Source organism: Orcinus orca, chromosome 3 (genome assembly GCF_937001465.1).
Source record: "Orcinus orca chromosome 3, mOrcOrc1.1, whole genome shotgun sequence".
NCBI classification, from domain to species: domain Eukaryota; kingdom Metazoa; phylum Chordata; class Mammalia; order Artiodactyla; family Delphinidae; genus Orcinus; species Orcinus orca.
This window is the reverse complement of record NC_064561.1, coordinates 184190468-184251415: the sequence shown is the minus strand read 5'-3', so window position 1 is coordinate 184251415 and position 60948 is coordinate 184190468. Positions and strand designations below refer to the sequence as shown.

At 57.4% G+C, this 60948-nt stretch overlaps 1 protein-coding gene and 1 long non-coding RNA gene across 10 annotated transcripts in view; one reads left to right on the top strand and one right to left on the bottom strand.

Annotated features, from left to right (window-relative positions):
• Window positions 1-720: 720 nt before the first annotated feature.
• Window positions 721-41997, bottom strand: LPCAT1 (lysophosphatidylcholine acyltransferase 1). 3 transcript variants are annotated; one of them, XM_033436627.2, is made up of 14 exons: window positions 41716-41997; window positions 24372-24514; window positions 18547-18761; window positions 16123-16235; window positions 14745-14805; window positions 14393-14451; window positions 12802-12836; window positions 11914-11968; window positions 10120-10202; window positions 7673-7798; window positions 6978-7131; window positions 6569-6664; window positions 4018-4159; window positions 721-2829 (listed from the first exon to the last, which is right to left on the bottom strand). In XM_033436627.2, exons 1-14 carry the CDS (start codon window positions 41848-41850, stop codon window positions 2645-2647), a joined length of 1602 nt encoding a protein of 533 aa, XP_033292518.2. In that variant the 5' UTR covers window positions 41851-41997; the 3' UTR covers window positions 721-2644. The 3 variants fall into 3 exon arrangements, with proteins under 3 accessions (XP_033292518.2, XP_033292517.2, XP_012390170.2); XM_033436626.2 differs by having other exon boundaries at window positions 6569-6667; window positions 41716-41995; XM_012534716.3 differs by lacking the exon at window positions 41716-41997 and adding an exon at window positions 39454-39473 and having other exon boundaries at window positions 6569-6667.
• Window positions 41998-57634: 15637 nt separating this feature from the next.
• LOC117203067 (uncharacterized) overlaps window positions 57635-60948 on the top strand; it is a 10889-nt gene continuing 7575 nt past the window's right edge. For 6 of the 7 annotated variants that reach the window (XR_004485670.2, XR_004485669.2, XR_004485668.2 and 3 more), the window contains exons 1-2: window positions 57808-58426; window positions 59205-60484. This is a non-coding gene — a long non-coding RNA (uncharacterized LOC117203067). Of the gene's footprint in view, window positions 57784-57807; window positions 58427-59204; window positions 60485-60948 lie in introns of those variants that run through there. The other variant, XR_007476652.1, reaches the window with a different exon arrangement.

Here is a 60948-nt window from a genome sequence, read left to right as displayed (position 1 = left end):
CTGGGAAGCTGTGTCCAGCTTTGAATGTGAAATGTCCAGACCTTGGCTTGCTTTGGCCCTTTTTTTTACTTAAAGACTTGAGCAAACTTTAACCAATTTCAAAGGCAGCACCCATTTGTTATGTTAGGAAGGGCCAATGCCTACCCCTGGTGCATGAATGTCATTCTGGTGCATTTCGTCTGCCGCCACCCCGATGGGGTCAGACCACGGGCTCCCTCTCCGGCTTCCCTGACTTACGACATGAACACGATGCTAAGTGTCACTCCATCCGGAAGCCGCTGGCTACACAACCTCAATTTTCTCCTCTACAGTTTTCGGGACTGCAGTACGCCAGCTCTTTCTTTCACTTCTATTTCTAAATCCCTCACTGACTTAATAGGACGAATTCAAGATTCCTGTCTCTCTCCGCTCGACAAAGCGTACATAGAAGGTGCGTGTTTCGCAGAGAAATTATAGAAACCAACTCAGCCGGTCGGCAAACAGCCTACGAGGTTGAGTTCTGTGAGGCGTCAGCGGCTGTCTGCGTGCCCGTGAAACCTCCGACCCTCCCTTTGCCATCCAGAAAGCTTTTTCTACAGAAGTTCAATTACGATGCTTCCCCAACGTCCTAGAAAAGCACTAAGAAATCTCAGCGGGACTGGTTCTCCTGTCACAGCCTGCGTCACGTCCGCTGTTGTCTTTCTGATGAAAAAAACCGCACATAACAAATACGTCCTCAAGTACATAAGACTTTGCGTTTTATTCGTTCCATTGAAAACCCCGAGTTTGTTGGGAGGCACCCGTCCCACCCCCTCGCGCCCGGCAGGGCCTCTGCAGGCGGCGGGCGCCCCTGCGGCTCCTGGCCCCACACAAGGGGATTCAGTCCCGAGCTCTGTACGTTCACAGTTCTGGATGCCCGCGACCCTAAGTCGCTACGAAAGAGAAGAGTTATCAGGAGGAACAAACATCCATTCGATGTCTGTTTATCAGAGATTTTTTCCTGAAAACGCACAGCGGCATTTCATTCAAAAACCCTTCATCCACAGACGCAGGGCCCAGGCCCTTCCTCGGAACATCTCAGCTCGTTCACCTCCTTCATTGCCAGGTGTGGGTTTTTCTCCTTTAAAAATGAAACTCCACGCATCCCACGATCATGAAGTCAGTCCTGGTCGCTACCAAGGCCGTGCGGGAAGCTCTGTGCCCGACGGGCGGCGCCCTGGAATGTCAGTCACCCCGCACCCTGCGCGGGGCAGGAGGGGCTTCGGAATGAACGGAAGTTAAGGGTGTTTCCTTTTTCTGACGTCTAACCGTAGACACGCACATCTCCAAGCCTCAGGCAGTTAGTAAACATTTCCCCTGTACTTCTGGCTCTGGTGGTCCCTTCCTATGGAGATGCCCCCAGGAGAAATTAGAAACCAAAAAAAATTGCCCAAACAGACCCAGAGGCTTTGCTTCAGGGAACAGACTCAGTGTGTGGTTGTCATTGTGCTTTGAGGACAGGTTTCTAGTTATGTCACAAGGACATGAATCAAGGTGGTTTCATGAGAGTGAAGACAGCACCTGGAGCCCCTCCCCGAGCCCGGTGGCGCTGCGCCCCACTGACGCCCCCGGACATAGAGAGGGACTGGAGCCCCCCGGGCCTCCCGGGCGCCCCAACTGCCCGTTGCCGCTGCTTCCCACCCCCTTCTTCCCCGAGGCTCATCCGTCTCCAGATGCCCCGAGAACCTGGTGCGAATCGGGGGGACAGTCAGCGCAGGCGGGGCCTTCCAGAGTGTCACCATCCCCTGGGGCACCCGGCCCGGGAGACAGGAAACCCTGCCCCCGCCATTTACACCCCGGCCCACCTCATCTCCCCGACATTCAATGCTCTGATCGGAGCTGACACTTTGGTGAAGTAGATCATGTCGCACGGAAACAGAAACCCCAAGCTGGTATAAAAAGAGGGGGTTTGTAAAGGACCGAGGAGACAAAAACGTGGTTCCGGGCCGGGTGCCTCAGCGGAGAGGAGTTCCCTGGTCGAGAGAGGCCGGAGGGAGAGTTAGCTCAAAGCCCCAGACAGCCTCAGGGTCTGTCAGGAAAAGGGCCTGTAAGTAAACATCCCCTGACCCTCCAAGGAAGATGAAGTAGAAAAGCAATTCTCTTTTCGTAAAAAAATGCTGAGTGTTTCCTGAAGTATCTAAATGAAGTTTATAAAATACTCATGAGCTCCTGCAAATATAGAAACGTTGAAAAATCAGATGGCGGGTCTGCCCACCGATTCCACCGAGGTCGGCAGAGACTTTGTGCCGGAATCGATACGCGGGTGACACGTCCCGCGTTCAGGTGCGCGTGGCAGCCGCCGGCCTGCGCAGCCTGGAACGGACCAGCAGGGACGGTGGGAGAGGATGGAAACAAAACGGGAGGCTCGAAGTGAAAAGAGAGCAACGCCCGGGCCGGCCCCCGAGTGCCGCCGGAAAGGGAGCTCCAGGAGCCGCCCCCGTGAGCTCACCGCGCCCGCCCGTCAGGGCAGGGCACGCACAGCCACGGCCTCGGGCCCGCGCTGCTCTAGGACTCGGGCCCGAGGGCAGGAAAGGGACAGCGCGTGTGGGAGCGTGGAGCCCGGATGCTGTCACAGCAAACGGGGCGGCGGCTGCGGAGATGCCTCGTCTCTCCAGAACCTTACGTCCTAGTCCAGCTTCTTACGAAAAGGCTCCATCCCAGCGGCCGAGTTTTCGGGGCTGAAGTCAGCGCAGAAGCCGTTGGGGGTGGGAGCCAGGGGTGTCTGTGCGCAGCTCTGGGAGTGCGTCTGCTCGGGGTACAGGTATTCCTCCGCGAAGTCGGGGTACGCTTCGGCAAACCTCTCGAAGTCGCCTGGAAAGACAAAGGCACCTTGGTTACCGGCCTGCGGGGGCAAAGGTCTAGAGTCTGGGGTCTCTCCCTGGCGCCCCACTCACACCCTGGGGGCGTCGTGGCATCTACATGGACCCTCGGGAGGCCACGAGAGGCACCGCACCTCAGTTTTCTGTGTGAAGACCAGGGTGGCTCTCACGTCATTTCGGCTACTCCTGCTTTGGGGAAACTAAAGGGTCAAGTCAGGGATGTATTCTGCGTGCTCACATCCTGGCAGCGGCCTCATACCCCCGAGGCAGGAGCCTCGATGGACACAGCTAGGCCCTGGGGACACCGGGTGCACAGAGAGTCACCCCGAGCCATCGTGGGGCCTGCGCGGCTCTGTGTCTCCTGGTGGCCCTGGGTCCCGGCGTCGGGGTGGGGAGCGCCCTCGGGCTCGCGCTGGGGCACCCTGGGGGCTCGGTGATGCTCAGAGGCCCGGGCCCAGGGCACTGCAAGCTCCAGCGGCTGCAGGGAAACGCGTGCTCCCGCTGGGAGCGGAGCTGCCTCCACGGGGAGTCTGTAGTCGGTCAGGGCTCCGAGCCTCGGCAGTAGCACCCGCTCCCCGGGAGGCGCGGCCCCCTTTAGCGCAGACACGCGTGCACACCCGGACCAACGCGCTGCGGCACCTGCCTGACATTTGGACGCGATTAAAAACACATCCAAACACAACGTGCACAATGACCTTTCCTGAGCAAACGTCTCCTCTTACTTCAGGGAGATTATGGGCTCATCCTCAGATGTGCACGCGGGCCGGCGCGCTGAGCGGGCCGCCTCCTGGGGCTCCTGCTGCCCCCACACCCCCGGCCTCGGTCCCCAGGCGGGTTCCGGTCCCAGTTCCCGAGGATCTCGGCTGTCCCGCGTTGTGTGGCGACAGGTGACGCAGCCAAAACCCCGGGAGAGGAGATGCCCCAGGAATCGGTCCTGACGGGCCGGGCACGGAGTCCCTCCCCCACCGGGGACCCTGACCTCAGCCCGGCCACAGCCCCGGGGATGGCGCCTACTTTACAGCTGGGCTGGGAACGTGCTTCTGTTAACGGCCTGCAGAAGCGAGACTGGAAGCTCCCACCCCAGCCCTGCCAGGTTTCAGGAGAGCCTGGCGAGAGTGCAGGGGGCAGTGCCTCCCCCACCTCGCACTAGGGGCGTCCTCCCCAGCTCCCAGCCACTCACCGAACGTGATCCTGCCCTTCTCCTCTTGGTCGATCGCCCGGAAGAGGTCGGTCACGGTCAGTTCAGCCACGCCCAAGGCGGTCTTCAGGATGCTGGACAGGGCGTGCTCGTCTATGCTGCCGTCCTCCTGCGACCCGTACATCTGCAAGGCAGGGGCAGGAGTCACGCCGCGGCCCCGCCAGCCCCGACTATCCAGGGCAGCTGCTTCTCCTCCTTGGCGTTCCCAGCTCTCCGGCCGGCCCAGATAGCACAGGGTCAGAAGGGCCGGAACTCAGCTGCACGACCGAGCCCTCGGGAGCCCTCAGCACCTCGGGCAGGTGGTAGCCGGGAGCCCTCAGCTCCCTGCTCGTGTGTTTTTATTTTTGTTTTTGTTTTTGCGGTACGTGGGCCTCTCACTGTTGTGGCCTCTCCCGTTGCGGAGCACAGGCTCCAGACGCGCAGGCTCAGCGGCCATGGCTCACGGGCGCAGCCGCTCCGCGGCATGTGGGATCTTCCCGGACCGGGGCACGAACCCGTGTGCCCTGCATCGGCAGGCGGACTCTCAACCACCGCGCCACCAGGGAAGCCCTGCTCTTGTGTTTTAAATCCACCAAGAAAGGGTGGTATATACACTGCAACGTGAGGACCTGGCGTTCAGCCTTTGGCTGCGAGGTGCCCACTTCACGGATGCCCACCTGAATGAACACTGCGGCTGTGAGTCGCGGTGACCAGTGAAACCACCAGGAAAGGAGCCAGGCCGCCCCGCCACCATGAGGTCCCCCTTCCAGAAGGCCCTGGGTGACCCGCATAACTGACCACCTCAGGGACCCCGCTTCTCCTCTCCCGTGCCCTAATTCCCACTCTTACGCTTTAAATTCGCCAAGAAAGAGTGAACCCCCAAAACCCTAGGCCCCTACCCTCAACCCTGACAAAGGCAGAGCCCCAGATCCACACTCTCGCCCCGTGAGCTGTGACCTCGCTGCCCCCAGGGCACGCCGTGTGCCTCCAGGACCTGTGAGTAACAGACCTTTCTTTTCCAAGCTCCCTGATGGCTGTTGCCGAGGGCGCACTGCAGTCACCCTGAGAGCCCCAGGGGCCAGTCCAGCCGCAGCCCTGGCTACCGACGGGCTGAGACCAGCACACGACTGCATTCCATCCTGCGCCGTGAATTCCTGACGTCCTCCTCCTGCTGCCCTAGTTTGGGAGGAGCGGCCCCTGCCCCTCCCCCCCCACCAGCCTGACCAGGGCTGCAGGAGAGCTGGGGGCCGTCACCGCTGCGCTGTCTATGGGCTCTCCTCCCCACGCTGGGGGCCCCCTGACCAATCTGCTCCCCAACACCTGGAACTTCTTGGAGCATTCACTCTGCCCTCCCGCCTAGAGGTGGGCTTCCCGCGGCGGGATGTCCACATGAGCAGGACACACCGGCCCCGCTGTGGGGATGCCCGGGCGCGGGGCCCTCTGCCTTCCCGGGGGGCCCGTGAGGGGTGGTCACCGCAGGGGAGGTCGCCGTGGAGCAGTGCCGGGACCCACAAGGCGGCACAAGCGGTGCCGTCCTCCCCGCAGCCCTCGCACCTGCCCTCCGGTGGGGCCTGGTAGCGCTGCTACAAGGTGCTCATGCGTACGCTCAGCGGTTTCAATGAGCAACAAGCTGGCCACCTCCCTGCCAGCCACTGTCGTGGCAGCAGAGTCCACCGCAAGATGTCAGAGAAGCTGCTGCAGGGCCACCAGATGGGCGTGGCCGAGGCAGCACCGGCACAGGGGCGATGAGTCCAAGGGCAACCCTGGGAGGTGCCCGCCAAGGCCGGAGGGGACAGGCTTTCCGAGACAGGGCGCTACCAAGGACCGCCGCCGTCTGATTAGCCCCCGTGGCCTGGCCCGCAGAAGCCGCCCTGCACCGTGGGGGACTCTCCCAGTCTGCCATGGAGAGGGTCTGCTAGGGTCAGGAGGGAGAGAAGGGGTTCTCCCGGCAGTGAGTGACCGCGGCTTCCTGACCTATACATCATATTTTCGTGAGTCTGGCTAATGTGAGTTGCACCTGTGAGACACAGACAGAATGTCTCTAGGTGGCAAAGCGAGCCCAGCTCCACCCTAGGGGACTGACCAGGTGAGGCCATGCTTGAGGGCAGCCAGGTGGATCTGCGGGCGGGCCGGGACCCCATAATGGGCCTTCCCCAGACTCACTGCACCCATGATGAACGGCCTGGCTCTGGGCTACGCCGGGGCAGGCGGCTCCTTAGTCCCAAAGCCCTGCTTTCCTCTGGTCAACACGCTGATGGGGAGGCCGTGTTGGGAGACAGAACCCATTGGTCCCGCTCAGGCGTCCAGGACTCAGGAAGACCCTTCCCCACACTCTTCTTACGAGTGAGGGCTCTTTAAATTCCAGGGAGAAATAAAGTAGAGGAGGTTTGCCGGCCTCTTTACAAACAACGGCTGCAGTACAAGCTTATGTGAGAAGAGCAGGCAGACGGCAAGTTTACCAAAGTCATAAGGGCTATAAAAGGTCTCACAGGCCTCACGTGACCCAGGTCTCACCAACCCCACAACTTACAGGTCGCGTAAACGCCACACTTACCTTGAACGCCAGCCGGATGGTGTCCAGGGTCTGCGACGGCCGGCAGACGACGGACAAGGCGACCACGTACTCCCGCATGTCCATCTCCCCGCCGCCCTTCTGGGAAGAGACGCTTTCAGGGACAGCCCTGCCCCCTCCCGAGCATGGGTGTGACGTCACAGGCCTTTTGGCAACCCGCTTACAAAAACCCCAACTACAGGCGTGTTTATCAGCAAACGTTGATTTAAAGCCAAAAATTTCTAGGTGCATTCGACAGCATCTTTTGGGGAGAAAATACCCCCAGAGACTGGGTGGCTGGCAGGATGGGCAACAAGGGCTGGTCTCCCCTTCTCTGCTTCCAAAATTGTCTGAAGAACATTTCTATCACAAGGGAAACAGCTGCCCCCAAGCCCCCCCAACAAGGCCGTACCTCATCAAACAGGGCAAACAGGTCCTCCAGCGCCCGGGACTCGGGGACCTCCAGCTGCGCCGCGAACTTGGGCAGCGTCAAGCTCCCGCCCTGCTTCATCCTCGCGCTTTCTGCATGTCGGTCCAGATCGCGTTCGAGTTTTTCTGGTTTTAGCCTAAACAAAAAATGAGGGGAACATTCTTTTTCAATAAAATTACAAAATGCTGAAAATGGCAGATTTACTGTCATGTATTAAGACCCAACAAAACATTAAAACGATTCATAGACCAAGCAGCAGTCAGTCCTCGAGAAGAGAGGCTCTTCCAGGAGCTTGAAGGCACGAGTGTGCCCTGTGTGAGCGTCCGCACAAGCACTGACACCCCTGTGGGTGTGCGGGCCCCACCCTTAGGCAGGTCCTCAGGGGATGGCGGACGGTGGTGGCGGGTGGGGCGCGTCCCTAAAGAGACAGCCAGGGCCGACCATTCAGGGTTTAAGACACTTACTTCTGTGTGGAATTTGAAAAAAAGAGAAAAGAAAAAAACCCCAAACCTCAGAAAAAGCACCATTAATTATCTCGATCGCCCGCCACCCGTGACCTCCAGCTCGGTCACCAAGTGCCCAGGCGGAGACCCTGCGGTGGCCTGGTGGGCGTCACAGGCGCCCACAGGAGCACTGCCTCCAACTGGGTGCTCGAGAGAAAGCAGCAGGGAACTCACCCCAGCCCCCTCACCAGCCTGGCAAACTCGAGAAGGCACGTGTCCGCGGGGAGACGAAGCTGGCCTTCCGCCAGGGCCAGCTGGCAGTCCTCAAACGTGTAGTCAGTTACGGAGACGCCCAGGGCCCTGCGGGAGAGAAGGGCACTGCCATCAGCCGGCGCCTCGGGGCAGCAGAGCGAGCGCGCTGGACGCTGAGGTGGGCGGGAAGGTGATGTTTAAAGGCCACGTTCAGGCGGTCCCCTGGTGGCCTAGTGGTTAGGATTTGCCACTTTCACTGCAGCGGCCCGGGTTCCATCCCTGGTCGGGGAACAGCCCTACATGCCTCGAGGTGTGGCCAAAATAGAAACAGACAAACAAATCAATAAATTGAATAAAGACACGTTCAGCTAAACATAAAGGCCGAAGAGCTGACCCCAAAGCTCAGTTACGTGGAACCTGGGGCCGCCCCGGCTTCGTGGTTAGCCTCTATCGCTGTGGTTTGCGCCCTCTAGGGAGCTAGCACGCATCTAGCGCCTTAAAGAGGACGACGCTGCCCGCAGTGGTGCTCAGTTCAGCTCAAGTCATCTTTGCGGGCAGCAGGGGCTGCTGCTATCTGTGCTGGTACCACCCTGAAGTGAGAGGGAGAGTCAGAACCCAGTCATTCCAAGAGCGGCGTCACATTTCAAGAAAAATGGCCTCCTGACAATCATGGAAAGCGCGTTCATGGGAGGAAATTTACCACATACAGAAAACTGGCCCCCAAGCCCGCCTCCGTCACTGAAAGGGCGTTTACTCATTCCGATGGGACAGTCGGCCCTCCGGATCCGCGGTTCCACATCCAAGGACACGGGGGGCGGCTGCACTAGACTGTCTCACAGGAGGGACTCGAGCATCCTTGGGTTTTGGTCTCCGAGGGTCCGGGAACCAGCCCCTGGCGGGTACTGGGCACCGCTATAGCTCCTTGCTGCCATGGCAACGCTGTGTGCATCAGGTAATAAGGAAACAGCGAAGCTGAAGGCCTCTTTCCGGGGCTGCTAAGCTCCCCTTAGGAGCGCGTAGGCCTGGTCGTGTGGGGACGGACGCCAGAAGCGCCCCAGGAGCTCCCGGGCTATCCACGGGAAGGGGGACGGGGCTGGCTCAGGGCCGCCTGCAAAGCTGTCGGGACCCCGGCCCTTCCCGGGTGCAGCCCCGGTGTGACTAAAGACCAGGCAGGTGACGGCCCACGCCCGTGGTTCTGGCTGTGAGGCAAGGGGAGACCCGATGGGTTTCTGCCCTTTTCCACTGAACACGACGTGTCTCTGTTAACACCGATTATAGGATGCCATAGAAGTTTCTTTAGGATACATATTTAAAATATTTAGTAGTTAATTTGTCTGAACACGAACAACGACAACAAAAAATTACACCTAACCTGTCAGGCCTGCGACTCTGTGGGTATTATTTTCTTATCTAGAGGTTGATCAAGGGTGTCACTCACTGCCCTGACTTCCCAAACGCTGGGAGTTGAGAATCTCCCGCATCCCGGCAGCTCTGTGTCCGCATGTGGGATTCGGAGAAGGGGGGCCTGAGGGGAGCGGGCGCGTCTGGCTGGACTCCACTTCCGGCGCCTAACACTCTGAGGGCGCCTGGGCGGACTGAACGCCTGGCTGAGTTCAATTCACGTGTGCCGAGGTTAAACGCATGACTTTGCTCAGCGTGTCTCACAGAATGCACTAGAGCGGGGACGACGCATCCCTCGTGAGGAGATGGACTTTCCCTTAGAAACTAAGTCGCGCCAGGCAGCCGTGTGCACCTCCCCACAGGTGACACCGTCCGAGCACCCCTCCAGGCACCGCAGTGGCCGAACTCAGAGGCAGCCTCTGCCCCGGAGAAGAGAGGAGGGGAGGGAGGGGCTGGGACTGAGAGGAAGGGTGAAGGCACCTGGGGTCTGCGCTGAGGCTGCCAGGGCCCGAAACAAGCGGGAACTGCAGGGAAGTAGGAAGTGAGAATATTCCTAGCTACACACACACTGTGGTACGAGCAGCGCGAGATTAAGTGCACAAATACCACACTCAGCTCGGCGGGACGGAGGTAGAACCTTAGTAACGCTGTCTGGGTAGATGGCACGTGTCGAGGACGCACCAGCCCAGGCCCCGCTGCCTGTCTCCAAGGGACGCACACGGACGCAGCCCCCGTGGGGACTGCTGGCTAATGGGGACGTTTGCAATGTGCAGAATTAAGTGGCAATGAACCATCTTCCAAATGTTGAACAAGCAGAAACGTCCTCCAACAGAATCAGGAGACAATGCACGCAGCCAAGCACACGCTGGCCGATGCCCAGCCTAGGCTGGCTCCAGCCGCCTCCCCGACGCCGCTGACTGGCTTTACAGCGAGGCCACGGCACTGGCGGACACGGACCCTGGGTAACAAATACTCAGGGTGGCCAAGGGCACCGGGGCTTCCCCGCCGCGGAAGGGGCGCGCACTCACTCTGCCATCACGTGCCGCACGTTGCTGGCGTACAGAGCGGGGTCCTGCTTCTCCTCCTCCGACGGGGTGTACACGGGAAGGAACTGTGCACACAGAGACGCTGGTTACCCGCACGAGCACAAGACACTGCCCTCGCCCCCCCACCACCACCACGATGACAACCTGCTCCCGGACAAATCAAGACCTCTGTCAGAGCGCCCTCCACCGGCATCGTCTCTGGAGTTGTCACTGCTGCCCATGCACGCACACGTGTGTAAACTCACAACCCACCTTTCCTCAGCAGGAGCACCACTCCTCCGACACAGAAGCCAGAGAGTCGTGCTTACGACTTCGCACAGGGGCTTAGTCTTTGCAATCGAAAGAATCGCAGGTGTGCTTCCACTTCTAAAGTCTCAGTTTTGTGTTGCGGGTAACACGACAAATTATTTCCACTTGAAAGACTATTATTAGCTTTTTGACAACTACTGCATTTGCAGAATATAATAAACTGTCCCAGGAACGTGTGTCTCTGCGTGTTTTAAATAAGTACGTCTCACAGCCTGTGCCGACCCCCCATTGTAGAAAAGGAAAATGACCATCACCGAGCCCTTTTCTCTAGTATGGACATTCAAGAATACAGGAACATCCCCAAATCCTATCAGTTCTCATCGTATAATGCTAGTCTCTCGCTTACTGCTACCTTTTTAAAAACTTTGTAAGTTGCAACAGTTCCTCATATCAGCACTGGCGTCTTGTAGGAGTGACGCAAAGAATTTAGAGTGATTTCACAAAGGCATACAGTTTCTTTCCAACTCTTCAAATTAGAAACCAGTCTGAAACAGAGCATCTTCCTTGGAGTCTCTCCCCGCTGCTGCCTCTCGGCCACCAGCAAACGAGCCACATAAAATACCGTGGGTTGCAGGCCAGCCACCCTTGGACCCGGGCCACGGCCCTTCCAGCCCAGTCCTTCATAATTAAGCGGCTTATGTTCTACTGAAGTGAAAAACCTGGCTGAAAGCCGGGCTCATTTGTAAATTCGGTATTACTCTGCAGTATTTATCAGAAGGTAGCAAATGAAATGCTTTAAGCTGTGTAAGACTCATCTCTCATGTTCAGGTGTAGGAGTAGCAGGTTAACTCCCCTTTGAAGAAAATAAACCCTATTCCTCATCCACTCAATTAAGTTTACAGGCTGCATGAATGTGACCATACTTATTTGAGTAGGGAGGACAGGTATTGTGACTTTGGAAACGGGCTGAATGCGGGGAGGCAGTCTACCTGGTCTGACCAAGTATTAAACAGGATAACAGTATGATAAGTTTAGCAGTTCGATATCAGCAGTGTCAGTACTGGGTAGAAGTAGAAGCCAAAAGAATCAGTAATTGCAGGTATGCCCTTAAGCTATGCTAACCATAATAAAAGAATGACGGGCTTAGCTTCCTGTTGATTTTTAAAATCCTATCTGAATGGATAAACAGTCACGCAAGAGACACAAAGTTGATGCAAACCCCCTGGGAAGCACCTTTGAGGAGCCATGCGAAATGGAAAAAGTTCAAAGCAAGACAGATGACGTATAACTTTGGATCTGTACAGATACCAACATGACGCTGTATAATATTATATCTACAGAGACCCCTATATATCATTGTATCCATATAACATTATATGTATAGAGACATCAAAATAACATTGTGTAACGCTGTATCTATAGAGACCACAATGTAACATTATAACAATACAGACAGAATAACATTGTATAACATGGCATCTGTATAAACTCCCACACAACATTGTGTAACACTGTATCTATACAAACCTCAATTTCCACTTGATTGTGAAACTGACACAACGTGAGCCACAGGATTTTCAACCTTAAAAATGAACGGATTTACAGCACTGGTTAAAAGCTTCCCAATTCCTTTTAGTTAAAGTCTCCAGACCCCGCTCCCCTGCAGAGAGCACCACCGAGCAGGCAATGCTCCTTCCCGAGGGGATGCGGCGCCTTCCTCAGCCTAAACCTGAACCTTAAACACACCGCTGAGTGACAAGGCTACTTTGATTAAACAGAAGCCGCCACTGAGCTTATTAAACACACGCACACCCGCCTGGCTGTGCCCTGTCTGACCTCCGGCTCAGGAGGTCTCGTCTACCCGACCCGGGCCCCTCCTGGCTGTCCCAGGCCCTACATCATGCCATCCCCACGCCCAGGCCACTGGGACCCTGAAGGATCCCCTTCCCAGACACTCCCCAGCTTCCGCCCACTCTGCCCTCCAGCCTCAGCACTGCCCCTCCCCCCCCATGCGCCAGGGGCCTCAGAGCGCTCTGCGTGGCCTCACCGCCTCCGAACGCCAGCCCACATGCCGGCGCCTGGACCCCCGTACGCCCCCAGCGGCCGCGCGGGAGGAGGCCCCACGCTCCCCTCTCCTCTCCGGGCCGACCGTGTGCAGCTGATCGCCGAGCTGACAGACACAGGCGGGAAGAGAAGTTCTCAGTTACGTTCCCGCCAGGGCCCTGGAATCCAGGAGTGGGAAGAAGGCCAGCCTCGTGCAGCTAGCCTCCCTGGGCCGAACCGAACTGCCGCCCAGCAGCAGTGGCCCTGCGCTCCGTTTCTGCCTTTGCTAAAGTACGCAGCACGGCGGTCACTGGAGCGGGCCTGCTTTCCTGGGAGGACAGGACAAACAAGACAGGGCGGGGTCTGACTTACGCTCCGGGGCCTTGCCACGTCCAGGTGATGGTGTCCTGGGGGCAGGAAAGGAGCGATGAGTCAGGAAGGAAGCCCTGGGCGCCGCGCCCCTCCTCCTTGCCCGCGGGCATGCCGGCCTCGCCCCGCCCCGCCCTGGCCGCCTGGGACCCCAGAGGCGCTGTCTTCCCTACCAGCCACGTCCCCTCTGGGGCAGGGGAGAAGGGGGAGCCCACCACCGCAGGTCCCCCCAGACTCGCTCACCTCTCCTCCCACGGCCCCGGGGTCACCCATCCCAGCATCCGCCCAAGACCCCGTCCTGCCCCCCTTCTGCCTCCGCCTTCTCCGGGCGCCCGGGGCAACTTCAGTCCACATCCGGACCTGCTCTGTGCTCTGCAGGCCCCGCCCTGCCCATCACCACCACCTAGCCAGGTGATGCTGTTGGCAGCCCCGTTCCAGCTCCACACCCACTTGAGCCCCCAGGGTCCCCGCCTGGACTCTCGGTCAGAGACGCGCCCCCGACGGTCAGCCCCGGACGGGGCAGGGAGCACGGAACAAAGCCACAGGGCCGCATCTCCCCCACCCCGTGCCTGCCCGGGGTCCCACGGGAACATTTCAGATGCCCTCCATCCTCAGCCACCTTGGTGAGGACCGTGGGTGACACATGTGCTGCTTCTGCCCTGACACCGGTCACCCACCAGGGCTTCCTTCTCTCGCAGGCCTGACACCCACCTGCCCCCTTATGGCTCCTGGAAACCCACCTGCCACGGGGCGTCCCACACGCAGTCCCCAGCCCAGCCCCCTCCACGCAGGTCGGTGCTCAAACCTTAGCCAGCCGAAGAGCACGTGACACAGACTGTGAGCGCAAGGCGGGGGTCACCGTTCCCCGAAGAGCCCAGCGCCGTGCTTCCAATACGCGGATGCAACAAACTTAAAAAGGGGAAAATCTAGAATCCTACACACAGGTGACGGATTCTCATTCTCAGAAGCTGGCTAGCGAACGCACCTCTTCAGAGCTGTAGGAACAGCTGTGTCTGCCGGCCCGTGCGGCTGCCACTTCTGACTGGCGCTCACACACTGGGCCTGTCCACACCCATGGGCACACGGTCAGTGCACTGACCTTGGACCCCAGGGCCCTGGCCCGGAAGAGGGAGGGCTGAAAGCCCCTGGTGCCCACAGATGTCACACGGGGGTTACAGGCAGGGCGGCCCAGGAGGAGTGCCCACAGGCACCAGAACCTCGTCCAGGCCCCCCACCCTGCGAGCTGAGCTGGGGCCCGTCCAGATCACCTTTCTGCACCTGGCAGAGGGACCACGGAGGTACTTAGCCTCTTTCCCTCCTGCTGCCAGCCTCTGGGAATTAAATATTCTCAGTTTTAAAGTGTCCCAGAGTGCGAGCTGGGAGGCAAGAGCCACTGGGGACCCAGGGGTCTCACACCTACACGTCAGGCTCAAGGAAGGGCCAGGGCTTTGCGATCCATGAAAGCGGGACTTGTGAGCTAGTGCTGGGGAGTGTGGCAGAGTGCCAGGGTAGATGGAGACAATGTCCTGAGATACCGGGCAATTCTCAGGCCCAGGAAATTCACTGGACATTCGTGCCAGGGAAACACACTCACCAGTTTGTTTGGGTACCGCAAAACCACCGGCTGGACGGGAACTCCTGGGATAAACGCACCTGCAGAGGGAGAAAGGGACACCTCTTATCTCCATGGCAGCAAGTCCCCTGCCCATACTTCCCGTGTGGGTCTCAGAACAAAGTGGGCTTCTCTGACAGGCCTTCCCGGTCAGCGGTCATTCAGTGCTGGGCAGGTTTCCTCAACATCTGTGCCAGCCGTGGACACTCAGAGAAAACCCCAGGGTCACAGGAAACAGGCACAAGGGCATCTCCTGGGTGAGGCGCTTTGGTGGGAGTGAGGGTCTCCCCCACCTTCTCGAGGCAGAAAAGAAATAATTAAGAAAACTACTTACCAGGCTTGAAGGTAATTAGGCAGGTCCTGTTGGTACAAGTGCCTTCTGGGAAAATCATTATCTTGAAATGGAAAAAAAAATCAGCATCAAAGGGACAGTTCCGAGTTCACAGGGGCCAATTCCACAACCTATTTCCTCCAGCCCTGATGTGACTTAGGCACTTTAATTATATTCAGTTGAAAAAGTTAAGATGCATACAGAAGGCTTCAGTAATTTCCCTTCTGACTGCTGGTTTGACTAAAACCTGGAAGCAACGCAGGTACGCGAACAGCGCGTGCCTCCTTGGGCGGTGGGATATGTGAACAGGTGGCCTTAGCGCCCACCTGCAGCTGCTGTGCGGACGAGATCCCCCTGCCTGGAGCCGGCAGCGACGAGCACAAGGCAGGACGAAGGTGCAGGGATGGAGAGCCCGTGGCTGAGTACGGGACCTGGGGTGGGGTCGGGGAGAGGCTGGGGCCGGGCCAGCAGCGCAAACACCCATAGCATTGGCGGCGGAGTAACGCCTTCCTCACCAGGACCTCCAGTCACTCCAACTCCTACTGACTTCCATCAACATAACGTAAGCTAACTTTCCCCTGCGTGGTGGAAAATACAGCCCGTGAGGCTGCTTTCAATCCTGAGCCCCAGAGAAAGATCATCTCCAAGGGGCACCGAGTCAGCGTGGGACCGACCCCAGCACGCCTGCGGGTCAGGCAGGTGAGCTGAATGGCGGAGGGGCTCAACCTGTTCTTGTGTGGATGGCAGCTGGAGGCCCCGGAAGCACAGCCCCCAAAGGGCTGCCCGTCCTCGGGCACGGGTGCCACAGCAAGGCCTTCAATGTCTTCCAAGCGGCCAGAACCCAGAGTCCTGTGGGATCTCCAGCTTCTCGAGGTCGGCTCGAGTGAAAAGAAAAACTACACATACGCAGCGTAGGTCGAACGCACCCACAGCTAACACTGGCCGAGGCCCCTGCTCCCCGGCCCGGGGCAGCCTTCCCGATGCCCCGAGGGAACCAGACGCACGCCAGACAGACAAGCCCGGAACTCTTAGAAGCAATGGGGTACACCTTGCAGCCTAAGGCAGTATTCAGACATGAGACCATGCTGACCCCAGGGTCAGGGCAGCTGGCTCTTTCCGACACAGAACTTAAAAGACAATTCGGGAACTTGAGATGCATGTGAGAATCGTTTCCCCCTATTTCTTTTATTTTTAAAACGCCAGAACCCAAACTACCTGATAGTCGGCACGTTCTTGGATTTGCACTCATCGAAAATAAAACGCAACGCAAGGAACCCAGCCTCCGGGGAAAGCAAGCTCTGGCCCTCGTGCTTCCCCTTCCCCTCCAATCCCTAAGGTCGCCTCTAGGAGAACTGCTGAGAACGCAAGCAGCGCGGCACACCTGCGGCCACTTCCCGCTGGACTGCGCCCTCCTCTTGATCACTTCCACCGTCTTCCTGCGCGAATCCTGGTCCATCCGGGACACGAACACGGGCCGGATGTACTTTATCAGAGCTGAAAGACAGGGGGCGGTGCTTGTGTTGCGGAGGCTGCTCACAGCGCCCGGTGAGAGGTGAGCCCCCCAGAGGCGCCTGGTGAGAGGTGAGCCCCCCAGAGGTGCCCCGACGGCTGTGCCGTGGCGCGGGCGGGCAGCCAGCCGGCGCGGACCACGAGGGATCGGGGAGGGGGGGCACTGAGGCTTCAGTGGACTTAGAGGATGGCCAGAAGCCCTGCAAACTGCGGGGCCCACAGTAACAACTCCAAGCGTTCTCAGATGACAAATCAGGAGAAAGAGACAGATGGGTCTGACCCCATGGGGAGTGGAGAGCCTTTGGTCACCCGTGTCACTGGTGGGGGGCTGTGGGGGGGAAGTGGGGAGGCCCCAGAGCCAGAAGGGCCTGGGGCACGTGGCTCGGACCCCACCAGCCTCGCTGCGGGCTGAACTGTGTCCCTCAGAGACACAGGCTGACGTCCTAGCCCAGGTGCCGAGGACTGACTTCGTTTGGAAACAGGGGCTCTGCAGATGCCGTCAAGTTCAGATGAGGTCACACTGCGCTGGGGTGGGCCCTGATCAGTGACTGGTGTCCCCGTAAGGAGGAGAGAGGGAGAGATCGCCACGTGATGACAGAGGCAAGGACGGGGTGATGTGGCCATGGCCGGGGGAGGCCCAGGAGAGCCGGGACCACTGGAGACCGGAGGGCGGCCTGGGATGGACTCTCCCTTGGGACCAACCTGCCGACACCTTGATTTTGGACCTCTGGCCCCCGGAACAGTGAGAGAATATACATTTCTGCAGTTTTGAGCTCTGTGGTCTGTGCTGCTTTGTCACGGCTGCCCCAGGACACTCACACAGACCCCATTCCAGCAACACACACACGGCCCCCAACACGCGTGTGAGGTCAGGGCTCCCTGACTGAAGCTGATGGCGATACCCAGCCCACTGGTCCTCTCGAACGAGGATGTAAAGGCGGGAAGATACTTCTTAGAAAACTTTGCACTGATGGCAGGCAGAGGCCGTGGCAGTTGGTCCCTCCTGGGCCGGTGAGGCCACGTCCCCACCTGCTCTGCCCCAGGGCCACACCTCGCTGGTACCAAGATGAGCTCTGAGCTTCTTTTCTGAGCATTTCTGTTACTTGTAAAGAGTAATATTTCATGACTTACGTCTTGGAGGTCTTCCGAAAAGCAAAGAAAAACCATTTTCAAAAAGAATAAAATTCTATCTAGTTGGGTCCACGGCACTCCCAAAATCTAAGTGGACCTCAGTGATAGTTTTTCCCATGTCTTGAAACATTTTGCTTCTTCACCAAATTGGAACTCTTTTATCCTTCCGCACCAATTACTCCTGATGCTGCTAAAAAATGACCATGAGAAGGAAAGGGAGGTTCGGTGGAATCACCCAGAAGGATGGGGCGCAGGGAAACAGGTGAGCCCAGCGACCGGCCTGGCCGAGCACGGCGCCGCTTCCCAGGGGGCGAGGGGGAAGGAGGCCGGCTCACCTGGCGGGGGTGGGTTTTACCGGTCAGAGCTACTCTGTCTACACGGCAAAGAGAAGAACGTGGATGAGGAGGCTTTTCCCAATTCCTGGACGGACGCGAGGCCCAAGGCGCGGAACCCCGAGGGCTCTCTGGACCCAGGACGGCAGGGGTCCCCGACTGCGCATGTCCGTGGGGACCCCACCCGAGTCCCACCCGAGAACTGAACGCTTCTGAGGACAGAAGGGACACACAGTCTCTGTCCCGCGAGCCCCGAGCCCGGACAACAAGGGCCCGATGCCCGCTTCGCCGAAAGGCCGCGGGCGGCTCTGTGGTCAAGACATTTGAAGCGGTGGGTAAATGCATGGGAGGGGCAGGAAGGAGCCTCCCCTGGAGCCTCCGGAGGGAGCGGGGCCCTGGGGCACCTTGGTGGCAGGCTTCTGGTCCCGGAGCTGGGAGAGGACGCATTCCTGTGATTTTAAGCCCTCAGCTTTGGTGACGGGTTACGAGGTCTCAGGACGCTCATACACCTGGATTTACGGTACAGAAACTAACTCAATGGGACAGGTACTGAGCTGTCCCCAACTTCTAGAGCTTCTGTGTGATGAGGGTGACACGTTCTTGTTAGAACTTCAAGGAGCACTTCAACACCTCATAGCCAAGGGCACTTGCGTGTTCATAAAAAATGAAAATCCCAACTATCACAGAAGAAATCACAGAAAAGAAAACAGGGATGCAAGGCCCGGTGCCTATTTCACGTGGGTGTGAGCTGTGTGGGCGTGGCTGTGCTGTCACCGTGACCCGGACTGGCCGGCACTGGGGGTTCACTCCCAGCGGGACGGGGGCTCACTCACTTCCCCATATCGGGATGTCCCTGCTCTCCGCCTTCATCACGATGGAGGACATCGTCATGGTGACGGGGATGGCATCGAAGTAGGAGGAGTGCGGTGCCAGGGTGAGGATGGCGGCCTCGGCGGGCAGCGCCCGCCGCCCCTTCACGGCCACGCGGTGGAAGCCGCCGGCAAACCACATGGTGCGCATGATGGCCTTGAGCAGGACGTCCACGACCCTGCAACAGAAGCGCAGCTGTCAGACCCAGGCCTGGCAGGGGACGCAGCCCCATTGCCCACACCCCATCAGGGACTGTGCCAATCCCAGGAGACCTGCCGCCACTGTCACTGAAACTTCCGAGGAGGGAAGGGAAGGCGGCTGTGCTTTCTTCCCTCCGACTGCACATGGGCAGCAGAACGCTGTCGCATCCGTTCACTCAGGAAAACGGAAGCCGTCTCAGCCCCGTTACAGGGACAGCAGCATGTCAGAAGGGAGGCCCACAGGACAAAACGAGAGACACAGACACGTCGGGTGAGCTCTCAGCATCCTAAGGATATAAGTTTTAAATGAAAAGAAATCGTCAGCACCTAAAATGCACGCTGAAATGTGGAGAGGCGGCAGAGCTGAGGTCAGGAGCAGAGACGTGCTGGGTGAACCTCACCCTCGCCTCCCACAGGCGGCCTCAGGCTCCGGGATGCAGCCTTTTCCGGATGAAATTAGATGGACAATAAACTTGGAAAACAGAGTAAAAATCAGGCTAGATTAACTGAATTTGCTTCTTATTTATTCTTTTTTAAACACATGAGAACGTAAGCATCTAAACCTGCACATTCCCTTTCACGGGAATCTCTGACGCTACAAACCAGATCACTGTCCACGTCCCTGAAACCGCGGTGAGTGACGGCCCGGCGGGCGAGGGACTGCAGGCCACGCACCCGAGTCCTTGGGAGAAGGACCCATGTCTCGCTGTGCTGCTGTGCTACGTGGGCGATCAAATTGGGCAAAAGTCACTGCATAGAAGCACAGGAGCCTCAATCCTTACTGGACTGATTTCCCAAGGGGCTTAACAACCCTCGCAAGAGAATTCCCAAGATGAGCCCCGACAGGTCTGAGCAGGTCTCGGAAGCGGCACCGCGCCTGCAAGGAGCCACCTGGAGACGACCTCCTCCGACCACGGGCAGGCCCTGCACAGTCAGTCACCCACGCAACGCGGGGCCACGCTGGGCGCTGCGTCTAGAGCTGGGTGACCACAAAGCACGCACTTCCATCGCTTGCTCTGCTGCACGTTTTTAACTGCACTTCCCTGCATGCATGTTATTCTTCACGATAAAGTCATTTACAAGAATAAAAGCCAATGGATGTCAGCTGATGCCCAAGGAGAAAGAAGCGGGAGTGCGGGGGGCTGCAGTGGGGGCGCAGCCAGTGCCAGGAAGGCAGGCCCAGGAGAGCTGGTGAAAAGCGGCTCAGGTCTCAGCCCCTCCATCGGAGACACACCCGCCGCCGCTCGGGTCCAAAGGCCAAACAGTGACCGTGACGTGCTGGGACAGGAAAAACCAAATCTGATGATTCTCTCAGGTCTTGGAGGAATTCTGTCCCCAAGCTGCCTGTGGGGAAGACATGCCTATGCGTGTGGGTGCCGGCCTCAGCCCAGTGCAGGGCCAGCACCACGGTCCCCAAGGCACGGGCACCAGTGACACCGGAGATGCCAGAGCTTCTCCAGGGGAAGGGAATTGGGAGACAGGTCTACATGCTCAAGGGCAGGGACCTGCACCCCGACTCCATCTGTCGTTCGTCACACAGGTGGACACCTCAGACTTGGACGTGTGGGCAGAACCAGCTACATGATGGATAAGAGGAGTATGACCCTGAGGAGACCCGAGGGCAGACATCGGAAGAGACGTGTAAAAATCCACACGCATCAGGACATCACAGTGCCAGAAGACAGGGATGCTCTGAAAAGGTCCAGAGGACAAGAAGAAGAAAATACTCTTGGAAATGAAAAGTCTCATGCCGAAACACCGGGTCCCTAAGAAGGCTCAAAAACGCGGAGAAGGGGACCTCCCAGAACACGCAGGAAAAAGAAAAGGACGGAACTATAAGATACAAAGAAAATAGTTTCTCAGAGTTGAAGAAAGACCCAGATCTCCAGCACCATCTCAAGGTGCTGGGCAGAATGAATTTTATGAAAAAGACTCATGTTATTTCCTTTGAGAATTTTTCAAATTTCCAACGACAAAGAGAAGACTTTAAAACCTCCCAGAGAGGAACAAACGGGTTTCTAGCATCAAAGCTGCAGGTGTCAGCAGCGCATCTCCAAAGCTCTGGGGACGCATGACGTGAAACCTGCAATTCTATACCCAGTCACACTACCCACCAACACAGAGGAGAGAATAAAGACATTTCCAGACACAAGATGTGAATGAGTTCCTCCTGCACATCTTCCTTCTGAGAACCCAATACTCCAGAAAATCTTGGAACAAAGACAAAGAAAACAGGCCCAGGAAATGCAGATCATGCCTGAGAGTGCAGCAGAAGAGAAACACACGCCACGCAGCGGCCAGGGCCCCGGACCCTCGGGGAGGAGAATGAATCCCAGGCAGCGGCCGCAGGACTCTGGGGGTGGAGAATTTTGAGGCTACACTCAGGGCTCATTATTCTCTTGGTTAACAGGCAAAATAAAATCGGAAATTCTGTGAAATGGAAAACACAATACAAGAAGTAAAGTTCAGACTTGACTTCACAAAGCAGGCAGATGTGCAGGTGACTTTGGAAAACCGTCTGAGAGAGAAGCACGTGGTGTTGCTGCCCACCACCATCACCCACCGCAGGGCCCCGCGTGTGCAGATGCGCAGGCTGCCCGGTGCCCCTCGGGGTTGCGGTCCGACCCCGACAGGCCCAGAGCTCATGGCTCCTTCCCCAGGGTGACAGAGGCAACGGCAGAAAAGCCACACACACGTGCGGAGGGCGTCTGCGTGGCGCTGGGAGGAGGGACTGCAGGCCTGCCCTCGGCCACCCTCCCTTCCCCACCACTTTGCTGTAACCACCAACTCGCGTTGCTCCAACGAAAGTGAGAAACGCCACCAGCATACACGTGGCGACTCAGAGTCGTCATGGAGATGACCCAGGGATGGACGTCCCCACACGGGGCACTCAGGAAAGGGCATCGTCTGCGATGGACCGACTCATGTCGCCCCACATTCCTATGCTGAAGCCCTGACCCCCAACGTGACTGTATCTGGAGCTAAGCGCCAGTGAGGTCCCGGGGTGGGACTCTGATCCAGGGGACCGGTGTCCTTACAGGAGAGGAAGAGGTCTTGCCTGTGAGGACGCGGCGTCTGCAGGTGGACGGAGGTCCCGTCACGAGCCGTGGCTGCTGACCCTGACCTCCCACTTCAGCCTCTAAAACCGTGAGAAACGAATCCTGCTGTCTGAGCCCCGCCGTGGTACCCTGTTGTGACGGCTGAGCTGACCCTCCTGAACCCTGAGTCGGCCAAGGGCCAGGGCCTGCAGGACTGGTCAGCAGTGTCTCCTGCCCTGCCTGGTTGGGTTCTGTAAGAAGTTTTTACAACACTCTGTGTTTTGAAACACAGAGTCTTATGCGAAATTGTGTCGTTCCTCCTTTCGTTGAAAACCCAAGATTTTATTTTGGGAAGGTCTGACTGACGTTAACTTATATTCAGCAAAAATCCTCCCTGATCAAAACAAAACTCTGCTCAAAACCGCACAGCTGTGCCTGGCGTGAACCAACCCACCGCCGCAGCTGATGACGTGACGTCCTCTACTTGGAGTCCTGTTACTTTAAACTTGTTTCCTCCTAACTCCCCGTGTCCCAAACTCAGGACCTTCTGTCACTGTGTTTCCTTTGAGGAGCTCGGGGCCGGGTGTTTGTTCTTGTTTCCATGGAGCCCAGGGCTGTGCACCGAGTTCCCGAGAAACACTGCTGTGTGGAGACCCCGTGGGCTGCAGGGGGTGGGAATTCAATGTGGGCGGCATGTGCAGCTGGGGTACATGCCAGTGCACATATAAACACACACATATGCGCACACACTCACACGTACACAAACACACACGCATATACATACACACGTATACACACAGACACGCCCATACACACATATACTCAGGACGACGCTCAGGCTCTGCGTACCTGAGCACCCAGAGCTCCCGGGAACCTTAACCCCACATCTCCCCACGTGGGGCACATCAGGTGTGCACGTCACACACACACGCACACACACACGGTGCCTCTGTGAAGCGAGCGGGCTGTCGGAACTAAAGTTGGCTGTGGCCCATTTATCACCCGATGAGACCAAGTACATTACCGCAGACAAGAAAAGCTACAGGGAGTCAAAACAGGGAAACCGAAACAGCCCAGAGTCACCTGTTTTGAAAAGACAGACGCCGAGGTTGTGCGAGGTTTCTTCCTTCGTGGGAGAGGACAGCAGGGAGGCAGGGGAGCCCAGCCCCAGAACAGAGCGGGGGGGAACAGGGAATTAAGACGCTTTTGATCAAATCATTCGTAATTTGTAAAAAACTACAAAATCTCTGCTTTCTAGCTCTGGGTCCTCAACCAAGTGAAAACTGAAATTCTGATTCCGATTTGGTCTGGATTTATTTTGCTTGATTATATATTTGATACCAAATTCATATTTTACAGTTAAAACTTTAAAAAAAAAACCCCAAATCTCAAGGTAAAGCATGATTTCCAAAGAGATTAGAAAACCCAGCTGTCTATGCACTCGTTCACTCTTTCATTCATTCATTCACTGACCCATTCATTCATTCACTTGGGAGAGACTTTCCTGTCCCTCAGGCCAGGCTCCGTGCAGGGGGCACACCCACGGAGACAGCCACGTCTACCTTCTGGTTTCTAGGGAGGGGGAGAGACCATGGTTCACTTGAAACTGGGGATGGTCTGAGGACGTGAAATGTTACCACGAGGAGGGTGAGGGGTCCCCAGGCACCATGCTCGTGAAAGGCTCAGAAAACCCTTGAACCTTAACTGGCTGTCTCTGCCCTGCATGTAACTGCTGTTCTGACCATGGCACGTGGGCAGCGGGGAACCAAGGTCCAGGATGGGCGCCCGTTTCCACAGCCTCTCAGGGCATCAGCATTCCAGCAGCTCAGACACTGGGAGAGAAAGGAGGGGCCTGAGCTGGTCCATAAACCTTGCGGGCCGGGCAGCAGGTAGTTTAGGCTTTGTGGGCCTGTGGCCTTGGCCACAGTGACCCCTGCCCTCCAGGACAGCAGCCCTGGATGGTGTACAAATGAACGGGCAGGGCTGCACCCCAATAAAACCTCATTCACAAAAACAGGCTGCAGCCGACCCCCGGCCCTGCGCTAAACTAAGAACACTTCTGTTCTGAATAAACCGTCCAAGGACCTTAGGATTGATCGGAGATGCAGACACAGGAGGTGGCCAGCAACCTGGTTTTATGACCGGAACGGTGTCTTCTAACACACTGGAAATACTCACCAAAATGCTTCCCATAGCTCAACGTTTTCCTTCACTAGAAACGGCGTGTAGTTTGAGTTAAGGGACAGCTTTAGGTATTTAAATACAGAAGAAAATGCTGTGGTTTCATGTCCTTTTGTGAGGCCCCTGTTGGATCTTCACTTAAGACAGATTCACACGTCCATCCACACGAAGCAGAGACCACACCAGCGGCAGCAGGCTGACATGCGGCCTCGAGGGCAGGGGACAGGGAAGCGCGGGACCCCGGTGCTCAGGGCACAACACAGCGGCCACTCGGCTTGCGGGGCCCTGGAGGGAGCCTCAGGGCAGGATGCTGGCAGGGGGAGCGTGGGCCTGCGACACCCCCCAGGGCCCCCACAGACGTGCACTCACCTCCGCCACAAGGCCAGGGGCTGCTCTGGTTCCTGCTCAGCGGATCCCAGCGAGGCCACAAGCGCCAGGGGCCAGGCGAGCAGCATCATGACGGCGGCGACCAGCAGCCGGATGGGGAAGAGCGTCAGCGTCATGACGGCCACCTGTGGGGACAGGGCACGGTCACGCGCGGGACTGTCCTCTGGGCTCCTCGCGCCGCCCCGGCACCCGCCTCCCGCGGACGCTGCGGCCCAGTCCCTCCTACAGCCACCGCGGGGACGCCTGGGGTCGGGGTGCTCTCCTGGCCGACGGCGCTCCGCCCACTCCCAGCACCCCCAGCAGGCAGCCCCGCCCCCGAGCCCCCTCCTCAGCGCGCCCAGCAGCCCCTGCACACAAGGATGCTTTCACGGGGCCACAGGCACAGAGCTGGCAGGACTGGGCTCAGACCACAAGGAAGACGGGGACCCGGGGACTCTCCAACCCCAGGAAGTCACAGACGGGATGGGGGCCCAGCAGGGAGGGAGGGGGCGTCCAGAGCCACGGGCCTGGTCCGGTGGACGCGGGGAAAGCAGGCTAGGGCTCCGTGGGGGGGGCAGGCCCTGCGCACGAGGGGGACACACGGTGGACGGGCAGCTGTGGCTGAGGCACCAGCACTTCCGCAGGCAGTGATGTTCTGCCTCCACACTGGGGGTGGGGGACATTCAGGAACAGCGTGTTTTGTGATGAGCTTGATCTCAGGCGGTCGATTAGAAAATAGGGGAGCGGAGGGATGACAAGACAAAACTCACGGAGCCTTACAACCAACAGATATGAGTTTTTGATTATTTGCAAGAAAATACACTTGAAATACGTAGGTTTGGTGCACAGGAGACAGGAAAGACGGGAAGAGACCCAGGTCCGTGGTACCGTGTCCAAGCTGCTCACCCCACCACCCGCCACGCCCGTCTCTGCCGCCTGCAGGCCTGCACGCTGACCGTTCCCTGATTCTCTGGGGTCTCCACCAAGGCCAGCGCTGCCCGACAGGAATACAACGCAGGTCACGTGTGCCGTCTTACATTTTCTAGCAGCCATGTTTAAAAACACAAAGGTGATGAAATTAATTCAACATGCAGTTTATTTAACCCAACACGCCTAAAATACCATCATTTCCGCACGCACGTAGCACAAGGCGTGGACGAGCCAGTTCACACTATCCTCATCACGTCCAGGGCATCCGGCGTGTTCTGTGCTCACAGCACATCTCATTCACGCGCCACATCCTAGGTGCCCTACGGCCACGTGTGGCCTGTGCCGCCACGGCCGGTGTGGGTCCAGATCTCCATGTGCTGTGACGATGGTGACTCTGAACGGCCCCTCCCCCCGCCTTCAGGGGCTGGGGTCCCCTGGCTGAACCTCTGGTTTCAGCACAAGGTGGAACAGGGCCGGTGACCCCGGATCTGTCATGGCCGCCGCTGGGGACAATGCTTCCTGTTAAATGGTGGTGGTGGGGGCTCTGCTCCAGGGGGTCAGACAGAGCAGGAACGTGCTGGCGGGAACGTGCCTCCCACCCCGGGTTTTCTAAGCGTCTTGTTTTGGGGTCAGCGTGAACGGGGTGAATGTCACCACAAGTCTTCCCTGCGGGATAATTACGTGCTCATCTGTCACCCTGTCCACGTGACCCACGGCAGCCACGGCTTCTCTGGTGTCACAACCTCGGTTCCAGTGCTGGGAAGCCACCTCTCTTAAGGCCTCGCCAGGTTCGTTTGCCAACATGCGTCTGGAAGGCGAGCCTGGTCACGTCCCCCGCACCGCCGTCCTCGGGTCCTGCGGTCACCACGCCAGACACCAGCCCACCTCGTTGGAGGAATTCCTACGGAGCTTCCTGATGGCTGTTCCAATGCTTTTCATTGTTTATCTAGATTTCCTATTTCTTATTTTCTGGAGTTATTTCAGGGTTTCTGTCAGGGAGGAAATCTCTGGGCGTCCTCAGCAGGCTTCTCCTCCCACCAGACTCCCCATCGTGCATTTTCAGGATAATCGTGCAAACTGCTGCCCTGAAGTTACATCAACCCTGCCCTGATCTAGGCAGCGTTTGTGCTTCTGAGACCCTTCAGGCCTGTGCTGACAGACAGCCCTCCCCTTCGCTAATCTGTTTACAGAACCACTTGCGCATTTGTTCCTTATCTCTGCTGTGACCTATTCAGTCGCATTAATTTTGTATCTTATAGGGGCCTCTCTCTTCCACCCTGAGTGTACCCTAATGTTCTTTCTAACTTCTTGAGGAAAGAGCCTGGAGCATATTTTCAGAAATACCTTATTTCCCCCAAATTCACATGGAGAAGGCAGCTTTCTCTAAGGACTTTAATTCAATCCCACAGGTTTTAAAATGTAGCCTTTCCTTCATTTCAAAACATATCCTCTTCCATCCTTGCTGTTGTAACTTTGCTGCAGAGGGAGGGCAGAGACACCCCACCTCCTCGCTGGCGGGGCGCTGCCTCTCGGTCTGCCTGTCACCTCGACGGCCCAGAGCTCCGGCTCCGGGGGCTGTGCTGGGAGCCCCGCGTACCCGCTCGTCCTATGACCCGTGGCCGCTGCTCCTCCAGGTTGCAGGGCAGCTGAGTCACTGGATACTTTGCGGTGTGTCCCCATAAATGGACCCTAAGCCGGTGCCCGTGCCTTAGACAGAATGGCAGGCAGCAAAGCGCCGGACAGGAGCTCCGGGGCCAGCACGCTCAGAGCACTCACGGGTCGCGGACACGCCCCGACTGTGCAGCCACATTCCATGGCCAGGACGGCTGCTACTGCAGGTAACAGAAGAGAACAACAGAGCTCAGGGCTCCAGAAAGAGCACCCAGTTTCCCCACGGCTTCTGAGGCCCCGGGGAGGCAGCACCCCAGTCTGTCCGGACCAACTGGGGTGATGACGAGGCGTGAAGGGGTGACCCTGGAGTCGGGGCAAGTGCACGGTTCAAATTGCTGGTTGACGAGCGGATGGTGTCCCGCAAGCTGGCTCGCCGGCCACTCCCCGCGGACAAGACGCGACCACATTTGCCTCGCAGAGGATGCATCTCTGTGTGCCTCGGGGAGACGGTCCTGGTGTCTGAGTTTTGCAGCCAGTGGGGAAAGGACGTGTGAGTGACCACACAGCCTCGACCCTCGGCAAACAGGCAGGCCTCCCACAGACGAGATGGGCAGGTACCAACGGAACGCGCCGGGGTGGGGGGGCGGGGTGGGCAGGAAGCACGCGGGGGCCATGGAAATTGCTTGGAGGAGGCGGGTCCCTTCAGGAGCCCACGGGGGGTGGGGGGACCGGTTTCCTGAGATGTTGCCCACAGCTTCAGCCCTGGGCCATCACCGGGGGCCCATCACCCTCAAAAGTGCCAGATCAACTGTATGGTCACCCTTCTCGAGGGCCACACTAGGGCTTGTAACACAACCCTTGAGGGTGACGTGCAATGAGTGCCCAGCTGAGCTACTTGGATTAAGCCATTAGAAGTTGTCTGCGAGAAACCGTCCCATGGAAAAGGGGTTTAACAGGCACAGACGCAGACATGCGAGTCCTCTGCACGTCCGTGTCGTCGGGCAGCCGGCTCAACCCAGACCTGAAGGTGCACTGCCCACTCTCGCCCCGCACACTTCAGCACGAGCCCCTAGCAGAGCGGGTCCAGGCGGTGATCCATCCGGGCCCAGGGCACCACTTCCTGCCCAAAGGACCCAGGGCCCCAAGCACACGGTGCACTGGAACGCACACAGGAAGAGCCACGCGTGATGGGAGCCTCATGCCCGCACACCTCAGGGCACACGCTCACGTCCACGCACACCCTCACCCACACCTCTACTTATACACGCTCACACACGCGCCCCAGCCTCCCTGGTTGCCTTTGGATGACCCTACGAAACCATCTCCCGATCGTGACACTGGCCTAGGGGCAATGTCAAGCTTCGTGCTCCCTGTCCCGTGAGACTGTCCCTCGGGACGGCCAAGGGGTGGAGGGGGCGTGTCCGTGGGGGCGTCCACGAAGGGCTCGCACAGGCGTCCAGAACCCACCATCCAGGCACGTGTGTGTGACAGAGGGTCCTGCCCGGAAGCAGACCAGCAGGTGGGCGGGGCTGGGCGTGCCCGACAGGAATGGGATCTCTCTAGTTGTGGGTCAAGCCACCAGCTTCCAGAAGACACGGACGACCAGCACACAGTCGGCAAAAGGAAGGCCAGGAGACACAGATGCACCAATACACTGTAGGAAGAAAACCAAGACGACAGGCTGGACGGGGACCCTCTGATCAGAGTGTGTGTCGCGGGGGTGGGGGGTGGGGGGTGGCGCGGCTGTAGCCAAGAACCCGCCCCGCCCCGGAGCCGGGGTGACAGTGGCCTGCACAGCGGCTGCCAGCGGCTTTGTCCTTGAGTGGCAGATACCCACGGGATTGCTACTGGTGAAAGGACGGAGTCTGGGCTCTGCTTGCAAATCACTGGTGGGGGAAGAGGGGGTGTCAGTGGGCCCAGAGGGGCCGTAAGGGGGGACTGCTGAGGTGGGGAGAGGGGGCGGCTCGTTGCGTTTCCTCTGCTTTGGTGTCAGGGGCTGAACTGTGTCCCCAAATTCATGTATTGGAGTCCAAACCCCCAGCACCTCAAAATGTGACTGTCTTTGGAGGTCCGTCCTTTAAGGAAGTGATTAAGGTACATGAGGTCACTAAGGTGGGCCCTAATCCCATGTGACCAGGGTCCTCATAAGAAGAGGAGATCAGGACACAGACATGCATGGAGGGAGGACCACAGGAGGACACGGAGAAGACGGCCGTCTACACGTCAGGGAGAGAGGCCTCAGGAGGAGCCAGCCCTGTGACACGGGATCTCAGCTTCCAGCCCTGAGAACGGGAGGAATGAATTCCTGTGGTTTGAGCCGGCCCCTCTGGGGTGCTTTGCTACCGCCGCCCTAAGCAAAAACATTTGCTGTAGTTTTGACACTTCCTGTGATAAGAACTGTGAAAGTGACAATTTCGCTTTGGATGTAAACAGTCTCCAGTTCCCACTGAATTCATCGAATCCACCGGTCCAGAACTATCCAGGTGCAGCACCTGAGGTTCCAAAGCCCGGCTCAGACCAGCCCGGCAATCACCCCTCCTCCCTGCCAAGGCCACCAAGGCCGTTGGCATCACCCACGTGCAAGTCGGTCCAAGTGCCTTATGTTTCACAACCAACGAGGAAACATAATGCGTTACTTAAGAGACAAGATCTCTAGAGAGACCCAGGCCCTCGCCCAGGGAGGACAGGCCCCAGGGGGCTGCGATGCCTGTGCCCTCGAGCACACGCCTGCTGAGGGACCCCGGTCAGCCGTGCGCGACCCTGACGCGACACGTGCGCAGGACAGCACTAGGGAATCGGTGTCAGCAGCTTGGAGAACACAGCGGCCGCGTTACAGGCAGAGCAGGCGCTCCAGATGCTGGGTGCCAGCACGTCGGGACCGTCAGCACGCTGACCGGCAGGCCCAGGAAGACTCTCCAAAGCCGCCTTCCGATGCCAGTGCTTTCATCCTGGGAAGAAATCCCGCCATTCCAAAGGAACTGCATTCACCAGGAGGCTGGAGGGAAATGCACTCCCTCCTATGATGAAAGGAAATGTAATAAGCCAGCACGCACACAGCCAGCTGGCCACACAAACCCAGCGCTGAGCCCACATCCTCAGCCATTATCTCTCTTCTCAGAAAGTTCCTGAAAATCATGCTGATAGAAATAGAAAGGGGATTTCCCTGGGGGCGCAGTGGTTAAGAATCCGCCTGCCAATGCAGGGGACACGGGTTTGAGCCCTGGTCCGGGAAGATCCCACATGCTACGGAGCGACTAAGCCCGTGCGCCACAACTACTGAGCCCATGTGCCACAACTACTGAGCCCATGTGCCACAACTACTGAAGCCTGAGCACCTAGAGACCATGCTCCGCAACAAGAGAAGCCACCGCAATGAGAAGCCCGCGCACCACAACGAAGAGTAGCCCCGGCTCGCCGCAGCTAGAGAAAGCCTGCACGCAGCAACGAAGACCCAACACGGCCAAAAATCTATAAATAAAATAAATTTAAAAAAAATCCTAGCAGGACTTAAGAAAAGAGAAAAAGGAATAGACTTTGCCCTCGTGCGCTGGGTGCTCGATTTACCACAGTCACCACAAACCATCCTCGGGCAGTGGGTAAGATCCATGAACTGAGAGAACAGATGTGGACCATCAGACGTGTTGGCTCCTGACGTCATGTGGCCAAGAGCTCTGCACCACTGCCCACAAGGCCACTGAGTGCAGAGCCCAGGGCCCACTGGTTCTGCTGGAGTCCACGTGCTCCTGAGTTTCTGGGAATAACCACAGCTCACAGTTGGTCCCCAGGCCGTGAGGACGGTGCTGGAGCCTCTGCTGCAGTTGAGAACTCGGGGTCAGGGGTGGGGAGCTGTGTGTGGACACTGGGCCAGCTGGCGGGCCCCGCTCCCCAGGGGCTGCTCCCATGGGCGTGCTGCTGGTAGCCGTGGAGCTGGATGCCACCCAGGGCGCCACCGGGGGACAGGTGTGCTGAAGGTCACCCCTGTGACAGACACCAGGGGCCAGCCAGGGGAGGAGCGATGAATTACACGGGACACAGCGGACACATCCCAGGGCGACAGTCGGTAAAAAAGGCACGAAACAAGACGGGACAGACCTGTGCAAGCCAATTAGATGACTTCACAACCTGGAATGAAGTGTTTTCAAGGATGGCGGACCTCGGTGAGCACACAGAAAATAGGCCAGTCACTCACGGTGGTGGCGTTGAGGGGTAGGTGAAGCCTGGCTTAACGGGGGTGCTACAGGCACTGCCAGCACAGGGGCCTGGGGCGCACGCAGCCAGCATCCAGGGTGCCCAGATCCCAGGTGTGAAGGACAAAAGGTGCCCTGCCCTGTGGGTCTCCCCAAACCGACGAGGATGGGAGCCCAGGACGCAGGCGCTGGGCTGACTGGTGGCCACAGGAAGCGCCAGAGGCCAGTAGAGCCCACACGGCTCCCAGCCAGAGAACCCGGCACGGGCGCAGCGAGCCATGGGGACGGCTCACCAGCTCACAGTGTGCAAGGAAGCAGCGCCAGGAACACGACCGTCAACTCCCCGCAACTCAGTTCACCCTCCCAAACAGTGTGGGCACCCCGTGCGGGACGCAGGCAGGCCGCCAGAGGGGGCGTCAGCGATCATCCTTCCAGGGAAGGCAGGGTGCAGGCCACCCCCCAGAGAAAGAACGCACCCACAGTGCATGGGCTCAGACGGGCGGGGAAACTGAGGCCGGGCCAGGAGGTGGGGCGGCTTCCCAAGGTCAGCCGCCGGTGGGAGCAAAGCCAAGTTTCGAGGAGCAGCCTGGACCAGAAGGGGCTGCCCTGGCGGCGGAGGGGGCGGGGGGAGCCCAGGCCTGGGACCCCCTCCCTCCTGTGAGCACCCTCACATTCTCGGACCCTGGCCTGATGCGGACGAGGCCCCTACACTGACGTCCCGGGAGAGCTGGCAACAACCCCCAAAGGGACACCCAAGCTGGCCCCGCCCACCCGCCTGTTCCTGGACACACACTTGGGAGTCACACTCGCCACCTCTCTTTCTTACCAACTCCTACTGGCTCCGCCTCCAAAACAGATCGGGGCTCAGAGTTCTGCACGGCTGCAGAGTAACCCTTTGACCCCAGGCTCCCTCACGGGCGCTGCCGGACACACTGGCCTCCTTCCTCCATCTCCCTGCACCTCCCTGCCCAGGGGGTCCTTCCCCAAGCTGCAGGGCCAGGTCCAGCACCCTCTCACCCCTCGGCCACAGACGAGGGCCAGAGGAGTGAGGGAGTCAGACAGGCGCCCTGGACCTGACCCGGAGGAGCCTCCCGAGACAGGTCAGCTGCAGTCCCGGTGGGGCACAGAGCTCACCCCTGCAGACAAGCACAGCTGGGGCGGAAGGGGAGGGAGCAGTGCGTCTGGGGCTGGTCTTGTGCTCTCCTGGGAGCCTGGCCCTGGTCACCTCCAAGCTCTTCCACGTGGAGCAAGTAAGAAATGAGCCTCGCAGATTCTGCAGAAAGATCTCCAAGGCACGTGGGAGAAACACAGGAAGGCCTCACCTAGGGAATCAATCTTTTCTTTACTGTTACTTACATGCATTAAAACAAACAAACAAACAAACTATAAAGCCAGCTGTTTTTGAGAATCCCACTTTAGAGTAGACAGAAGATGCTAAAACTGCCAAGGTGACACCTGATGCCCTGGGCAGCCGGTGGCCGCACCCCAGCCTTGCTCGGGCAGGAAGCCGGCAGAACCTTGAGGGAACCCTCCACCTGCTGGATGCAGCGGCGAGGGAGAAAAAGACACATCTAACTTTATTTATGTTTCTTAGGAAATGCACAGTTATTGCCACGGAGTCTTACAAGCCGGCACAGTGAAGCCACAGGCCCTTGGAGGTCACAGCTGGGAAGGAGAAGTACCAGCTCCGGACCCGATGCCTGAGATGCAAAGCGAGCAAATCAACCTGGAAGCGCATCCCCTCCGCTCACCCCCATCAGCAAAACACCTTCCTTAATATAAAATGCCTTCCGGTCCAAATCATACACCGCCTTCAAATAGGAGATAAGCAGTCCTTTTCCCAACTAATTCGAATAGTTAAAATACTTGAAAGCAAAAGCGAAACAGAAAAGGCTGGCGTTCTGAAACGTGGCTCTTCCCTGGACCTTGTCACACACACAGCTGCTCTCCAGAAGAGGCTTCTCTTTACCATCAGGTGAAACACTAGGTGTGGCCAGAGCTCCGAGGGGTCACCAGCGAGGGGGGAATGGCTCGTGGGGGCCCAGGGGCCCAGGTCCTGTCCTGTGCTTATGCAGCACTTTATGTTTACTGGGTACCTGGGCTTCTTTTGGGGGTTTGCCCACTTGCATAAATCCTGTGCCCAAATTCACACTGGACTCATCTGTCTTTTTCTTGCTCAGGTGTGACTGTCTTCTTGACCTCAGGCCTCCACTGACTGACCTCTGAGGTCCTCCATCTACCTGTGTGTCTATTAGGATAACCTGTGCCTCCACTCGGGAAAACTCTCCTTCCAGAGCCCATGCTTACTGTGTATAGAAGCTATTTCTTCCTAGCTCTCCCACTCAAATCTAAAATTAAATACAGCTTTTCTAAAGAGCTATTTTTTTCTTTCAAACTCTCAAGCAGGCCCAACTTCGCACCATCCCAGTGGTCTCTATTCAAGAGCTTTCAACTCAAGTGTTAGCGCGTGTTGCCTCATCCGGAACCTCCTGCAAAATGAGTGTCTTTCGGTAATTCACCGGGTTTACAAATCTGTCCCGCGGTCCATTCACCGGGTTTACAAATCTGTCCCGCGGTCCGACGCAGAGCGATTTTCCTAGACGACCATATTCACCGTTTTCAACCACAGCTGACAGGGTGATCTTGTGAGGCCGCAGTGAACACCTGTGCAGCTCTTTGAGCGACCAGACCCACTTGGTCGGAGGGAACCCTAAGCGTGACGCCCTGCAGCCCAGGCGGCAAGGAGAACCACACACTGGCCCTTCCTCCTCCCAGCCAGGGTCTCAGGGCTCCAGGGGGCGGGTCGAAGTCTTCGCATCAGCTGATCCTGCCGGGCTCGGCCTGCGTCTGGCCGCGGCACTCACACTGGCCTTTCACGGGGCCGGGGCATGCCGGGGGTGGTGGGGCCCATGGTCCACAGGCAAAGGAGGTGGGAAGGCAGCCCCAGGGTCAGCGGTCAGCACGGAGGGGCAGTTCGGGGGCCTCGGGGGCAGTGCAGCAGAGATCGCAGCCCCGGGGGCCTGAAGGAGGCCGGGCAGGGCACTCAGGCCAGGCTGGAGGCCTCAGTACATTCCAGCAGATGGCAGAGGAGCCCACCCGGGAGGCCAGGGCAGTGGACGCTTGGGACACCGGGAGCCGCCTGCCACGTGGACTCCGGGTCTCCAGGGCAGTTGAGAAAGGCCCCTAGGATAATAACTGGTGGGATTTGAGAGAAGCCGGAAGGAAGTACAGGGGGAGAGCCTCCCACGTGTGGGAGGGGAGGCTGGGCCTGGAGGGGCAGGGCGGACACGTGGGGGGCGCCCACAGCCGGTGCACCGCCCCTGCTTCTGGCCGCCGGCGCCCGCCGGGCTGGCCTCTGGGTCTCGCCTGCACCCTCCCTGGCCCTCCTCATTCCTCCTCCAACGCACCCAAGTTTTGTACCAAATCTCATCTCCTCCGGGTTTTCAGGACCGCTCTGCTGGAGACCAGAGCTCTGTCCCGGGGTCCCCGTGATTGCGATCTGCGGTCTCCAGCTGTGAAATTCACAGTAAAGCAAACCCCAGGCTGGAGCCCTTCTGTGGGAAGGACAGATGGGCAGCAGCAGAAAGGCTGGAAGGTGTAAGCCTTCTGGGCCGGACGCTCCACCAGCACGAGGCTCAGATCCCAAAGCAAGTGCTGGTTCAGGAACTCGGCGACACCTGACCTCCTTCCCCAGGCATCTCTCCTGTGGGGTTAGGACACCCGGTAATTCTGTGTCTGCAGAAAGGGAGCTTCCAAGGCTCCGAGCTCCCCACTGGCAGAAGCGGACCCAGGGGGCTGCAAGTCCCACACAGAGGTGCCGAGGCTCAGGGCCCACCCCACCAGCACTACCAGCAGCCTGGTCCTCGAGAATGTCTCCCCGAGGGGCTGAGACACACGGGAGCGGGGAGGGGGGCAGCTGAGGCGGGGCACCTCTGTGTCCACAAACAACACACTGGGCCGAAGGGTGCTACCCGAGTGAGTGCCAGGGCTCAGAGGTAACGTCTGCCGACTGGCTGGCTCACCGCAGGTGGCTATGAACCCCTGGCTGTGTCGCAGGACACGGCGGTCCTGCCCTCGGGGCTCTCGCGGCCGGCTCCTATCTGCACCCCTTCTCATGTTTGCACTGTCTGAAGCCAGGAGCATCCTACCACGCCTGGTGGGTGGCCAACAGGGGCAGGACACACGGGAAGGGGGGCCTGGGGTGGTCCCCAAGGCAGGGATGGAGGAAGCTGTGAGAACCCCGATGACAAAGGACCCGCCCCCCCACCCCCACCCCCCGCCCACCGCACAGAACGGGCCTGAGAGGCTCCTCGCTGGCCCCTGCTCACTCAGCTCAGAGCCGCCCAGACGTCAGACCCACCCTGGCTTGTGGCTCAAGGAAATCTCTTATCTCCAGGGCCCTTACTGCAGGGTTTGAAGAAGAGAATCTCGAAATTCCAGACCTGCAGCATTTCCCGCTGCTTCCACCTGTTCAGCAAATACCTGCAGGAAGTGGCGGGGCCCTGGCCAGAGTGTCCTGGTCCCCCTGCTGTGGGAGCCTCTCCAGCAGCCTCGGGCCCTCTGGGGCTCCCAGCTGCAGGCAGCCCCCCAGCTGGGCACCTCCTACTCACCCCACCCTCAGGTACCGAGAGCACCCCAGGACATCCCAGCTCAACCCCAGCCCGACAGCTGGAGGCCCCTCACCAAAATTCTGCCTCCAGGCCTGCGGCTGTGGGGAGCCCCAGGGAACATCCTGGCCCTACCCCCAACTGCAAGGGGTTCCCCCCAACCACATCCTGGCTCTAATCCCAGCTCTGGGATGGCCCCTCTAGCTGCAAGGCGACCCATGGGTACGTTCTGTACCTCCCCCAGCAGCAGGCAGCCCCCCAGAACACCCCAGCTCTGCCCACCCCCCCGCCCTGGTTGCAGGTAGCCCCTGGCCCGCCAGTTCCATCGTCATGGGCTGGGCCCTGGGGCTGCTAAGGGTAGCAGGAGGGGGGAGGAGCCTGGGGCAGCCCGTCCCCCAGCCAGGCAGTCACTCCTCTGAGCAGCCTGGGGAAGCGGGGAGGTGACCGGTCGGACAGCTCCTGAGGACCAGGTACAGGTGAGGCAGTGATGGAAGGAGAGGGCGGGGCCAGAGCAGGCAGCCGGGAGACCACTGCACTGCGGGAGACCACTGCACTGTGCGGAGGCCACTGCACTGCGGGAGACCACTGCACTGCGGGAGAGACCACTGCACTGTGGGGAGACCACTGCCCTGCAGGGAGACCACTGCACTGCGGGAGACCACTGCCCTGCAGGGAGACCACTGCACACTGCGTGGAGGCCACCGCACTGCGGGGAGACCACTGCACTGCGGGGAGACCACTGAACTGCGGGAGACCACTGCCCTGCAGGGAGACCACTGCACTGCGGGAGAGACCACTGCACTGCGGGAGAGACCACTGCACTGCAGGAGACCACTGCCCTGCGGGGAGACCACTGCACTGCAGGGAGACCACTGCCCTGCAGGGAGACCACTGCACTGCGGGAGGCCACTGCACTGCGGGAGACCACTGCCCTGCGGGAGACCACTGCACTGCGGGGAGACCACTGCACTGCGGGAGACCACTGCACTGCGGGAGACCACTGCACTGCGGGAGAGACCACTGCACTGCGGGAGACCACGGCACTGCGGGAGACCACTGCACTGTGGGGAGACCACTGCACTGCGGGGAGACCACTGCCCTGCGGGAGACCACTGCACTGCGGGGAGGCTGGAAGCAGAGTGGCCCCGGCTACTCTGGGGGGAGGGAGGAGGGGCTCCACATCCCACATCAGCCCCTTCGTGCCGGGTGGTCACAGGCCAGCAACCAGCCGCAGGAAGGGAGCCAGGGTGGGGGACCAGGGCTCCAGCTGCCGAGACCCAGTGAGGATGTGCAGATTATGAGGCCCACAAACAAAAGCGGCCACTGGCTCTGCCCTCTTGGTCAGAAATATCTACTGCTACTGAAAGAAGGTTCTGTCGCTCGCTCTGTACGTGGGACAGCTGTTACCCCTCCAGGGCTAGCAAACAGACCCCCGCCTTGGGGCGGGCGTTCAGTGCCTGGTCCAGCCCAGCGGCATCCCCGCTGTCTCGGGCACTGAGGTCGCTCTGTGCTCCCGGGCTCCTCGGGTGGCAAGGAGTAGCAGGGCCCGCCGGGTGGCCCGTCCTCCCCAGCCGGACCTCAGGACCCCGAGCACGACCCTGCAAGGTGAGGCCCAGCTCCAGGGGCTGAAAGGCTAAAAGCGTGAACGATGTAGTGTAAAGAGCTCTTAGGTGGCAACTAACTTTTTAGGGAAAATAACTCACTCCTCTGGGTCTAACATGGAAACACGAGTCAGGGGTACACAGGCTGCAGTCCCAGGCGCCTCGGCTCGGCCCCCATCCAGGACCCCTGCGGAGCGCCACCGAGGATGCTGGGCCCAAGGGGGGCCCGGAAGCCGGCAGCCGTGTGCGCAGTGACGAAGGGTGTTCAGCCACGGTTACAGTCTGGCCCACAAGGCTGGGACGTGGTCAAAACACCAAGGAACGTGTGAATGAGCAAATTACTGCAAACCTCGCACTGACGGCCGAGCGGTGACTTGGGCTTGAGAACAAACCCGCTACCGCATTTCCACAGGGTATTTCCAAACACACGCTTTCCTCTGGGCTCATTTCAGAACAACTCACAGCAAGACTAAAGGTTTACGGGACACGGAAACACCAGTGCTAACCTGCAGCGATCCCGTGAGAAGTGGGCTGGGGCCCTGCCCGCCGGGGATGGTGGCCTTTGTCCTGGCTGTGTGGTGACAGCCCGGGGGCAGGTGGGCAGGGCCCGGCTTCGTGACAGAGGCTCCTGGAGGCCGTGCTGAGACTCGCTGGGTACAGGAGCCCAAGGTCACCTCCTCAGACGGTCCCCGGGCCTGCGGGGCCGGCGCGGGCCGGGCCCACTCTCAGGGACAAAATCCTGCTTTGTGAAAATGAGAAATAAGACTGTGCTTTGCTCAGCACTAAGAAATTAAAGCGAGTGTAAGAGGAAACTGTGTGCACGTGCGTGTGTGTGTGTGTCCCACTTCAGGGCAGAAGAACGCAACGAATGAGAAGACGGATCCCGCACCCTTGAATCCCCCGTCTCACTCCTCCACGTTAACCACCACGGAGTTTCACACGTGCATCCTTCCAGAAAAGTAGGAGCCGATTACAGGAGGCTCCCGGTGAGCTGTGAGAGAAGCGGCGGGTCAGACATCTGCCCTGAGCCAGCCCGCGCTGCCCGGAGTCCGGGGACAGCACAGGACCTGGGCCTCGGCTTCCTCACCTGGACATGAGGACACGGCCCCCGACCCTCCACCCGCCTGCCTTCCAGGGCCGTGCTGCCGGGTCCTCAGTAGTCCTCAGAAGGGGCCTCTGGGCCTTGGCCTCCCAGATCCCCAGGGACACAGCCTGCCCCTTCCACAGGACACATGCTCTCCTGGAGGGCCTCCGTCTCCCGTTCCCAGTTTCTATTATCGCCAGCCCCTCAAGAGCACTGGCTTTAGGCCGGGCCACCTCCCCCTTCATCCGTCCCCCCACCACCGACCCCCCCACCCCGCCACCAGGCACAGCGCTGGGGCTGTGGGAGGGGCTGGATGAAGAGCTGCTCACTGTGGAGTCTCCTGCGTGGAGCACGCAGACTTGCGGGTCATGAGGGCGTGCAGGTGGGCCTGGTGTGTGTACATGTGGGGCCACGATGGATGTAAACAGCAGCCTTCCCTTGAGTGGCTGGGGCGTGTGCGGGGCGCGGGCTCCCTGCCCCAGAGCGGCTGCCCCTAGCTCGGCATCCAGACCGAGCCCCAGACTCGGGCATTTGGATCAGAACTTGGAGAAAAAGATCACCCGCTTCTGGGTGATTGGACTCCACGCAGGCTGCCCAACAGGTCTGTCCCTGGAGTCACTCTCCTGTGATCCTCTCTGAGGACCGGACCGGGGGAGGGGTGCACACAGGGCCTCTCCCTCCGAGGGCTCAGTTCCAAGGTGTTTGGGAAACCAGGCTGCTCTCCAGGAAGTAAACTCTCGGTGACACTGGTTCAGGGGGTTCAGAAATGGGGAAGCACCAGAGCTGGAGGGGATGTGCTCACACCCGCGGCTTCCAGCGGGAAGTACACAAACACCCGGTGACACTGACCCACCGCCTGACTCCGAATCACAGGGTGATGATGTGATATTCCACTCTTCATGGTTTTTCAGGTCTTAACATGTTGTTTTCTGTCCAAAGAGATGCTTAAGCTCCTCACTAAAGCTGCAGTTAAATGACAGATGGGCCAACTGGGCATTAATCCCCAGGCACGCAGCAGCCCCTCCCCTACAGCAAAGGCCAGCAGGTAAATATAGGCACACTTACTGTTCTGTCTCAACTCAGAATTCAGGTGAGCTCTGAGCGGCCCCGGCTGTCTCGGACACTGCAGGATCCATTTATGTACTGACTTCGGGAGGTGGGCTTTCTTTGCTTGCATAGGCCAAGTCCACTCTGCTCAAACTTTACCGTAACAAAGTATGGTAAAGGGGGAGAGTTTTGCAGAACATTGCTGGTAAAAAGCGAAATGCCTCTGCAGAGCTGGACTTGGAAACTGGAGAGTACAGACTACACCTGGGGCCTCAGACCCCTGGGCAGAAACAGGGCTTTGTTACAAATACACCAAGATTATTCTGACCCGGCCTCTGAAACACTGCAACAAGGTACAAAGTATCCCTCCCTTGGAGGCAGGTGAAAACATGCCACCCACCTGTTCTTTTTTTCCCACACACCTATTCTTCTTCTGAACTCATCCAGATGCTGAGACAACAGCCCACAGCTGGGATCCTCCAATTCCCAACCCTGTGGCCCCCACCTGAAGGGGGTCAGGGTTTCAGACTCTGCTCTGACATCTGTCCCTTCGCCCGTTCATTCCCTCAACAGCCAGCTGGCTCTGCGTGTGGCTCCTCCATTCCCTGGGGCAGTGAGCACGGTCCCGGGCAGGACAGACCTGACCCCCCGCCCCGTGCGCCCGCAGCAACGGGGGCTGCCAGTGTGACAGGGACACGGAGGAGGCCCTCCAGGGCGCAGGGGCTTCCTGCTGGTGGAGACAGTTCACCCCAGACCTGAGGGAGGAGCAGAGGGGCCGGGAGAGAGGGGTTAGGAGCGGAAAGGGGCCAGCTCTGCAGCAGCAGGAGCAAGGGTGACAGGCCTGGGGGGCGCCGGAAACCGCCCGAAGGCTTCAGGGCTCCATCCCAGGGAGCCCCCTCCCGAGGGCTCTAAGCAGCGGGAGGAAGACCCTGGAAGCAGGGGGCGGGGGTGTGACAGTGACGGGGGCTCACTCAGGAGCTCAGAGGAAGCCACTGTGAGCCCCACCTGGGGGAGACAAGGGGGCGTGTGAGCCAATGAGGACGAGGGGGGAGGCACCGGGGACCACATGGCGGGCGGGGTGGGACGGCCCTGTCCTTTCGTGTCTCCAGGGGGGCTGCCACTCTCCGTTCTCCGCCCCCCACCAGTCTTCTGCCCGTTTCTGCTCCCCACTGGCAACCATCGGACCCACCAAGGGGGCTGTTAGAGAAGAGGCAGGCATCTGGGGAAATGATAGTTTTAGACTGACTTCAAGAACTTTTCACTTTAATATGATTTCAGATGAGTTACTTTACACATTTAAAAAACTCCGATCTTCCCACAGAAAGTGTTGCTGGAGGTGTACGCCCCACCGGCTAGACAACCCCTGAAGACCTGAAACTTCCCTGCTTCTATGCATAGTTTTGGAGTCAAAGAAAGGCCCTCCTGTGAGCAATCCTCCAGAAATGCGGACACAGCTCACGGTCAGCTCAGAGATCCCAGCAGGTCAGAGAAGTACCCCTCCAGGTCGGGAGCCACGTGAAGGCAGGGGACAAGTGTAGGGGCCGCCCTGCCTCCTGCAGTCGCCGTCCCTCAGCCAGGACCAGACCACCCCGCAGATAAAACGAGCCAGAAGCAGGCTGCCTGCGCGCTGTACCCCAGGCTGCACCAGGCTGGCCGCGACCGACTCTGGCCTCAGACTAACCCCCAAGGGAGTCCCCCAGAAACAACGTGGAAACCCGCAGACGCAGAACCGTCCTGCCGGCAGCTCCAGGGAGCCCACAGCCCGCACCCCACTGCCGCCGGCACTGACTCAAGTGACCAAAGAGGTCCCCCCACACGAAGCGCATCAAGTGACGAAGTCACATCCAGGGGGAGCCGCTCCGGTACCGCGCGGGGCCTGCACGCGGCGGCAGTGGACGCCGGGACCAGGAGAGCGCGCGGCGCCGACCGACCGGGGTGCGGGTACGACATTGGGGTGCAGAGGCCAGGGCAAAGGGCTGCGGGGTCCAGGGATCAAGGAGAGGGGGATGGAGCCGGGAGCGGGGACCTGGGGAAAGGGGATGCGGAGCCAGGTTCAGGGCACTGGCGGTGGGAACCAGGGTGACGGGAACCGGGGATGGGGTGAGGACGGCGGGGGATGCAGGCTGCGGGTCGCAGGGAAGTGTGGCGATCGCGGGCCCCGGGGCGCCGCGGGGCTGGGCCGCGCCCAAGGTCCCCTTCCCAGCCCCCTCCGGCCGCGCATCCCCGACCCTCGGCGCGGCCCCGGGCCCGGGGCGGGCTGGGCACACGACGGACACCCACCTGGGCCTTCTGCAGGGCGCTGAGTCGTAGCTCGTGCACGAAAGGGTTCCGCCCCGGGGGCGCCAGCCGCCGCGCGTCGCCGGCCCCCGCGCTGGAGGCGGGGGCGGCTCGGGGATCGCGTCCCCGCAGCCTCATGGCCGCGCCGCCCGCGGCGAGGGGAGCGGGGCGCCGCGCCGGGCGAGGAGCGGGTCGCGGAGCCGGGCGCTGAGCTGGGCGCGGGGCGCCGGGCGCGGGCAGAGGATGCGCGGCGTCTGGAGCGGGCCAGGCGCGCGGCCGCGCAGGCGCGGGAGGGGAGGCTGCGTGACGTGGGCGGGGCGGGGCGGGCGGGGGGCGCCGGCGGGGTGGGCGGGGCGGACCGGGGAGGGGCGTGCTTGTTCGCCCCGCCCCCCGCGGGCCCGGAGAGACCGCCCCAGCGCGCGCGGACGGGCCAGGGCTACGCGCTCTGCTCCCGGGTGTGCCAGCCGGAGCCGCTGGGCGCGGGTCCCGAGGGGTGCCGAGGCCCTGGCGGAGAGCCTCTCGCGGTGGCCTGACCACAGGGACTCACGAGGCGGGCCTGGTCCCGGAGAAGGGGCGATCGAGACCGCAGCGCGGCGCGGCCCGCCACGTTGCCCTCTTCCGCCGCTCAGGGCGCCGAGCCGGGGCGCGGCCTGTGGAGCGGAAGGAGTGCAGCGACGTGGAGATGGGGCGGGCACGCGCTACCCCGGGCTGTGGGTGCAGAGCCCCAGAGCAGTCCCCAAGGGAGGCAGCCCCAGCTGCCCAAATCCCGAGGGGCGCTGTTGAGCAGCGCCTGGCCAGGCGCACGTGTGAGAGGTTCCACTGGGTCCCCGTCCCAGACCCAGCTCCCTTGGCTTTTCTTCCTCCTCACCTGTCCTCCCCAGATGGGCTACGCTGCGCTGCCCCGTGGTCCTGCCAGCCCTGGCTGTGGGCTGCACCAGGAGCCCCTGAGGGCAGGCCTCATCCCAGATGCACGGGGTCCACTCAGACCACAGGGTCCAGGGACCCAGTGGTTTGAGAAGGGGGTGATGAATCTCTCATTCCCTGAGGACTCTAGTTCTTGGGATTACTCTTTTGGGTGAAGGGGGTACACAGGGGATCCCTAACTTGTGGCACAGTACTAACTAGGGCAAACGCAGAATAACTCCCTGCTCAAAGTCTATAAATTTCAGAAAGTCACCGCAAACCTTTAGTATCAAGAACAGCCACGTTTCCGCAGATCTCTCCTGTGGCCCGACAGGCACGTGACGGAGAGCAGGAGAAGGCAGTGGGTGGCGGGTGAGGAAGGACTCCCGAAACCTTGGGGAGGAGCCCCAGTTCTTCCCACATCGTTCTGGGGCTGCCTGGCTGACCTTCTCCAAAGCCCTGGGCTCCTGGGGCATCTGCGTTCTCCTGGGCAGCACGTCAGGGAGTGATCTGCCCTCTGATAACACAGCCAATACCCTCACGGATGCTGTGGTGAAGCCTTGCCATGCTGAGGACCCTTCTGTGTTTTGATGGAGAGAGAGAGACGTTGGGGCAAGGAGGGCCAAAAGGGAGGCCAGTGGTCCCCCCTGAAGTCGCCGGCATCCTGCGTGCATTGTTAATACAGAAGGGAAAGTGCAGGGCTGGGTCCAAACTTCTTCAAAGCCTCATGCTCGACCCGGGCGAGTGAACACTCCTCAGAACCTCGGTTGTCACATCTGTAAAAGGCAACTGGAGCAGTGCCTGCCGTCGCCACCATGCTGTGACCACACGAAAGCACCGGGGGTCATGATGGGCCTCGTTTGCTGGTGGACACAGGTGGGCTCCGTCTCCTCTGCCTCTAGGCCATTGGCCCTCTGCTGACCTCCTGGACGTTCGGTGCTCAGGTGCTCTGACGGCTGGGAGAGCTGGTGGGATGGTGTGGGGGGCTGGGCAGTGTGAGGGGAAAGGGGTGAGGGAGGCATGCTCCACTCATTGACAACGAGCAGAAGCCTGGTGGGCCCCGAGTGGCCGAGGAGGGCGGAAGACAGCCAGGAGAGCGGGGCTGGGGAGACAGGGGTGATGCTCTGGAGTCGCCCCCGCCAGGAGGACCGACCAGGATAGAACTGGGATGGCCACTCAGTGGCAGTAGCCAGCGGTGGAGACCAGCCTGCACTGGGCCGTGGGGAAAGTTGGGTGACAGAGGAGTAGGAGGGAAGTGGAGGCCTGGGGAGGGGAGGGGTTTGGATCCAGGACTGTCTCTTTGGGGAAGGGCTGGGGGCAGGAGGCAAAAAGCCAGCCCTACAGGGGAGGTTAAAACCACCACTGTGGCCCCATCTCAGTCCTGAAGGATCCCGGATCAGGGGAAGGGACAGGACGGGCTGGGATGGGATGGGGAGCCCTGTCTGCTACAGCTGGAAAGGAGGACAGTTACCCGCTGGGGATGAGGGACCTCCGTGCGGGGGGTGGGGGGGAGGGGAGTCAGTTTTGCGGACTGAGAAGGCCGGGTAGGGGCTGGGGGAGGGTTCTGCGGGCTCGGAAGAGGGGCTGGGAAGCTTGTTGGCTTGCACTGGTCATTCACACCTAGGCTTCAATTTTCATAGTGTGATGGAATGTTCCGGAAGTCCCAGAGGGCTCTGGAAGCTTGGTTGGGAGAAGCTGGTCTCGGGCAGGCAGTTATAAGCAGTTCCTTTTGCTAGAGGAGAAAGAAAGCTTTCAATCATTTTGGGCCTTAGTTTCTTGGTTTTGGAAAAAACCACCAGGTGGGTCCTTTAACCACTAAAGCCAGTCGCCTGGAATCCCCAGGAACTCTTGGACCCTGGACACTGGGACCCAGGAGCTGCTGGCTGTGCTCTGGGGACACAGCTGCGTCCCTGCAGCTCCCCACTCTTGCTGTGCTCGGTTTGGTGAAGGTGGATGTAGAGAGAACCACTTCCTGTGCTCCAGATGCGCGGAGCGCACGTGGTACCTGCCTGTTCCTGGGTGATGAGGTAGTTTTGGTTTGTTTAGTTTTTGAATTCTAGAGTTATTTACAGGAGAGGAAGAGACATTCTTTCATTTTCTTCTAATATTTATTTTTAGTTCTGCCTTTCACGGTTGTTTCTAACCCATCTACAGATTTTTCTTCTTACACAGTGACCCAATATTTTCAACACCGTTGATCAGTCTGTGTCTCCACTTGTGGTCTCGCTTTGGGCATGAAGAGAAGTGTTTATACAGCTATTTCTGGATGCTCTATTTTATTCCATTGGTTTGTGCGTTCCTGGGCTGGTACCACACTGTCCTAACATCTGTACCTTTGGATTAATGTGCCTTAGTCGCCAGTAGGATGAATTCCGGTTGGCCCTTCAAGAATTGTCTTAATCAGACTTCCCCGGTGGCACGGTGGTTAAGAATCCACCTGCCAATGCAGGGGACATGGGTTCGAGCCCCGGTCCGGGAAGATACCACATGCCGCGGAGCAACTAAGCCCGTGTGCCACAACTACTGAGCCTGTGTGCCACAACTACTGAAGCCCGTGCACCTAGAGCCCGTGCTCCGCAACAAGAGAAGCCACCGCAATGAGAAGCCCACGCACTGCAACGAAGAGTAGCCCCCGCTCACCGCAACTAGAGAAAGCCCGCACGCAGCAACGAAGACCCAATGCAGCCAAATTAATTAATTAATTTAAAAAGTGTTATAGTTTTAGCTTTAGCCTTGTAGGTCTAGATTCCATTGGAAATTAATGTTTGTGAAGCCCTGTGGTGAGGGTGGAGACAGAGGCTTATATTGTTTTCTCTCTGGATATCCAGCACCATCATTGACGAGAACATCCTTGCCCCGTTGACTTACCTTGGCAACTTTGTGACGTGAGTATGGGGTCCATTTCTGGACCCCGTGTAGTGTTTCATTTATCTGTACATCAACCCCTGTGCTAACATCACACTGCCTTGATTACTGAAGCTTTGTGTTAAACCTTGAAATTAGATAATGTAAGTCCTCCAACTTTGTTCCTCTTCCAGATCCTTTCACTTCCCATAGAAATTTTAGAATCAATTTGTTAATATCTCAAAAACATCTGCTGGGATTTTTAATGAGATTGTGTGAAATCTACTGATTAATTTGGAAAATTCAACATCTTAGTAATATTGTTATCTATCCCTGAGCATGGTATATATCTCATTGATTTAGGTTTTCTTTAGTTTTTCTCAGCAATGTTTCATGATTTTGCTTATCACTTATAGGTCTTACCTATGTTTTTCTAATTCTGCCCCTAACTGTTTTATGTTTTGATGCTGCTGTAAATGGGACCTTTTTTTTTTTTCTTCCTCTTGACTGTGCTGCTCAGCTTATGGGATCTTAGTTCCCGGACCAGGGATTGAACCTGCGCCCCAGCAGTGAAAGCGCAGAGTCCCAACCACTGGACAGGGAATTCCCACATGGGACTGATGGGACGGTTTTTATTTATTTATTTATTTATGGCTGCGTTGGGTCTTCGTTGCTGCTTCGTTGGGCTTCTCATTGCAGTGGCTCCTCTTGTTGCAGAGCATGGGCTCTAGGCACGTGGGCTTCAGTAATTGTGGCACATGGGCTCAGTAGTTGTGGCTCGTGAGCTCTAGAGTGCAGGCTCAGTAGTTGTGGTTCTCTGGCTTAGTTGCTCCACGGCATGTGGGATCTTCCCGGACCAGGGCTCGAAGCCGTGTCCCCTGCATTGGCAGGCGGATTCTTAACCACTGCGCCACCAGGGAAGCCCCGGGACTGATTTTTAATTTCAGTCTCTAGAAGTTTGTTGCTAATATAGAGAAGTACAACTGAATTTTGTGTGTTTACTTTGTATGCTTCAACCTTGCTAAATTCATTTCTTCGTTCTGATAGCATGTTTGTAGACTTCTTAGGCTTTTCCCTATTCATGGTCATGCTACCTGTGAATAAAGGTAGTTTTGCTTTTTCCTCCTTAACGTGTGTCTTCTATTGTTCTGATTTTCTCTCATTTCACTGGTTAGGACGTCAGTACACGATGCTGAGCAGAGGTGGTGCCTTGTTAACAATCTTAGGGGAAGGGATTCTGCATCGACCTTAGCTGTGGGTTTTCATAGCCACCTTGAATAAAGCTGAGGAAGTTCCTTTCTATTCCCAGTTTGCTGAGAGTTTTTGCCGTTTTGTCAAAGATCTATCATATAGTTTTTCTCCTTAATCCTGTTAATATGTTGAATTAAATTGGTTGATATTCCAATTTTAAACCAACCTTGTATTTCTGGATAAACCCCCACGTGTTCATATTTATATTTATTTTGAGTTCTGTCTTTCATGGTTATTTTTAATCTATCATTTCTTAAGTGAATCCTGCGTTTTAGTGTTATATCTAAAAATATTCTTGCTTAAGCCAGGGTCATGAATACTTTCTCCTGTTTTCTTCAAGAAGTTTTATAATTTCATATTTTACATTTAGGTATATAGTCCATTGTGAACACATTTTTTATTTGATGTGAGACATATATATATATATATATATATATATATATATATAAGGCTTTTTAATATTTTGCCTGTGGCATACATGGTTCCAGACCATTTATTGTAAAGACCATCCTTTTACCACGGAATTGCCTTTGTACCTTTGTCAGGAGTTAACTGACCACATGTATGTGCTTCTATTTCTGGACTGTCTATGCTGCGCATTGATCTATTTATCCGTTTTGATGCCAATTCTACACCGTGTTGATTACTAGAGCCTTATAATGTGTCTTGACATCAGTCAGCATTGGTCCTCAAACTTAGTTTTTCTTTTTGTGAGTTGTTCCAGCTATTCTAGGTCCTTTCCATTTCCATGTGAATCTTAGAACCAGTTTGTGAATTTACACAGGAAATTCCTTCTGCCATTTTCGTTACGATTATGTTGCTTTTGTACATCAGTTTTGGGAGAAATAGCATCTTAACAATATTGAGTCTTTTGATCCATGAACATGGTTTATCTCTCAACTTATTTAGGTTTGCTTTAATTTCTCTCAGCAATGTTTTGTAGTTTTCAGTGTATAATCTTGTATATCTTTTGTCAGATTTATCAGTAAGTATTTAAATTTTTGGTGCTACTGTACACAATACTTTAAAAATGCCCCTTTTTATTTTTTTCTTTAATTGAAGTATAGTTGATTTACAATATTGTGTTAGTTTCAGGTGTACAGCAAAGTGGTTCACTTATGTGTGTATATATAATATATATTTTCAGATTCTTTCCCATTAGATCAATAGATTATTACAAGATATTGAATATAGTTCCCTGTGCTATACAGTAAATTCTTGTTGAAAAATGTCCATTTTTGATTGTTCACCGCTAGTATATAAGAATACAATTTATTTCTAATACAGATTTCATGTCATGAACTAACTAGATTCACTTGCAAGTTCTAGTATCTGTATTTTCTCGATAGAAAGTCACGTTCTCTGCAAATAAAGACAGTTTTACTCCTTCCCTTTCTAATTTGGATGTCTTTTGTTTCTTACTGATTGGAGTCTTGAGTATACTTTTTTTTTTTTGCTGTACGCGGGCCTCTCACTGTTGTGGCCTCTCCCGTTGTGGAGCACAGGCTCCGGACGTGCAGGCCCAGCGGACATGGCTCACGGGCCCAGCCGCTCCGCGGCATGTGGGATCTTCCCGGACCGGGGCACGAACCCGCGTCCCCTGCATCGGCAGGCGGGCTCTCAAGCACTGCGCCACCAGGGAAGCCCTTGAGTATACTTTTGAGTAGAAGCGGTGACGTGGACGTCCCTGTCTTCTCCCACCTAGGCTTGATGTACTGTCCTTTGTTTACATTGTGGATTCTATCTGCAAACATTTTAAAAGAAAATTGGCATCTGTATTCACGCAGGATGTTGCTTCCTTTCCTATAACATCCGTGTCTGGATTTGCAATCAGAGTGATGTTAGCCTTAGAAGCGGTTGTTCAGTTCTCTTGAAATTTCTGGAGGAGTGTGTGTGGAGCTGGCTCTGTCTCTTCTTTAGATATTTGGTAGAATTTCCCATGAAGCCATCTGGGTGTGCAGTTTTCTTTCTGGGAGCGTTTTTAACTGAAATTCAGTCTCTTTAATAGCTATAGGGCAGTGTCTGTCTGTGGGTCTCCAGCCGCCCTCTTCTTTCTATTAGGAGGACACCAGTCATTGGGTGGAAGGCCTGCTCTAAATCCAGCAGGGTCTCATCTGGAGGTCTTCCTTTAATCACATCTGCAAAGACACTGTTTCCAAATAAGGTCACGCTCTTTCCACAGGTACCAGGGGTCGGGACTTAAGCACATCTCTTTTGGGGAGCATGATCCAGCCCATTATGGCCAGCTAATCTTGGGCAATCTTGGCAAAATCCGTGAATAGATGCTAAAGATAAAATACAGCCTCTGTCCCCTCCACCACCCCACAGAGGTCAGGGCTCAGGGCTCCCTCTTCCCGTGGGCTGGGGGCTATCACCTCGGTGGAAGCAGCTCAGCCAGAACTCCACGTCCAGAAGCAACCTGGTGGCGTCTGCAAAGGATGGCTCAGGACATCACAAGCTGCACTGGCCCTGGAGCAAGTTCTTCTGTGGGCCTCGTGGCCCCACTTGCACCGGGGCCTCGTCTCACTGCACGCCCGCCGCTCTCCTTGTTACGTTACCTTGCTGATCCCTTTGGGAGAGTTTTCCGTACACATTTGGCCATAAAATACCCCAGCGCCCAGTGCACTGAGGATTCTTCTGCTCCAGGCACCCGCTGCCCGTCCAGTCCTCGGAGGGTTCGAGGTGGGGAGGGGTCCCCGTGCCGCCCGTGAGCCATGGGGACGGGGCTGCAGGGCCTGAATCCTTCCCCTGGGGCCCTCCACAGGGCAGGGGACGGGTGTCGACGTGGGCAGAAGGGGACTGTGTGTGTGAGCGCATTTCTAAGGCCGTGAAGTATCCCCCGTCGTGCTTTCTTATTCAACCCAACACTGATGCAATTTGGAGGGAAAAAAAAGAAAGAAAATATTACCTATTTGGGGACTTCAACCTATCAAACTATAATGTTGATGGACGTCCGCCAGCTGAGCGTTATCACGCACGGTTAGTCTAGTGCACAGTGAAGAGCGCCACCTTCTCTGTACTCAATTTAGATTCAAGGTGCACAGTCCAGCATAGAAGCACAAAGACAATATTGCTTTTGCACGCTCAGGAGTTTACGTTACGTGGTCCCTTAAAGAAAGCCTGGCTGTGTCGGTGTCCCCTAGGCTCTGGATGGAGCTCACGCCTGTGTCTCCGCGAGCATGGGCTGAGCCACCAGCACACACAGGGGAGGTCTGGCCTCTTGTTGGAGGATTTCAGAGCCCTTCCCCCTCCTCAGACCTGGCGAGGCGAGGATGTGCCCGCGCAAGTCTCGTTGCCGGCGTCCAGCTCCACCCGTGGCCGTGGCTGGAGCCGGGCTGCCCGGGTGCTGGTGGCCTGGGCAGCGTCACTGTCTTGCCTGTGTTGGTTTGGTGCCCTCAGCATGGGCTGCTCTCTGGCACCGGGGAGGGCCCAGAACCCTCTGGAGGTGGTGGGACAGCAGAGGGGCCCGAGGTGTCCATCCTCTCCGAGGGCTGGCGCAGCCACACCCCCGGCCGCCCGGACCCGCTGCCACCCCGGGCTCCCCACCCTCCCACGGCCGGTCCTGGAGCCCACACTGCTGGGCCCTGGTCCATCGGCATCTGGACGCTCCTGGGCATCTCACTGCTGGCCACGCCCCTCGTCCACCTTACTGCCGGGGCTCCCAGACGCCCCTGGAGTCTCTGTCCGCTCTCCCCTGGCTGGCGGCTCCCCTGACCTCGTCCACCCCCGTCAGCACCTTCCCCAGTCTCCCCCTTCTCTCCCGACCGCTTTTTCCCTCCCTCCCCTCCCCCTTCCCCTCACACTCGGGCCAAGTAGGGCCATTTTATAGATAGGAAAATGGAGGTGCAGAGACTGAGGTCAAGATCTAAGCCAGGACCAGCGAAGGCCGCGGCTGTGTTTCCAGGCGTCGTTCCTTCAGCTCACGTGTCAGGATGGACTTGCCCTGTGGTCATCCATTTCTGCAGGTGGCCTTCCAGAGAGAGGTCCTATTTTTATAACACTTGGATTCCAGACAAAACCATTTTCCTCAAAGTTACGGACATTGGACATCAAGTAAGGATCCAGATACTTGACATTTTTCTATATTTTATGTGTAATTTTTTTTTTTGTTTTGTTTTGTTTTGTTTTTTTGCGGTACGCGGGCCTCTCAGTGCTGTGGCCTCTCCCGTTGCGGAGCACAGGCTCCGGACGCGCAGGCTCAGCGGCCATGGCTCACGGGCCCAGCCGCTCCGCGGCATGTGGGATCCTCCCGGACTGGGGCACGAACCCGTGTCCCCTGCATTGGCAGGCGGACCCCCAACCACTGTGCCACCAGGGAAGCCCCCTTATGTGTAATTTTTGACTGTCATTTAATATTCAGGTAAGCACTTACAACTCACGTGGGGTAACGCTGGTGATCTGAAGCCACTTACACAGAGATGCAGCTGTAAGGGGCTGCAGGGGTTTAAAGTCTCGTCATCCCACGGCCCCTCTCTTAGCGGTGTCCCCTTAGCAGCGTTCCATTTTCTGTGGCATTAAGAAGACGATCCTTGGAGTGGAACATGAGCTAAGATGATGCTCTTCCGTGGGCCTCTGTGCAAACTAAACAGATTTTGGAACTCAGAGGCACAGCTTCTTCACACATTGGGTTTGCAGAACAAATGTTTGCATGTAATTTTGCTTCCCGAAATGTCAAAAGAAAGCACAAATATGAAAATATATTCTCAAAGGAGTGATCTTTTATGAAAAAAATTGCTTACAGTAATTGTTTCCAGTTGGCATTGAGAAATACTGTGTTGAATTAGTTTTTAAAAGTTGCAAACAGAGACCTCACTTTTCGGAAGAAGGGCATATTCCTGAAGGAGGGCGTTCACGGTGAGGAGGGGGGTAGGGGCCAGGCCACACCCATCCACACCTCCTTCATGATGGAATACGCACGTTTCACAGGGAAGCACGGCCACCCAGGATAAAGACTGCATTTCCTAACCTACCTGCCAGTTAGTTGTGGTCATATGACTACGTTCCAGTAGCAGATGGGGCAAAAGCACAAGATTTGTGGAACTTCTGGGAAGTGCCCTTAAGCAAGGGTGCCTTTCTGCTGGCTGGAAGGGGAATGTAATGGCTGGAGCTGCAGCATCCATCTTGAGCCATGAAACAACTTTGGGAGTGGAAGGCATCCTAGCAGACCAATCGGAGAGAAGGAACCCAAGTCCCGGACCATGTGGAGGATGCTCCCAGCCCTGGGTGGCTACCGCTGGCCTTCGTGGTTGTGAGAAGTACGCTTCTATCTTTAAGTGGTTATTGTTTCGGATTTTTCTGTTTCTTGCAAGCAAACTTAATCCTAACGAATCTATAGGCCACTAGGGATGCTTGGACTGAAAAAAGCCCAAGCAAAACCAAAACAAACAAAACAGAAACAAAAATCCCCACAAAACCTAAGCAAAGCCCAGGGAGGTATGTTTTTGATCTTTTCGTATCGACAAAATAGACTTAGGTATTGATCTTTGTGCACTGAAATAGACTTAGGAGGCCCCTTGAAACCCCTCTGAATACGCCTATCTCCCGCTTCCTCTTCAGTCCCCTTGTTGGTTCTCATCCCAATTTCTACAGGACATTTTGGCCTGGCCCCTCTCCACCCCTTCCCACACCACTTCACTCCCCAAAGCCCACCCTGCTCTCCCATCAGGAGGGCCTCCTGCCCTGGGTGGTCTGACATCTCCCGAACCTTTTTATTCGCCTCAAAGCCCTAGAACGTCGTAGGGATTCAGGAGATGTTTCTCAAAGATGCCACCTTCGCTCTAGGCTCCTGAGACATTTTGGTTGCATCACATTATTGTTTGCAAAAGAGAGGGAGAGAGAGAGAGAGAGAGAGAGAGAGAGTAGACTCATTTAGAGAAGCAAGAAGTTTCTTCTAGATGGGTGTAGTGGCTTAAATCTTCATATTCATGATTGACTAACCCTTAGTACATCCCAAGCTCTGGCCGGGAGGTTGGGGCAAGGATGTGGGTTTGCCCCGAGCTGGGGGATAACACCTGCCCAGGTGGGCCCAGCAGGTGCCTGGGGGAAAAGAGGGGCTGGAAAGGCCCAGAAGCTTGAGGAAGGGAGCAGTAACTCCTACTGGAAGGTCACGGAGGTCTCCAAGGAGGAGAGGGCATTTGGGAAAGTCTGGAAAGAGGTCCAGGAGGAAAGTAGTGAGTGAGGAGCTGAGAACCTCATCCACTCCAGGCCCCAGGTGTCTGCAGCACGTGGGGCCAGGAGTGGGGGGGCGTGGCCTGCCCCTCCCTCCCTGTAGTCCTCTCTTGGGGACATGCGGGCTGGGCACCAGATCTCCGGCGAGACCTCTTACATAGACGGGTAGTGCGACATCCCTCCCTCACACCTGGAAGTGAGCAAGTATGGCAGGTGTGGGTGGGTTGGGCCGTGGAGGCATGGGCACCCCGAGCTGTGCTGCTCACAACCTGTGCCTGCAAGCACACCTGCACCTGTTCACACACCTGCACACATCCCTGCCTGCACACCTGTCCTCTTCACGTCCTCCCAGTGCACTGGCGCCCCGGCTGCGGCAGCCCCGGGGCTCACTTTGTACAAGTGGTTCTTGCTTCAGCAAACAGGGGCGTCGTCCTGAGCAGGGGCACGTGGTCTCCGAGAACAGAGGCTGCAGGGAATCACCTGATCCGGCTCCTTGACCTCGGGGTGTCGGTCATACCAGGAGCCCTGTGCCTAGTTTCAGCACTTAAATTGATAAGGCCGGGAACTTGTATTGGAGCACAGGGCTTTCACAAGCCACTTGAGTTTAGAGACTCAATAAGGAGAGTGTATCTCTTAAGACAAGGGGTGGAAAGGAGCTCCTGGGTTTGAGGAAGGGATTCTGAGTCAGGACTCTGCGCTCAGAACTGGGCGTGCAGCCCTTGGTTCCCGGAAAGCATGTTTAGTCCGAGTTGAACAGCATATATTTCACGTCGTCGTGTGTTTTTAGAATGACGCCCATTTTTCTGGCCTCGCCACGCGGCATGTGGGATCTTAGTTCCCTGACCAGGGATGGAACCTGCGCCCCCAGCAGTGGAAGCACAGAGCCCTAACCACGGGACCACCAGGGAATTCCCAAATGACCCCCCAGTTAGAACAGGCATTGAAAACCCAAAATGAATCCGATTCTTCTGCAGTTGTATTCTTCAAGCTGTAAAGGAAATACTTTCATACCGTCCAGCTGTGCCAATCCCCGTGCTAGGGCAAACTTGTCTGATATGAGCGGGGTTGTTTTCTGACCATGGTCTCAGCAATTCTCCTTTCATCCGGGCTCAGAATTAAAGGGTTATCCTGGAAACCCTCTTGTAACCAATGGTGATCTCACCGTTGGGACAAGTTGACCCAAGTCCCAAGTCTTTTTTAGTCATGGGAGTTACATTCTGTGACACAGCAAGACAGCAGAGTGGGGTCAGGAGCGTGGGTTCTGCCGTGACCTTGGGAGGGACCGCCTCTGTCTGCCTCATTTTCCTCCCTCATCTGCAAAATAAGGATGGAGCTGAACCTGTCTGCAGGGTTTTTGTGAAGCCCCGAGTGAGCGCAGGTGAGGTGCCTGGAAGGGCGTGGAAGGGCGCCTGGCGTGGCCTGTGCTCTGAAGCCCCCACGGTCTTCATCAGTGCTCGTCCGCCAGAGTCAGTGCTCTTTTCACAGAGAAGCGGGAATTTGGGGTGGACAGGAGCACATCCCTGAGTTCTTGGTAGAGTTTGTTTTGATGCGGTTGGGAAAACACAAGGCGTCAACTGCTTCATGAAGGTTAGGGAATCAGTTCTAGTTCTCTGAGAGTTGGGTCCTGGACGGCAAACGGGGTTTTGTGGAGAGTTGGATGTGATTTTTTTGTTTGTTTGTTTTTGTTTCTTTGCGGTACGCAGGCCTCTCACTGCTGTGGCCTCTCCCGTTGCGGAGCACAGGTTCTGGACGCGCAGGCTCAGCGGCCATGGCTCACGGGCCCAGCCACTCCGCGGCATGTGGGATCCTCCCAGACCGGGGCACGAACCCGCGTCCCCTGCATCGGCAGGCGGACTCTCAACCACTGCACCACCAGGGAAGCCCAGTTGGATGTGATTTTTGCTACTGACTAGATTACTGGGGAAAAGCAGTGCCAACTTCGTGTGTTTAGCAGGGAGCCCCAATTCTTACAGGAGAGGTGGTGTGTTTCGACGTGGGCATCTCCCCACCTTCTCTTTGAGCAGAGGACTTCCTCCACATTCACATGCAGCTTCGTGGGTCCTACTCTGACCATGTGCCCGGTATTCTTCATTTTCACAGTTTGGGTTTGTTCCTGTGTAACACACACGCATTTCTCTGGACATACATCCCCAGCACGTGTGCACGGTGACATGACTTAGACACATGAACATGCTCTCTGACCAAGGGCACCGGAACAAAGGCTGCCCCCCAGGGGCTGCCCGAGAGTTGGGGCTCGGGGTGGCCCTTTGCCGTGAGGGGAACCTTGGACAAGTTAAGGGGGTCAGTGGGACGGCGTGTCTCAAGGGTCCCTGCAAACAGCGTCCTCATGTCCAACCTTAGCAAAGGTGGGCTCGCAGGACGTTCTTAGTGAACGATCGCTGTCAGCGCCGGCATGAAACGCGTGAGCCGCTTCCGCACCTAAACCTGCAGTCCTGCTGTTCCTTGCTCACTGTGCCAACCGCACGGACCTCCTCTTCCACGAGGTGGAACATCGTGGCCCGCGTTGGCTCAGGTGCCGCTCAGTGTTCGTGACCGTGGGCCTCTGTCCACACCGCAGCCTCTCAGGAACAAATTGCGCCAATGCGCTGTCGTCTTTTTATGTTTTTCAAATTATTATTATTACTTTCAATTGCAGGCTGTTTCCTGTCTCTAAATGTGATGTGCACTTTTATTTTAAACCGTTAGCTCATACGTTTGACTCTCACAGGCATGCTGTGCTTCTGTGAGAAGTTGAAGTCAACAGGGGCTGAAGGCGGCCGCCTCTAAGCCTGGATTCTAATTCCCCCCCTTTCTCACTGGAGTCCATGGGACTGGCTGCGTCCAGATCTTGTTGCCTCTTTGATGGCTTTCAGGAGGGTTACGGAGGTAATCACTAAGTAAATGGTGCAGCCTCATGCCTGTCCTGTCCCCGGGGGAGTGAGCTGGGGGAGGGGCTGGGGGCCGAGGGTAGGTGGGGTCTGGAACCCCCAATACGACCGGAGGGACCCACCTCCCGCATATGAAACCACCCGAGACAAACGGACATTGAATCACACGTGGGTGGGCAGTGAGGTCTTCTGTCTTCCCTTTTTAAAAAGAAACCCGGGCAAAGGCTGCGTACAGCAGCACAGTATATTTGAGGTGAACTCGTGCAGCGCTCACAATGCGGCTTATTGTTCCAACCCATCATTATGATTCATGAAGTGACTTCAACCAAACGGTTTAGGGCCACTTCCTCGTTCCTGGCGTCCAGTGCCTCTTCAGAGGTGGGGGAGGGCATCGCGGCTGCACAGCACAACCTGGGGTGAAGGACGTGCATCCCATGTGGCTAAGCGATCGTGGAGAATTCCCGTAGGATCCCAACAGGTGTGATGGTGACAAGACCCACCTATGAAGACAACACGGGTAAAAACACAGGGACCCCGTGCAACCCTTGTGTCTGCTCCCCCAGGCATTTCTGCAGCCACGGTCGTACTTCACAGGCGTGAAGTGTGAAAAGGCAGCTCCTTGCAGGTCCCACACTGGGCGATGGGATGGGTCTCCCCACACCCAAAAAGGGTGCCCAGGGACTTCCCTGGCGGTCCAGTGGTTAAGACTCCAGGCTTCCACTTGGAAGTCAGTTCCAAGACTTCCACTGCAGGGGGAGCGAGTTTGATCCCTGGTTGGGGAACTAGATCCCGCATGCCGTGTGGCCAAAAAAAAAAATTCCTTGAACTGAATAAAAGTGAAAATACAACATATCAACTTAAAAAACCAAAACAAAACAAGCAAACAAAAAGAATGCCCAGTGAATTTGAATTCCAGTGAATTCCCAGGTGTCTGGGCCTGCTGTCTAAGCAATTAAGTTTTCAGGGTTAGGGCTTGGAGAGCAGAGGACAGACCCGCCCCCAGGGCTTCGGAGGTGGAGTCCCTTGTCAGGTGATGCCTGTGCTGGGATCCCTGGGGACACAGGTACGTTACACAGCCACTCCTCTAGTTTATCCAAAGTCCAAATGTAAAGACCCACTGTGAGAATGTGAACCAGTCAAACATTTTTCAGGGGCTTCCCTGGTGGCGCAGTGGTTGAGAGTCCGCCTGCCGATGCAGGGGACGCGGGTTCGTGCCCCGGTCCGGGAAGATCCCACATGCCGCGGAGTGGCTGGGCCCATGAGCCATGGCCCCTGAGCCTGCGCGTCCGGAGCCTGTGCTCTGCAACACGAGAGGCCACAACAGTGAGAGGCCTGCGTAATGCAAAAAAAAATAAATAAAACATTTTTCAAAAGGTCCTTTTTCCAGAAATGATTTCTTTCCTTGGAAGCGTATTCTACCTTGAGATATAAAGCTCTCAGTAACATCTGCAGGCAGGACAGACTTGCAGATTTACCCTCGTAACATCCTTGCCATTTCCCTCTTCTTTTTTTGTCAATCCCCCAAGCTGTATGTAACAAGGTTCTTAGGCTCCAACTTAAATCTTTCTATCTTAATCCTTAAAGAAAATTTTTTCTTTAGCCCAGTAGTAAAGAAAGTTTCTAGTAATAGGAGATTCAGTAGAAAATAAAATCTGTGGACATGTTACCATTTGCTGTTGCAAGCTCTTCCTTGGTTGACTGTGGACCACCGCACGGCGTCTTTGGGACCCACACGTTTCCGTTCGAATCTCGGTTGTCTGAGTAACCAACCGTGGTATTTGTCACCGTGGGGGACACTAAGGTTTACTTTGGCAGTGGTTTCTTTCAGATCCTCAAAGCCAATTTCTTTCCTCTCCTTCAGGCGTGGAAGGGATGCCCAGATGTCTGGCGCGGCTCCAGGACACAGATGGAGCGAGGCAGAGTGGACGGCGGTGTCCGTAGAGGAGACGCAGCCCCGGAGAGGAAGAAGGAGGGGGAGACTGAGGGGCAGTGGGGTCACCCCCCAGCACTGGACCAGGTGGGCACTCCCTTGGGGGCTGGGTTTGAGGGGATCGAGGTGAGAGGAAGGAAGTGACAGCACTCGTGGGGGCCCCGAGGTCCCCCATGAGCAGAGGGGAGTGAGCCACAGAGCACGGTGAGGGGACAGCAAGGGGGCCCAGGTGACAACTATGACAATTGCAGCGCCGGAGCCCAGTGCCTCTGCTCTAACTGTGCATGCAGTGAGAAAGTGCCCAAGTCAGAGAAGCAAACCCTCTTCCTTCCTCTTTCTGCCAGGAAGCCGCGGGGCCTGGCCCCTGCCAGGTGTCCACCCCACTGCCACAGCATCCCCGGAAGGTGCTTCTCCCCATTGGTCAGAGAGTGATGCCCGTGTCCTCACCCACAACCCCCCGGCCCAGTCACCCTCAGGGCCCCTCTTTCCTGACCCTTCCAGAGCGTTCTCTGGGATGTGGGGCGAGGCCTAGGGGGTGCCCCCTCCCCTGGGCGAGGTCCTGGCTTCCACATGACCTCCCCACCCCCCAGGCCCCATGGCCCACATGGACCTCTGTGACCCTCAAGGCGGAAGAGTGAAGCAGGGTACCCCTGGGGCACCCAGGACCTGGCCGAGCCCGGAGGCTGAGGCGGGGTGAGAAGTTGGCACAGCTGAGGTCAGAGTGTTGCAGGTAAGAGAGTGAGGTGTGGGAAGATGGTCACCTCCCGGGTCCCATCCGAGTCCCGGGCACGGCTGCCGAGTGCGGATCTTGGCTTCGCACAGGAAGGAATTCAAGAGCGAGCCGTGGTAGAGAAAGAAGGTTTATTCAGGGAGAAACACACTCCATAGACGGAAGTGAGAGAAGCAAGAAACCGAGAGAGCCAGGGTGCGGGGTTGTCGGCCTTTATGGGGCTGGGTAATGTCACAGGCTGGTGAGTAGGAGGGCTGGAGGGCTGGGAAGTGTCTGGGAGTTGGGCGTCGCCCGCTTTGGGCCTTCCATGGTCACCCTCAGAACTCTCCTGGCTCCTGTGGGTGAGTCACGTAGCTGATGTGTTACAATGAGCGGATACTGGGCTCGGGGTCTAGCGGAGCTCTGCTTGTCAGCCGTCTGGTTGTTCCAACCAGCTTCTGTCGTGTCCTCGGGCTATGTCGTGCTTTTAAAGGCTGTGCCCTGCCCCCTTCCTGCCTCAGAAGGGCAGCCCTTCCGCAGGGCAAAGCGGAAGGAAACGTCCCTAAGCTGTCAGTAAACGTGGCCTGGCTGGGCTGGGCTCGGGACTCCCTGTGTCCAAGGTGTGGACCAGCTGGGGAGCGGAGAGGGCGCGGCCCCAGGGAGGGCACTCCTCCCGCATCTGACCTTGTCCTGCAGCTTTAGAATGTTCGTGCTGTGTGGCCTCTTCTGTTCTCACTGCACACAGGTGTTCAGCGCCGTCCTGATCTGTGACTGTAATTGTACACCTTTCTCCTTAAAGAAAGCACCTGCAGCTGTGTAAGCTCCAGACCCGGTGAGACACGGAACAGCCGCCTTCCTCCCCAGTCCTGAGTGCCATCATGTGAAGGGCGCCCCAGTGGCCTGCCTCGCTCTGGGGCGGCTCCCCGATGGCTCTGTTGCCAAGGTCCGGTGGGACTCGCCGCTCAGGAGAAGGCGAGTGAAAATCGGCGACGCCTGGGGCGGCTGGAGTGACACAGTCAGGACCAGCCTGGCTGCGGACTAGGGGGCTGACCCGGCCGGGGCCTCTTGTCCGCACCCCGAGCTGGTCCTGAGCCATCCCCCGACCCTGTGCCTCTGTCCAGGGCGCGTCCCGAGCCGGCGGCCTCACTGCAGGCCGACCCTCCCTCTACCCACCGGACACGTGGCCGAGGCCTGTGCCGAGGAGCCCGTGCCGTCGGCAAACCCGGGGGAGCCGTGGCCGCGCTGTGGCCCTGCCGGCTGCACATGAAGAAGGTGCCGGGGGCATCCCGGGTCCCCCTGCCCCACACCTCCTGGGACCCCAGGGCTGGGCTGTTCTCAGAGCTGCCCCTCCTGCCGCCCGACCCCGGGCCAGGACGCCGACCACACCGTGAAAGCTGCTCTCCGAACAGAACAGAACAGAGCAGCCGCCTGCCTCCCTCCAGGATGAGCCCTTTAGGGCCGGGGCCCCTCTCACCAGCTCATCTGGCTCTCATCTCTGCTCCAGAAGATCTGAAACCTGCACGGAAGGAGCGTCATCTCCTGCCCACAGACACCCTCATCAGCGGCGTCCGGGAGCCGGTTTGTGCCACCAGGTGCTCTCAGCAGCTCTTCTCTGGGGGAAGCTCCTTGAGATGCAGCGGCGTCCGGTCCGCAAGCGGGCTGCCCTGCGTGGCCGGGGTGATGGCCCCACGCGTCACCTCACAGGTCAGAGGGGACAAATCTCGGCCCTCGGGCAACAGCCGGGGAGTCCCCGCTTCTCACCGCTGACGCGTCCCCGAGGGCCGGCCGCCGAGGACAGGGGGAGGCCTGTTAACTCCTTCACTGGCTGTCCCAGCGTCTTGCCGGCCCTCCTGACAGCCTCCATAATGTCTGTTGAATAAACGGTTTAGAAAACAAATGAGTCCGGGGTGAAGAAAGAGCCTGTGATGGTAGCATAGCGTTGAGAATGCACTGAATGCCACTGAAACATACACTTGAAGATGGTTAAAATGGTGAATATTATTTTATGTTTATTTTACCACATTAAAAAAATAACCCACAAGTGAATGAGTGGCTAATTGTGCAAAGTGTAACCTTAAAGTTAAAAAAATTGGAGATTATTGGGCTTCCCTGGTGGCGCAGTGGTTGAGAGTCCTCCTGCCGATGCAGAGGACACGGGTTCGTGCCCCAGTCTGGGAAGATCCCACATGCTGCAGAGCGGCTGGGCCCATGAGCCATGGCCGCTAAGCCTGCGCGTCCGGAGCCTGTGCTCCGCAACGGGAGAGGCCACAGCAGTGAGAGGCCCGCGTACCGCAAAAAAAAACAAAACAAACAAACAAACAAAAATGGAGATTATCTTTATGACTTTGGGATAGGGAAGGATTTCCTAACGAGTCCACAAAAATCACAAGCCAAAGAGACACCAGCACGTTTCCTAACATTGTAAGAGTCTCACTGTAAACTAGCTGAAGATAAAAGCCACAACTCAGCCAGAAAATAGTTACAATGAGCATCACGGGAAAAGGACCAGCATCGTTTGATAAAGTAAAGAAATTCTACACGGC

Bases quoted from the DNA above. Each gene is read 5' to 3' on its own strand.
- LPCAT1 (XM_033436626.2), bottom strand. From the start codon at position 41,850: ATGAGGCTGCGGGGACGCGATCCCCGAGCCGCCCCCGCCTCCAGCGCG. The intron at 18,762-24,371 runs GTGAGTGCACGT...CTTCTGTTGCAG, and splicing joins CCCCTGGCCTTGTGGCGGAG to GGTCGTGGACGTCCTGCTCA. The intron at 11,969-12,801 runs GTAAGTCAGACC...TTCATTTTTAAG, and splicing joins ACGTGGCAAGGCCCCGGAGC to GTTGAAAATCCTGTGGCTCA.